Consider the following 72,089-nt stretch of genomic DNA (forward strand, 5'->3'; position numbering starts at 1 on the left):
GAATTGGGTCCTGAAATGAAAACACTACTCCGCAATTTTTGTGCTGACGAAATTTATTTTCTCTCTGTCTCGCTCTCTCTCTCATAGCCCATGTGTAGCTTCGGTGCGCTAAACCCCATAATCAATCACGTTCACGTCACGCAGCACGCGCTATTAATATACAACTTTTACGTTTCAAAATCATAGCTTTTGTGAATCTTGCGAAGCGTGCACATTGCTCGTAGAAGCTCTGTTTGGGCACACATAACCTAATTCGGCTGTAAAGAACTCACAATGAAGGCAAGGAGTAAGAATGCATTGGTAGACAACGCTCTGAATTTCTGTAGATCTTCTTATGGTACCTTTCACCATTATTTCTGAATTCTTTTTCTCCAAATCTTCTAGTTAACTGGCCTCCAGCGCAGAAAGGGCAGCATGACGTACGCTTCTCTGCCCTCAGGGACGCTATTTTATTAAAGTGCTCAAATACGACATTGGTTATCTGAAGTTGTGCGGGTATTAGAATTTCCTTCCAATTTTCTGTTTCACATTCGTTTAAGTAATGCATTGCTGACGTTAATGAGTTGTGGATTCTTGTGCCAGGCTCACAGTTCCGGAGATCCTAGCTGCGCTTTCATTGACCCTTCCTGCGTACCTGGACAGTTAATTTATTGACCCACTTCCCGTGCACTCTTCCCGTAATGACGCTGACCATTCAAGCTTGCGCGCTACTGCGGCGGCTTCTTGTGCACTCTTCCCGTGCTGATTATGGGGTTTCATTGGCTTGTCCCCTTGAGAGAATCGACGAGTGGTGGGAGGAGCTGGCGCACTGATTTTGGAGACTTGTGTACTCCGGTCGTTCTCTTTCATCCGCATTTATTCTTTTCAGTCTCTCTGCGACCGCTACTTTTGTGTTAATGTTTTATTTTCCTTGCAGTGTATACTTTTATCCCCGTTGGATGACGATGTTTTTAATACGTCAAAACACCGGCCTTTATCAAGAAGGAAGGTGCTCCAACGCTTTTGCTCATGTTTGTACAGCAGAACGAATATGGCTTGAGGGGCTGAAGTTTGCGTTCGCTCCTGTCCTCCGTCGATTAAGAAGAAAGAAAGAGGGCTATTGACACAGAGAGCGTTGGGTGGGCCTGTTTAACCATGGATGCCTGGAGTAACATGGGTGCCTGGTCATTTTAGAGTTTCTGAGAAAGCGGATAAAACAAGAAAGATGTCGCGCTTGTGTGGCAGCGAGAGAAGCTGGGCTGCTTGAAGAGGATTCCGAGTCAAGCGCGTCGAGACGGTAGGCAGTCACGCATTTATCCTTTGTTAACAAGGTCGCGGTACGCATGCAATGTAAGAGGATTGGTATGGGACGGGAGGAAAAGGTATTCGGAGAAGGAGGAGAAGGAAGGGGACTAGAAGTCTCCCCACACGAGCAGCAGAATGAGCTGATTCCAGGCAGAAAGTACAAACCATCCGTTGATGCATGGTGGATCGTGATTATCTCCCGACGAACAGCACCGCTGAGAGAGGCATTTCTTCCAGAGGGAGAAACGACAACTTCCAGCGAAGCGACGTATTTTCCTTTCATACTCCTTCGTTCTTCAGAGAGTCGCCCTTCAGCAGCTCCCCTCAAAGAAAAGAATAATAGGCGGGGCGCGGGGCCGGCGGCGCGCCGGAAATTTTGCCCGGCGGCGGCGGCGGCGTGCTCATTCCCGCGACTTCGGCGGCGGCGCAGACGGCGCGACCAAAACAGGCGGCGGCGGCGGCGTGGCGCGGCGGCGCACAGGTCTACCGGGTATACGCCTCGAGCTTCGCGATCGCTGTGCCGCCTGCCGCCGCTTCTCCGCGGCGTTGACGGGACTTGCTCTCCGTGGCTGATAGGAGCTCGTGGAGTGTTTTGCTTGTTTTGCTTCTGTTCACCTTTCCGCGCCCTAAAAAAAACATGTTATGGTGACGTCTACAGCAAAGAGTACGTTTAGGTCACTTAAAAAGCAGCTGCGTCTTCGTAGAGTACGCGATCGCCTGCAAGAGCTACCCGGGGACGCGGTTCTGCGCGCTTCGTCGCCGCTCTTCCGGGCGTCGGCGACGGTAGCAACATATCACCCCTGTCACCTCCAAATACGTCAAGGACGAATGAATTCTACTGTCGCCTCGTTTACACATTATACTGGCACAGTGAGAGGTTGGCTTCATTTTGCAGCGTGGACAACGAATGCGGCTTCGTTTCGTATACATACGTCGCAGAAAACTATGTTTCGGGGATGTGATTATCCAATACCTGACAATAACGTGTGCCTTTTATAAGAATATAAACCATGCGAAAATGTTAAGTATATTCCAAGCCTGCGCGTAGTTAATTAAATAGGTGCCCACACAAGGCAAGTTAATGAAACCACGGAAAAATAAATACTGTGCAAGTGCGGAAGAAACATAATAGTTCTAACGGAATGAAAAAAAAAAAAAACAGTGCAGCTTCTGACATGCTAAAGACGTTCGTCGAAACTTAAGCCAGGTAGGGTTCACCAGACCAAAGATCCGCGAAATGCACTGCTATTTTGCGAGACATCGGTGGGGGGAGGGGAGGGGGACACTGTGTACAAATGCGGAACGTAATCAAGCAATGAATGTTTTAGTAATCACACACACAAATCTCACGTTCACTTTTTTTTTTTTGTTTGTTTTTCGACTTCAACGAACAGCTGACCGTACCGAACGTACGGCAGACGCATTTCATGGAAGTATACAGGGTAGGCAGTTCAAGCGATGAAAGGTGTCGTTGGAAGAGTGTGGCATGTGATAAGGCCCTCTGATATCAGTTTCTGCTTTATTCTGCAGGCTCCCTGTGCCATATGACGATATTTCGAAGAAGCAATTAGTCGCCGACGCTGATTATATTCTAAGCCCGTCTCCGCGCTGCTGGCAGAAGATATATATGTAGCAGACGAATGTTTGCGGGCGCTCACCTCACGACAAGACGACTCAGTCGTGTGCTGATCCCCGAGTACAATTATGCATTGTCCATCGTACTTTTGTTGAATATTCCCGAAATAAACACAGGCTGGCTTGTAAATGGCGGTGTTCAATATCTGAGGTATAATATTGGCAAACGTAACTGGCGTGCTGTCAGGTATGAGTGATCCGCTATTTATGCAAGCGCACAAAACTGATTTACATCGTAGTGTATAGCCGTAGCATGAAAATCTGAGGAACCGCTGGTTACGGAGGCGCTGCTAGCAAATTCAGGGCAGTGTAGCTACAATAGGCTCCATCATACGCCGGTTCCGCGACGCTGGCCTGTGACACACACCTGGCGCTTATATAGACCTAATATACCACACTAAGATCGCGTCAGAAACATTTACACTCTCGTAGACACACCCCATGTGCGAACAGAGTGTCTGCTCCACATAAACATGGATTTCAAACGCCCGCAAACGGTAAATCTCGGTCGTGAACGTGCCGCAAAAGCAGCGGCGACAGTGGGGAGCGGGACGCGGACTCCCGCGGCTGCTTTCGAAACGGGCCGCTAGGGGGATTTCAGTGGCGCCCCTACAGGCCGCGCTCGAGGCGTATTCGCCCCGAGCGCGAACACAGTCGGCCCCTGGCGGCGGCGGGACGAACCGCTCCTAGTGTGGATGGCGCTCTCGCGTCGTCTGCTTTTTCCCGTTGCGTGCGGCGCAAGACGCGTGCTGCACATGACAAAACAACCAATATGTGTGCTAGTTTGGCAGTACGCAATGACATAGTTACGTCTGCTTGCGCGTTTCCTCTAGAAACACAATAATCAGCGGCCGTTGCGGGTTAATGCGCTGGTTTATTTCCACGAAACATCTACGCCCTGGTCACCGCTTGAGTGTGAAACGTGTTATAAACATTGCTTCCACACATTGCACTTTTCTTATTGTTGAGTGCAGTCGTCTGCCGTTTCGGGAACGTCGAAGGGTGCTTTTTGAAGGTGGCGTGGTGATTATTTAAAGGATAAAAGTTTAGTACGCGAAACGGGTAAGAAGCGACAAGACTTGTGCATACGCGTGCAAATTCCACACCCTTGTAAAATTGCGCTGTGTCCTTACAGAAAGAAGAAACAAACAAAAACATTTACACTGCACACGACCCGTGCGCTGTCGCCCATACACTACCGGACACGTATTTTACACCCGCAAGCTCCTGTGTGATCGTGTTCTTCCCGTACCTTTTCTAAAATAAATACCATTTTTGGACAGTCGTTGTTTACACTGAGTTGCTAATTTTACGTATTGTTTAAAATACGTTTCTATGGATGCGCAAGAGTATTTATGGGCGATTTTTCGGCAAAATTAGGCAGTTGTGAGTTTGCGTCTATCATGTGAAATTTCGTGTGTCATTTTCATATATATCACTTTCAAATCCGACATGAATCACCTTCTCCAGAAACGTGTCTCACTCAGCATAACCAAATGCCTAATATGGTCACGTCTTAACCTCTTAAGGTGGACCTAAGTTTAAAGAAAGAGCAGAAAACGCGTAATATAATGCACGTTGTTGCCCACATATGTGAGGGGTGTGCGCCATGACTCGCTGTTTTTTTATTTTTTTCCCATAATGCTTGCTTTCAATACAATTTTGAAAAACGCGAGCCACAATTCCTGGACAATCCCAGACCAAAGGGGAGTTAAGCAGTTTTGAAAATACGTACTGCTTTTTCACCGCTACAGAACACGACGCCTAGTGTAGTTTCGATTGTAAGTAATACTGATAACCATATTTTGGCTTTTCGCGTTACATGCGTTCTCTTCTCGCTGCTCTTGCAACGTTGGCAGTACCCCCCCCCCCCCCCCGCCCGCCCCCCTTCTCGAAAAAAAAAAACTAAATGCACAGGATTTCATTTTTTAACCAATCCTCAAGAATTATATGCCAAGACAAAGGCGATGTTCAGTTTACAAAACAAAGTAGTTACCGGGAACCCGTTGCGCTGATTCGCAACGAGAAATAAAAAGGAAATGTTTTACTACATCTGCAACAGCGCAACTTCATTTATTGCCATCTTTAGGGTTCGTAAGCGACCTTATACGCAAGAATGCAAACACATGTCGCTGTTGCAGGCACCTGTTAGATTTTAAAAGGAACGCAAATGGTCAACAGAGCAGCCATAACAGAAAATTTGTGCTCACTGTAAGGTCCCAGAAGCTTGGTTTGCACACTGTAAAGCTGCTTGTCACTTCGCGAAAACCTAGCTAAACATGAGCTGTTGATTGTACTGCGTGCGTTGACAATTCAATTCGCAAGTTCACTTGGGACGAAAGCCGTAAATAAGTGATCCGAAACCATTATTCATCAAACCTTCCTTCAGAGTCGTTAAAATTTCATTTAAAAGACCCGTTAGAGCGGTTACATTTATATCTCTGCGCTGATCAATATTCAGTAATTTTATATGTGGTTTTTTGAACACACAAAAAATATCGTAAGCTCTTAGAAAGAATTTTGGGGCAGTTAAGTAGTGTTACCATTTCAGAGCATCCCACAAATGCAAGAATGCGTCATGCTACCAGTGAAAGCGATTGAGATTGCCGTTGTAAACTGAATTTCAGAGATCGAGGCTTCCTGATTTGTTTCTATTCAGGCTTTTATTGAAGGCTCAAAGCCATAGTATGGAAAGATCGAGCTTGCTACGAGCCACATGAACAACGTACAAGTTCATTGTCACAATTACGGCCATTCTGAGATTCCCGATGAGTCGTCGCTTTCTTTTTTTTTTTTTTTGCGTACTAATGAAAACTGACTGCCGCTTCCATGCTATACATTGAACGTTGAGGAACCGAACTACAGCATACCACTCTTGTTTTCACCTTTCGTGCGCACATACGGCGGGAAAAAGGCACGAAGCGCGCCCACAGTGTGCATTCTTACGGGCCGCTCAGCGGAGCATCCACACTAGGAGCGCGACGCTGTCGCCACCTACATGTCGAGCTCACGGCGAATAGTCTGCCGTCCGCGCGCTTTCTCTATGGGAAGGCGTGTCCGCGCCGCTGATGCACGCACAGCGCTGCGCAGAGGGCGCTGCGAGCAATCGGAGCGCCCGAGCGGCCGGAGCGAGAGCGGCCGCAGGCCAGCCTGTGCCGCGTGCTACTGCCGCGGAGCGCGAGCGCGCATCGGGGTTTGTCGGCCACTTATAGCGGTGAAATCGAATGCTACGAGGTACATCAGCTCACAATTGAAGGTACGATAGTACTATAAGACCTTTTAGTTTCAGGCCCCGAGTTTTTCGCGAATTGGGCTACGGAGCCTCTTTGCGGCCGCTGAATTTCGCGAGACCGAAGGATGAAACCGCAGCAACCAGCGTAGCCGTTTCACTACCACCGCTTGAACCATTATTAAAGTGAAGCTTTCTATGTCTCACTGATGGCCTATGTCGCCTCGAAAAAGCACAGCAGGAAAGCCAACTGTCTCTGACGACGGTGATGTTTGTGAGTAAAGTCAGGTCAGAATCGAAGCTGGCTCCATCGCGTAATGAAGCCGACGTCTATCTCATTGCGCAATTCCAACATGGTCAAAGCAGTTTGGATTTGGAGAGGACTGCATGGACGTGCACATGTAATTAGTCAGAAAAATTATCCACTCCGCAACGATGGTTGAACACGAAGCTTTCTTCGCGTGAAATCAAACGTCAAAGGGTCGATGTCAAATCCGGCGCGATCATAAGTCCAAAATGCGTGCGAGTCAAAGTTAAAGCTCAATGAGTCAAAGTCAAAACTCAGACGACAAGGAATCGCTCTCAAGAAAGCTTCGCGTTCAACCATCAATGTTCAGACAGTGAAATCCCGTTCAAAAAGAGCTCCCTGCGGCACCAGAAGCTGCGTTTGTTCCATATCGAAACTGCCGGGTCATTCCCGAACGTCATTGACGGTGACAAGCACGCAGCCGGCTGGTACCTAGGCTGACAAGAAGAAAAGCGAAAGCTTGAGTAAAATGTTGTGCCAGCAAATACTTGTTCCTATATACAAATTTGGGCAGAGTGCGGGGGGCGGGGGGGGGATAAAGCAAGGTATATATTATTGTCATGACAGTATAAATAAACCTCAATATTTTCACTCCTTGGTTTCAAACAGCTGCGATTATAATGATTGGCCATAACACAAATATTCTCCCGTTTTGCTTTCCCCGCGTGCGTCTCGCTATTCACTCCGAGTGTGTGCGTGATCAAAAAGAATTAACCTGTGCAATAAGGAATGCAAGCGAAGTTACTGATTTGCAGCTGGGTGTTATTAAAAATCAGTTTCACGTATCCAATGCTGGCGAATGTTTCAAATCGTGGTATTCACGAAAATTACAGGCACGCAAAAGAGGTTTGATAGTACCCAAATTTCTGAAAATTTCGAGGTAAGCGAAGTGTTGGGTTAAGCGAAATGCGGAAAATGTATGGCTAGATCACTGGAATAAGAGCTAGTGCTGGTAACAAACGCTCCAATGCACAGGGACGCTTCCGGAATACAGGCAAAATAATTTGCAGAAAAAAACAATTTTTTTTAGGTATTGCGGAAAAAGAACTGCGTGATGCTCGCCTGTTTCGCCTTCGCATCTGGTCCCAAAAAAGTGTTCTCGAGCTTCTCAATGCCGCATCAACTGTTGGTCGCCAACGCTATATTCTATCTTGCTGTGAAGCAGGCAAAGCATATGTTTTTCTTGTTCCTGCCGTTTTTGGCACTTCTTGAGACACGTCGTCGTCCACATGATCAGAAGCGTCTTTCCCAGCCATATCAACGATGTAGGCGTCAGACAGAACTCCGCTAACGAGACATCGGCCGCGCACAGTGCGTACCCCGCTCAAATTTTCCGTTCGCGACGGTGTTCGGCGCGTAATGGGAGCTAAGCTTTAACCAAGAGCTTATCAGCTGCCTGCAGCGGATGTTGCATTTGCGTACTCTTTGTCAACATTTCGAGATATCCGTGATCCCAGAAAAGACGTTTCGAGACAAGGGGTGGAAAATGTCGCCTATGGCAGGTATATGCACGGCAAAAAAAGGTTTCGACTTAACCGATGTTTCGAGATATCCGTGATAGAGTTATGAAGGAATCACTGTATTTGATGACTGAAGGTGATAAAACTTCGTATGCATGTGCACACGTCTTGTTTTTTTATTCGGCATTTACATTTAACAGATTCCCAGTTGACTGGACGTAACTGAGGGGGCCGCGAAGACGTGCGCTTAAGGGCCTCCAGATGAACGATGCGAAAGGTCAGAAGGCACCGGTTCGAGCTCCTTTATTTACATACACGTACAGGGGACAACAACTTGGGAAACTTGCAAAGACGGTTCCAAAGAGCCATACAAAAAAGCAGAGCGCCGACACACCACACACACATTTTCACGCGCTGACTAATCCATCAGTTAACAACAAAGAACGGTTCATAATGTAGCTGAAGTCCCGCATGATGTTTCCAAGCTGGAAAACGATGCCGTGTCGGCAGTATTCCCGAAGCCCCCGTGTATGTGAAGAAATCGGTTCGACACATACTCGGGGGCTAGCGTAGCGACACGATTCCGCGGTTTTTACAAGGCTCGATCCTTCATAATACGCGAAAACGTACTCCTGTCACTTCACGCTTCGGTTAAAACTCTTCGTACTTGTAAGAACCAACTTATTTGGCTAATCTGGTTTGTCGACAGAAACGGATAGGGTTCGAAAAGGGGCACTCAAATGGGCTGAACCCGCCCAGAAATAGGGCAGAAGTACGAAGGCAGCAGCGGCACGGCAGAGCGCCGTCCGCCGCTGCCCATCGCGCCGGCCGGCCACCGCGCTCCGATTGACTGCAGCGCCGCCGCTGCATGCATCACGGAGGAGCCCCCTTCGCGGCCGGCGGACGGCAGACTAGCACATATTTCTAGGGACCATAACCCAAGTATTCTAGTTCAACTTCACTCTACCCGGGGCCCTATTCTCGACTGCACAAATTGCCGGCAATTCAGGCAATTTTCCGGAAGTCTTTTCTGATTGGCTTTCAATTTTGGTCATGTGCTTCCGGTTGACAAAGCGGTTGTGTGTGCTGTCGTCATTTTGACGTTTCATGTCGTTTACGGACACTAGTTCTAAAGTTTGACTTATTTCTCGTTACTAAAGGCGCATAATTCTTGGCCGGCAATGAAAAACCAGACTAAATGCAGTGGACATGACAACGTAAGCCTGTATTTGCTATTCAACAACAATACTGCTTGTAATACACACCCCCTCTGTGATTGGCTGAGAAGGCCTGACGTAATTTAAACACTTGGCGGGAACGATTACGTCATGCATTGGCAACTTCAGCCTGCGTAAAAGTGACGTAATGCTACGTAACAGCTTGAAAATGGCGTCTGTTTTTGTCGCAAAATACAATCAAAAGAGGGCAAACTATTGCCCCGGCTTACGGCGCCGCGAAATGTGTGGCAATTTGCAGCAGGCGCAGTTTCGCATGCGCGCTGTTTAAAGCCTGTTTCTTACCGAAACAAATTATAGTTTCAACTACTTCCAAGTCAGCGACCGTGGAACATACAAATAACATGCAGTATTTTGCTTTTATGTTTGGCAATGAAATAAAAATTATTTGTTTGGCGTAACCGCAACATAAGAGGGCAGTACAAGCCTCGCCATGACAAAGAGAACCCAATGCATGGAGTTTGTCCATACTTGTCCTAGTAAGCTGTTGGGTCACATGATCGAACTCAAGAGAAAAATAACAATGAAAAGTGACTATTTAGTTCATTACAGCATTACAGCGCTGATTGCAGTCGAGCTTGATGAATGAGTCAATCGCATGCCATGGTCAATCGGCGACATCGGTGCGCTCCGCGGTTATCAGGCATAGCGCTTCGCTGCTCTTATGTGTCATAGAAGCGATGGTCGCGGCCGTCTTTTTCTGTGATCACGCCATAAACTTGTAACATAGCAGCAGACGATGGCGTGGCGGCGGTGGCGGCAGGGAAGGTGATAACGCAACAAAGCTTGCATTGAAGCAGAGAGCCCAGCTATGTTAATAAAAGCGATTGAAAGAAATAAATAGATACGGTAAAAAAATTGTGTGATGTTCTTTAGCTCGACATCCGCCTTTCGCTCGCTTTTCGATCAACGTTACTCGATCGCCTTGTGGTGTTGGCGCCTAATTTGACCTCCAGAAATGTGTTTTTCTTGTCAGCCTCAGCTACCGTCTCAATTTTCATAGTACATGCCAAGTGTTTTTATAACTTTCTTGCACAATATTTGATACCTTGGTAGCGATCTTTATGAGTGACTCGTCAAATTACACTGCATGTCGTCATAGCTATAAGTGCAGCACGTCACTGATTGCTTACGTCGTGCTTACGCAAAAAAACATGGGCGAAATGCCGTCGAGAATAGGGCCCCCGGGCTACAGTAGCTAGAATAGGAAAGTGTGATTAGCGGCATGCAGCCATGCAGCGCCTATGAGGCGCTTTGAAGCCGCCGATAGGGATCCGCGAGGGGGCGCGCGATCGTTTACACGTCTAAGGTCCCTAAAATTACTAAGGTAGCGCCATCTTTAGATCTCGCCGCCTTTCGCCCTCGCCCGCGCTCCTCTCTTACTTCGTTTTTTGCCATTTTCTTTTTCGCCGGCGAACGCCGCGCGCCATTGGCCAAGGGAAAAGTCACGTGGTTTTGTTTTTTTTGCTCCGCCGCCGGGTCGCCTCGCCGATGCCTCGCCGGCTGGGACATTGCGCAACGCCGCCGCTGCGACGCCATTGCTAGCTTCCGAGCCACCGTCGCCACCGTGCTTCAGTACCGGAATTAGCTGCTCGCTTCGAAAAAATGTCGCACCGGTGTCGTTTTAGGTTGCTTCTCGGTGTCGATGTGTTGTGCCTTAGGCAGCGCGAATATCGTCAGGCAGGGCACAAGACTTAGTTATTCCGTCCGGGAAACGCGGCGCAGAAAGGAGAAAAGTTTGGTTGCATAGATTTGAACGGGCATACTTCAGGCCGACGCTACCATCACTCTTTTGCGAGGTAAGTTTCTGAATGCTTGTTCTTGCTCTGTTAAATTCTGCGCGAGCTTGAGCGGTCACTTACGAAGAAATGCGTATTCCCTTCGCGACCGTCGTCCACGCTTTGTTCTGAGTAGGCATGCGCGCAGCGCCGAGTTCGTCCCGTCGTAAGCTTTGGTTTGGATAAGAGGCCGTGTATTTGTCATGTGCGCGCTTAACTTCCAGCATCAATATCAGCGGCGTAGCATGTTCAGTCAGTTGTAAGGGTTTCGTGACGCGAGAATTGTTCACCTGAATTCATGCTTGTTTTGGCCGACGGCAGCTTGCGTCTGACCATGTATCGTGTGCGTTCCGAGTGCGTGTACGCTCTCTTTGGCGTGAAGTCATGTTTTGTGTGTTAGCTACCCGGGTGGTATTATAATCCCGTTGTTATGACATCGGAGTGATTTGCTGCGTAATATGGGCTTGGTCGGTGCGGCGCAAATTGAGGCTGTTACGAGAAAAAAAAAATTGCGGCTAGGTAAAACAATTTAAGGTCAGCTAATATAGTGACCGCGCCGTTGACGTACGTTTGATGCGCAATTTCTGTTATCGCTTTATTAAATTCGCGCACGTTTGAATGAGCACTTCAAATGCATATTCGCTCAGGCGGCGCCGCGGGTGAGGGGAGAGAAAAAAGAGGAGGGCAGCGGAGAAGGAGGGAGCAGTTTTCAGGGACCTTATACACGTCGCCTGGTGAGGCGCGCGCGGATCGTCTGCAATACGATTGCTGCTTTGAACAGAGAGAAGCAGTGCCGATTGTTTCCTGTGCCGTAGTAGATTTAACTGCCGCCAAAGCAGAGCCACAATTTTGTGCCGGGCCGCTCTACGGTGTACAAGGCCCGCAAAAAGAAACTGTCGTTGTTTGGCGTTCCGAAGAACGCGCGTCTATATTGGCGCAGTGGCGACGAGCAATACCACGTACTGAGAAGCGGCTCAAGGAAAACACCGCTATGTGCGAGCGAAGAACCCCATGCTCCTTTTTTGTGAAGAACTTGACCTTCGACGTAAGGTAAATCTCCCGGCACATTGAACATACCGTGAACGGAGAAGTTGTCTCAATCTACAGGTTCAGGCCTTGGTTGCCCCCGGAAGCTGTGCCCACGCAATTTTCCAATCTTCCGAAGTACCAGCCGAAACAACTTCCTCGAGCAGGAAGTGTCAAGCGAGAAGCGCACCCGCGGCCCCACCCAGCAATAAAAACGCTAAAGATGGTGAAACCTCTGTGAGTGAGTGTGTGTTTGAAGAACCCCATGCTCCTTTTCTGTGAAGAACTTGAAACATCTGACATACTGAAGAAGCCTGCCACTCTCCCCGTCCATGACTATCAAATTCGTTTTGGTCCTCGCTAGCTGCACTTTTTCACGAAGGCATTGAAAAAGGACAAGGCATATTGCCTTACGTAACAGCAGAATCGAACGTCGAAATGCTTGAATTTCTTCACACACACACACACACACACACACACACACACACACACACACACACACACACACACACACACACACACACACACACACACACACACACACAGAAATAGCAGCAAAAGGCAAGGCCCATTGAGCAAAGAAAGTTGATGGCTTCGAGCCTTTGCAATTATGAACGAATCACGAGAAATTCACCAAAAGTGAGTAGTTTTTTAACGAGCACGTCGAAAATAAAATGCGTGTCTACCATGAGTTCCCAATTCTCTGATTTGCTTCATAAGTGTCCGAGCCAGCCGGCTATATATTCGGCTGTCAAAGTGCGCCGAGTCGGCTTCAAACTTCGATTGTAGTACTTTAAAATACGACATTCATTGCATCTCAGTGTGCGCGACCAAGTAGAATAGCCATGAAAGAAAATATATCCGTACTCCATATTCCGCCGCCGTCGCAGCGAACGTGTAATCGTGCGACAGCGCCACCTGGATTTTCCTCCTACGGCGTCACGCGGGAGAGGGCCCGGTCATCACACTTTCCTATTCTAGCCAGTGTACCCGGGCCCAGCAGTGATGCCAACCCTAGGGATTTATCCCTAGATTTAGGGGTTTTTTGTCTCTTTTAAAGATTTGGCGTCTTTTTGTGAAATCTAGGGATTTTTTAGTCTGTTGAAATGAAACGCTATGCAGCTTAGTGACTGGTGTTGCTGAGTAACCACGCGTTTTCAACAATAAGTGACTGCAAAGAATGTATTTTTTTTGCTAATTTCTATTTTTCATTTCTAACTTTCCTTCGATATGTATTTTTTTTTTCATTTAAAACAGCATTGGTGTTGTGCAAGCCGAGAGAGGGCGACTGTGGATCTGTAACGCGAGGTTCTCGCAGTAACAACCTCTGAGGTGTGCTGTCGAAGGAACTTGTCCGAACTTGTCGCGAGTGACAACTTTGTCTTCACAAGTGAAGTGCAACTGTGGAAACTCTGAGGTGTGCTGTACACTCGAAGGAAAAGAGCTGCAGTTGCTGCTAGTAAGCTGTATCTTAACTCTAATAAGATTCAGAGCAAGCTGCGTTTAGACTAATAAAAATGAATGCCAACTTGCGAAAATAAAAAAAAATGCAATCTGGGGATTTTGTTTGCTATCTAGGGATTTTTGAGGGGTCATTCTAGGGATAAAGCGTTGCCTCAGGTTGGCATCACTGGGGCCCAGAGACGGTTTTTCGCGGCATGGTTGACAGCGAATGTGCGTTGTTCGTGTTGCAATTTATGTTTTCTGTGCGAAATACCGTCAAAACACGTGTTCGCGCTCTGCGGATAAAGCCTGCTTGCCACTTTGGAAATATGAGCGGTTAAGGATAACCTGAAATGCTGCTGCAAACGATCGACGAACGGCGTTGTTTGTTTTCCTGTGCCCGGACAAAGAAGTTCGGTAAGTTCATTTTTGCTGGGCCTTTTCTTGCGCGATAAGGTTCGGTACAGAAACGTGTTACCGCTTCCGCATCAGTGTCACGGTGTGGGTCGCGGAAGATAAATTCAATTTATTTATGCTGACGCCACTCGATATGTCTAGCGTTGTTGACGGACAGGTGGTAGGCGCAGCGGAGGGGGGCTAGAAGTCTGAAATAATTGCCGGTCCTCTTGATGACATCGTGAGGAATGCAGGTGTTTTGTACCGTATGCAGGTTATATCGCACGAGCTCAGGTTCACCGCACTTTCGTTTTACTTCGATAGCTATGCCACTTTGAACCAGGCAAAATACAATACAATATGCGGCTGCTGAACTTTTTAGAGCTAAAATTTCTCTTGAGAAAAAAAAAGGAAACACGGGAATAGTTTAAAAATCTGAGCTTTGCAATCAAAGCGTTTTCCCATTTTCATTTTTATCTGATTACTGGCCGAATACCTTTCCTAAATGCTTTTGCGGGTTCTGTTTCTTTGGATAATATTTGTTTTCTTTAACCAATTTGTAATGCTGGAGCACCTCAGCTGAGTATATTTAACATTGCTGTAAACGATATCTACGCCTACATCGCTGCTCTTGATCCATTCAAGCCATTTATTTGATGAGCCTTTAGCATTGGTTTTAAGCACCCTTCACCAGTTGTGTGGTGAGGTCGCTTAACATAGCTGTTTTGATAACAAAGCAGTCATTGAGTGTGTGTGCTTACTTCTCCGAATGTGCAGAGTACTGTAAGCTTTTAACTATGGCATGTAATGATGCTTATGCTCATGTAACTTCTCTTTGCAACCTCTTCATTTAAAAGTGGCTGGACCTTCAGGAGGTGGGAGATGTGTGGCAAGATGACAAGCAATACAGGTAGGTACTGCATTTATGTGACCCATATATGAACCCAGAAGTAGAACTGGGCCTCTAAGCATGTGTTTGGGGTGGTAGGGCCTTTACAGCACGAATTTGTGCCCACCCAACTTGTGGGAGTTTATTCTTGCGTTACCACAGCAATAATAGTAGTATGTAGCCCTTTCAGTGATGGGATTCTCTGCATGTTTAACACATTTTAATTATGTTGAATGTCTGGTGCCTTGAATTAAATGTCTGGTCCCTTTCTATCTGGTGCAAGTGAATTCTTGCTTTTATGATATTTTTTTGCACATGATGTAGTGCCTTTGCAAACCAGGTTTTGTGGGTTAAGAGTCCTTCAACGTCGGCTTGAGGCTGGGCAATTGTTATGTCGAAAGTCTGGTAATGTGAGCAAGCACAAGGTTTTGCAGGTGCAGTACCGCTGCCGCAAGAAGTAATTGTGATGCTGGAGCTGTGGCTGTGTAGCTGCACCAGTTGTAACTGACAGGAGCATATCACATACACATGCATATTGGAAGCCTGTATACCTATCAACTCTTCGGTATTACCGTGGCTCTGAGCATTAAGCATTGCATGTTGGATGCTGCGCCAGTGGGGTGATGGTACTCATAGCGGACCCTTGCAGCGTATCCAGCACGCTTCCAGTGCACGTGAGCTAGTTAAGCTGAACTACTTGTTTGTGGTTCAGTTAGTTAAGCTGAACTACAGGAAGGCAAAATGAGTGCACTAACTATTCTTTTCTGGCAATGCAGAGTCCTTGCATCTTTTTTTTTTTTTGCAATCTATGCACTGAATTTACATGGGGTCCTTGTCAGTGGCCAGTTAAAAAACCGTTTTGCAGTTTCGTTCAAGCAAAATAATAACAATGGGAGGTTATGCAGAGTATGCCCACAGGATACCAAAGTTAATTTTGAAGTTGAATTGTGAATTGAGCTCTCGAGCTTTTTTTGTGTTCAAGCACACCCAGCCCTTCGAAATCAGACCCTGCGTATGTCACCGAGCTGCAGTGTTTGTGGCACCTGCAATGAGGCATCGTTATTCATTTCTATGTCAGCTGTATACTGTGACTGCTCAAAATGCTGTAAGCACAGTGCGCAGTTGTCGTGGCATGAGCATGTGAACAATTTGAAATTTATTGTGACTAAATATATTTTCCAGAAGGAAAATGAACTGTTATGCTTTCTTTGCCATCTTGTGTTTATTAATGCTCATAATTAAACATAATGTTCTTCATCTATTTAAAGGGACACTGAAGTGAATTTGTGAAACTCCCGTTTTTGCTTCCACTGCGTAGACTGGCTCAAATTAGCACACTTTTCATCGTTTATCCGGTTGACAAATCGGTAATTATTTTACAAAGCGCGAAAGAAGAAAAACTACCATGCGCGGTTTGCGGCGGCCGCACCAACTAAGGCTGTGACGTTGGGAGGAGGGGGCACCGTGATTGGACGATGCCCAAGGTTAGCAATCAAACAAGTGTCGGTTTCGATTCTGTAAAACATGTTTGACATCCGATAGCGTCGTAGGATGGGCATTCTCAATATCCCAGTAATCGTAGTACCGCGCTTCTGCCATGTTGTCGGCTGTAAAATGCATACGATAAGCCTCCCAGGGCGGCTTGGAATCGTAGCATTCACTAGCTGAGGCCTACGCAGTGCATGAACGCCCTCCCCGTCCCCGCAGACGCACAAATGCATGCGCTTTTCCCCCATATTTGGAGCTTGCCTCACTCATGCCTCTGTCGTCAAAAGCGTGTTCGCACCAGGCCAAGGGTCTCTTGATTCTGGGATGTGCCCACTGCCCGCAAGCAGTCGGTGCTTATGGCAACAGCACGCCAACGAGAACTCGCTAGCGCGCCAGTGCCAGGCTGCGCGAGTTGTGCGGACTAGTTCGTGGAGCAGTGAACATTGCGGCACAAAAAAAGGTGAACTCAGAATAGAAAACATCGGCGAAAAACGAAAAATTTACCTTATAAAAAGAAAAAAGCTTCTCCCCGCGGGGATTCGAACTTGTGACGGGCAAAACAGTTGCGATCATATACCTAGCGCTCCAGACGACACAGCCACGGGCGAGAGCGCTGCCGATAATGGAAATATAAGGTATATAATGTAAAACCAGTTTACACTTTTATTTAGTTTTAGTATTTCAAGCAGCTTAGGTGACTATTTGTTGTATTGCGCTCGTGCAGTAAGTGTCCCCCGAGTTTCCACAATAGCTCACGCCTAGCAATTGCATTTCTTAGACAGAAAAGTGTTCGCAGATGCGTAGTCGTGCTGCTGACCGCTGTGCTTGTTCGCCCAGCGCAAAGAAGTGCTTCCCGCACCCTAGTTTACGCTGTACGGTAAAAATATCAGTTGATTTTATTTCCTTAGTACCTATATTGACTTCGCTTACTCTTCTACCCCTTCAAGAGGCCTTATATTTTCCTACTGGCGTACCAGTCAGTGAAGCGGCGCATGTGCGCTTCTGTGAAGCGACCGTGACTTGGAGCTAGATAGAGAGTACAAACTAACGAAGTAAAGGAAGGCACATTCTTCCATTCACAAACGTGTTGTGCCTTAGTTTCAACTGATCGAGCGAATTGCCATGACCCGCCGGCGGACTAAACGTTGGGCCGACTGACTCGGTCGCGGAAGGTCGGCGAGCCGTGCAGTAGCGCAGCCAATTGCCAGCTCCTCTCCTGCTGACGTCACACGAAAATGCCAAAGAAAATGGGCAAGAGTGCAGAGAGGAGGACAGCATTTTCGAATTGATTTTTGTACTGAATAAATTCGCGTAAACGCACTCAGAGTGGTCGAAACAGGGCCTAGGGACTCCGGACTACAATTTGCGCTCGTATTCCCGCATTGTTTACAAATCACTTCAGTGTCCCTTTAAAACGTCTTTAGTGCTTATGCTTAGTGCAGACAAAAGTTTACAGTTTGGGTTCTGTTTTAAAATGAAGCATAGCCACGTGCTACTCACGACCACGAGTTTGCTTTCTGGAATCATGAGAATTCACGATTTCATTCTTTCGGACTTGATGGGCTGGTAATTCTGGCAAGGCATTATCGCCTGGTCATCATATTGAACATATATTGGGCAAGATAGTGTACGAACGATGCAAAAAAAATGAATTGTACAAATAATGTAAATCAGAAGCAGTCAAAAGTTTGCGTATTTGCACTATAAGTTAAGGGGGTACTGACACAAAATTTTGAAGGCGAGATAACTTCGGAGATAGATTGGTGCAAACACATATACATCATCTGCAAAATATCAGCGGCGAATACAGCCTAGAACATCTTTAAAATCAATTGTAAAGTATGCGAAACGCAACCGACCAGCCAGCAGAGGACCACGCGCAATCGACATCCCACGGATATTGTGTAAATAAACAACACCCAAACACGTCACGAGTTTGTGTTTGCCACTTCCGCACTGCCGGCGTTTTTCGCCGGCTCGCCGCTCCAATCAGAGAGCCAGAGGACGTAGCTTCTGCTCGAGAACGAACGACCCGATCGTTGGCGGTGGAGGCACCGTGATTTCGTCAGCTCGTCGGCTGCAGCTGGCCGTGACCAAAGTGCTACAGCAATTCGAGGCACTCTGTTTCTATTACTTTTTATTACCATTGGATGCGAAAACGCGCCGGAGGCACGAAAAGCCCACTGAGCGAGCCGCACGGTCGCTGTGCAGGCGGCGGCCATGGCAGCGAAATGGCCCAGGCCGGCGCAGGTAGCTCGAGTGATAGCTTGTTACCGCTGCACGAAATTGTCCCCAAGTCCCATCTATGGCAGCTTATATGAGAAAGGAGTTAATGATACGATGGCGGGTTGCATTAAAAATTGACATCGCACCGCTTACGAGAGCGGCAATCGAATATCCGCCGCAGAGCTAAGCCGAACACATCTGTAGGCGGACCTGTAGGCAGACCGGCCGGCTGCTCCCAGCGCGTGTCTTGCCGCCCACTGTGTCGAGCGCCGCGTGTCGTTCTTTAGCCGCGGTAGCATTTGCACTCGCAGCGCCTGTGTCACGTCCACGGTCGCATTTTAATGAAGTGGCTCACGAGATCAGTGCAAGGGGGGGGTATTCACAGAAACTGCCGGCGATGCGGATTCGACAGTGCTACGGCGGCTCTGCTCTGTGATATCCCTCCGACGGTCACGTGGTCAACTTTGTTCACACAAAATCCATCGTTTCGCGGCACCCGCTGAAACCGAAACTGCGACTGGCCGCATTGAAAATGCCTTTAATTAAACAACCGTCGCATGCTGAAGCAAATGAGGTTTCTACAGGTTATGAGTAGGTCACTAGCTACTTATTGCAACAAAAAAAAAAACAAAGATGCAAAATTTTTGTGTCAGTGCCCCTTTAATGTTAGCAGCTAGCAGAATTTACTGCATTTGCAAGCTTGAGACACTGACAGCGTAATGCACCTGCAGCTATGCTCAGTGGCTAAGGTGTGGTGCTGAGCCCAAATACGCAGGTTTGATCTTGGCTGCGGTGGCTGCTTTTCTGATGAAGGCGAAAAGCGAACACACCCTTCTGTTGAGATTTCAGCATAAGTTAAAGGATCCCAGGGGGTCATAATTAATCTTGAGCCCTCCATTACTGCACGCCTCGTAGCCCATGTGCCGCTTCACCGTGTTAAACCCTGCAATCAATCAATCCGACGGCGTAACGTAAGCACATGACTTTTATCAGTGCCTTTTGGTGGGATGAGGAGGCAAACGTTGCTCATAGCCCTGGCAAATAAAATGCATCTGCGGCACGGATGGGCAGGTTACCTAAAGTAGACCATGCTGGCTTGTGCCCCTGCATGGTCTACTTTTGGTAGGCATTGGGGCAGCAAGGCAGTGCTCCCTAGTGATTTGGCCGCAACCCCCCTGTGTACCAATTACTTTCTGTGTGCTTACAGTGTGTAGTATTTAGTGTCTACTTATTTTGTGGCCAGCATGTGAAGCAGGGGTACCTGAAACAGTACTCAATCTGATTACTTCTTGATTCCTCAAAAGCTTTTCTCTCATTGATGATCGGGCACAAATAAGATTTCGTTTCGTTGTTGCTTATAGTCTTGCTTTTCTGATCAAGATCAGTCCGAAAAAAACACAGAACACAGTGTGTGCTAATCTTGAATTGTGCCCTTCTAATAATAATGCCAAAGACAACCACATACCGTGTTTACTGAATTGTAATGCGACCATGATTGCAATGTAAGGGGTGACTTCATCGCATCCAGAAAGAAAAATTAAAACCACAAAAGTAACTCAAGGGGTACCTTTCTGTCGCGCCAAAAAAAAAAAAGCCGCCAAAGTACTCACGTGAGGCCAATGGAATAACGGAAAAGCACATTTATTTTCGAAGCACTTGGGCTGGGCGCCCACCTGTGATGTGACACTTATAACTTCGCAGGAAGCCCATCTGTCGAGAGATATCGCTTGTTTTGAGCTGTATCAGTTCAACACTGACTGCCAAGAGGCAGTTGCACTGTTTGGTGGCGAAATCAGCAACACCCTTTTGTAATTTGACGTGGCAGCTGTAGCAAGGCTCTCGAAAACCTTTTGGGCAGGGTTCGCATGTGAAAAGGCGCTCCCGCAGTAGCTTCCATCCACAGACGGTCGATGTTGACTCTTCAGGTAGCTTCTGGATTGCCGATTTCTTGAGCCATTAAAATAGCATGGGTCATACTGAGTGCAACACGTGCCCATAACAGTGGGACCTGAAGGTGTTGAAACACTTTAGGGCAATGAGAGTTACCTATGCTTCAAAACAAAAGTACGGCGCAAAGCAAAGGAAAAACGCTGTGCACGCTGTCAACTGCGACAGAAAAAAAAGCAAGGAAACAGAAAACGTCGGTCTTAGCTTGTTGTGGACCCGAACAGCTCTGGCACATCTTGGCGACGTAGATTGCGAAATGGTCAAAACTGTAGCCATTGATGACAATTGGGTGCATAATTGCAATTTTTAGGCAACTTGAATTGCGGTATTCGATTGTAACGCAAGGGTTGACTTCAGGTGCAAAAAGAAAACGTGTTATAATAGACTAAATACAGCAACATTCGTATTTGTATTTAACTATTGCAATTCAGTTTAAGATATGTCGATCGATATCTGTTAATCAATATTGAATTACCACCCGCTGCGGTGGCTCACTGACTAAGGCGTTGCGCTGCTGACCATGAGGTCGCGGGTTCGATTCCTGGCCGCGGCGGCCGCGTTTCTGATGGAGGCGAAAAGCAAAAACGCCCGTGTGTACGAGAGTTTGCCGCACGTAAAGATCCCCAGGTGGTCAAAATTAATCCGGAGCCCTCCACTACGGCGCGCCTCATCGCCTGCGTTGCGTCGGCGCGTTAAACCCCACAATCAATCAATTTGTTCACCTCCTCTATTGTTTTGATTGTTCAGCATACCGGAGCATGACATCGTCATGTGACATTTTCAGACTGCCTAGAGATGAATGAACCCCGCACGGGGCACCTTGAGTATTCATGGTGACGGTGCTGGCGACACCGCGGACCCCGAGCCCCCAACATAAACTGTAACCTACCGTGGTGATGTGTTTAAAGGTGAAGGGTAGAAGCCTCAAACGGTGGCCGTCGGAGCCCAGGTCAGGCTTCGGCGGATGGGATCCCTGTCTGTTTACGGGACCGCTCCGGGACCTCTCAGGCTATCAGGGTAAGGTTTGAGAAGAAAGTACCCCCGTCCCCTGCTTTTTTCTATGCTGTATGGAAAATTCAAAACCCCCCTCCAAACGTGATCGGTCCCTGAAAAGGGGCCGCACCGAAGTATCTTTCCCTCCACTTCCAAGCATGAGCTTCCCAAAGCCAGACAAAGACTCTCGTTTCCTTGTTATCGAATCTCTTGACACAGCCCGCCCTCTTGCTTCACAATCAGTATTTTTGATTACAAAATACCTTGATGGAATAATTGGGAAAACCTACAATGCCAAAAAACAACGCACAGGCGAAGTGCTCGTCGAGGTAAAAAACCAGCAGCAGGCAACCACACTTCTTGGTCACAGGAAAATGGTCGATCTGGACATCAGCTTCACACCTCACCGCAGCCTGAATAGCTCGCAGGGTGTGATCTCTGAGGCAGATCTTAACGAGACAGATGCCGACATTCTTGAAGGTCTAAAGGATCAGGGTGTCACAGCCGTGCGCCGCATCACGATGCGTAGAGATGATAAGATAATCCCCACGAAACATATTATCCTGACCTTCAACTGCTCCTCACTTCCTGACCATATCAACGCAGGGTTCATCCGATGCTCCATTCGTCCTTACATTCCGAACCTGCGCCGCTGCTTTAAGTGCCAGCGGTTCGGACACGTAACCAACTCCTGCCGTGGTCGTCTGACTTGCGCAAAGTGCGCTCAGCATGATCATCCATCTGATAATTGTCCATCGTCAACCTTCACCTGCGCCAACTGCCAGGGACCCCATGCTGCCTACTCTCGAACGTGTGAGAAGTTTAAGCAGGGGAAGGCGATCATTAATGTGAAGGTAACTGAGAACATCACCTTCCCAGAGGCGCGAAAGAGGTTCGCCTCTTTCCCCCTGGGGAGGTACGCCGACGCGGCTCGCCGGGGGGCGGAGCGGCGTCTGGTGTCCACAGGGACGCAGTTCAGCGAGTCTGACCTGGTCCCTCCTCCGCCCCCCCCTGGGGTGCCTCAGGTAGCCCAATCCGTCGCCACGCCGCTTGCTGAGGCAGCAGCGGTTGTGGTGACAACCTCTTCTGTAGGGACCGGTGCCGCTCCCGCCTCTGCCTCCCCGTCCTCCAGTGCGTTGGAGGGTGCCGACCGCATGGACACCGGGGGCCCCGCATCGGCTCCCACCGCCACCGCACCTCCTGTGCCACCTTTGGTGTCCCGGACGCCCTTGGCGGTGGCGGCTCAAACGAAGGGCTCCCGAAAGGGGGCCAAGTCCGAGGGGCCTGGTCCGCAGGGCACCCTTCTGGCATCCGATGAGGAGATGGATGTCGCGCCGTTCCTGCCTGCAACGCAGCGCAAGGAACGGCCTCCGATGTCCAAGCCGACAGAAAGGCCTAGAAATCCTAGAATAACAGCCCCGAAAGACGACACATGAACAAAAACACACACATACACACACTCCAGTTATTCTTAAATTTAAATAATGGGAAATGAAAACATCATCCAATGGAACTGCAGAGGCCTCCTTAAAAATCTTGACAATGTGTATGAGATGCTGCATGCCAATCAGCCAAGTATCATGTGTCTCCAGGAAACCCACCTCAATTCTAAACAAACAAATTTCTTAAATAGGTACATGGTTTTCAGAAAGGACAGGGTTGGCTGCACACACTCTTCAGGAGGTGTGGCAATTGTCGCCCGGAAATCCTTAGCCTGCCACCCTGTCACTCTGAACACTGTCCTTGAGGCTGTAGCAATCCGCACGATAATATTTAATAGGTTGATAACGGTATGCTCCATTTACATCTCTCCTGATCATGCACTTTCGAGCTCTGACTTCGAGGCACTGGTCGACCAGCTGCCCGAACCATACATACTAACAGGCGACCTTAATGCGCACAACTCTCTTTGGGGCTCCTCTAGAATGGATGCCCGAGGTCGCCTGATAGAGAAATTCCTCACATCTTCAGGAGCATGCCTTTTCAACAAAAAACAGCCGACATACCGTAACTTAGGACACAATACATACTCGCATCTTGACTTGGCTATTGGCTCTGCAATTCTCTTTCCATGTCTTGAGTGGGGCGTGGGCACGGACCCATATGGTAGTGACCACTTCCCCACTTCCCTAACGTGCATAGGTAAAGGCCCATGCAGTCCATCTTCCTAGAACAGGTTTAATGAATCAAAAGCAAACTGGAGTACATTCACAGAAACATCTAAACTACACCACACAACCATAAAACACCTACATGTGGAGGAAGCAGCCCAACTCGTCACGGCACACATACTGGACGCCGCCGAAAGGTCCATGCCCCAGGCCTCCAGTGCGTCCCGCAACCCAAGGAGGCCCTGGTGGAACGAGGACTGTAGGCGGGCGCGAGAGGCCCAGAACAAGGCGTGGGGTGTCCTTCGCCGGTACCCCACGCCAGATAATCTCATTTCCTTTAAACGGGCAAAGGCTCTTGGGAAGCGTGTGTGTCGTGAGGCGAAACGAGACAGTTGGCGCGCCTTCCTCACTTCCATCAACTCATACACCGACACTCACAAAGTCTGGACACGGATACGCAAGCTAAAAGGACAACAGACACAGCCTGCCCCTGGTTAGCACAACAGGGGACACACTCGAAGACCAGGCCAACACGCTTGTACAACACTTTGAACACGTGTCCAGCTCAGCACACTACACAAACACTTTCATGAAACACAAAACATCTGCAGAAAAAAAGCCCTTACATGACAAAGACAAATCAAAAACTTCTTACAACTCTGAATTCACTCTCTCTGAGTTGAGGGCTGCCCTGAGCACGTGCAAACCTTCAGCTCCAGGCGCAGATAAGATTACATACACCATGATGCAACACCTACACCCAGACACTCTTGAAACACTCCTACATCTATACAACATATGGGTTTTGGGGCACATTCCTCGCTCTTGGAGAGATGCCATAGTAGTGGCTATCCTAAAGGAAGGGAAGGACCCTTCCTTTCCCACCAGTTATCATCCCATTGCCCTGACAAGCTGCCTGTGTAAGCTCTTTGAGAAGATGATAAACAGGAGACTCGCGTACTTCTTAGAGTACAATGGTCTTCTCGAGTGCTGCCAGGCAGGCTTCAGGGCGGGGCGATCTACCAACGATCAACTCGTTGCATTAGACGCGTATATAAAAGATGCTTTCCTCCATAAGCAGTACTGTATGACAGTATTCTTTGATCTAGAAAAAGCGTACGATATCGCGTGGCGGTATGGCATCCTAAGTGACCTCATGTCCTTCGGCATGGCAGGTAACATGATGAACACACTTGCCAGCTACTTGTCTCAAAGAACCTTTCGTGTGCGAGTTGGAACTGCACTCTCTAGGGTTCATGTGCAGGAAAATGGAGTGCCGCAAGGTGGTGTTTTAAGTTGCACCCTTTTTATTGTGAAAATGAATTCCCTTAGGAAGGTGCTGCCACCGTCGATTTCCTGTTCAATCTATGTGGACGACGTTCAGCTCTCCTTTAAATCCTGTAACTTGTCTGTCTGTGAGCGCCAGGTCCAGCTTGGTGTTAAGCTAGCTGGTTGGGCAGATAGCAACGGTTTTAAATTTAATCCAGGGAAGTGCACTTGCATCTTGTTTTCCAAGAGGCGTGGCATCCGACCGGATCCAGACATTCAACTCCACGGTGTCTCGATTCCTGTAAAAAAGGAACACAAGTTTTTAGGTATAATCTTTGACGAAAAGCTCACATTCATCCCACACATAAAACAACTATGTTCTCTCGGAGGTTCTCTCGCACATCTCTTTTGGTGCTGACAAACAACTTCTGTTACGTGTTTTTATCAACTTGATAGGTACACGATTGGACTATGGCAGCGTTGTTTATGGGTCAGCCATTAAAACATCCCTCAGAATGCTGGACCCTGTGCTTCATCTAGGGCTCCGCTTGTCGTGTGGCGCCTTTCGGACTAGTCCAGTCGAAAGCCTGTATGTAGAGTGCAACAAGTGAAACCTACAACGTCAGCGAGCATACACAGACCTCCTTTATGCTTTTAAAACTTCATCCATGCCTCACCATCCTTTTAAATCAGTTTTTCATGATACCTCCATGACTGAACTCCTTTTAAATCGACCATCGATCTCTGCGCCCTTCTCTTATAGAGTTAGAGAGGAAGCGTCAGAGCTTGCTGTCTCCTTTTTAGATACCATCCAAAGTTCTGTAACAGATTTCATAGCACCATGGCATCTCCGCCCTGTCTCATGCGACACATCATTCACACATGTAGATAAAAACCGAGCTCCCACATGTGCAATTCTGCAGCACTTCTTGTATTTGCAGCAGAAGTACCAATGTTCTGAATTTTATACGGACGCCTCTAAAACTTCCACCTCGGTGTCCTGCGCGGCGCATGGGCCCGGCCTTAGTGTAACTAGAACTTTTAACAGTAATACAAGTATCTTTACGGCAGAGGCTTATGGTTTACTTCTGGTTGTTAATCATATCCTTCAAAGCCACATCCCACAATCCATTATATATACCGATTCTCTCAGTGTTGTGCGAGCGTTGTCGTCAACAAAGTATTCAAAAAATCACGTTATAAATTTAATAGTCAAGGGTATTATGTCTGTGTATGTCCACAAATCTGAACTAGTCCTTTGCTGGGTCCCTGGCCACTGTGGCATAGCCGGGAACGAAGCAGCGGATCGAATGGCTGCTGCTGCTACACTCTCGAACGCAGTAGACATAACCACATTACCCTACACCGACGTGAAACCACACATCAGACAACAACTTCGCAAAACATGGCAAACACACTGGAGTGAACAGACAGACAAGTTACACGTAATAAAGCCACACTTGGGACCATACACCACGGACACACGCAATAGATACACTGAAGTCGCCTTGGCCAGATTACGGATAGGGCACACTCATGCAACGCACTCGCACCTTCTCACTGCATCTCCAAGACCTCTGTGCAGCAGGTGCGGAGAGGCCCTATCCGTAGTGCACATACTAATCACATGCAAGGCACTTCACACAACACGACACAAACACTTCAGAGAACTCTACAGACAACATATCCCACTGCATCCATCGCTGTTTCTAGGTGACGAAGCCATTGTTTCTGTGAAACGTGTGTTTGAGTATTTGTCAGACGTTAAGTTTTTAAACCTCATTTCCTATCACGCATAATCAAATCTGGCCCTATACACCAGCCGTCACCATTATCTGTAACTGATTTTACTATGTTCGATTGACACGTTTTTTTTTTTTTAACCTACCTTTTTGTGGTAACCACTTCACTGCATTAAATAAACTTTCCTCTGGCGCTCTTTGCCCTTAGTCGGCCTTGCGCCATAAAAAACCCAACCATGATCATCATTAGAGATGAATGAACTCATGTTGCTCATGGCAGTTTGCTGAAGCACTGATTGAAATTTTGAAAAACTAGGGAAATTTTGACGCATCAGTTTGGTAGGCGCCTTGACCACAATTTTCCAACCCTCTCAGGGTGGCGCCATTTTCCCGGGATTGGTGTGGAGCTGGTGCAGGCATTGCCCGGGGTACAGCGGGAGCAGCCACAGCCCCAGCCACATGCCACGAGCCGCATTGGACTGCGTATCGTGTGGCTGATTCGGACACCTAATCTGATTTGAAATTGGTAAGTTCATATTCAACAGTTTGCAACCCACAGTTGAACAGTGCAGTAGAAAGTGGGTTAAAGGCGAGCGAAAGCTAGTTGCATGCGAGGATTGCGTATGCTGTACACAGGCCGCAAATGGACCATGCTGTGCGTGGTTCTCACCGAAATCGCGGTTTGTGGAGCTATAATTCGCTGTGCCAGGCTTTTTCCAGTCAATTGCTGCACCCGACTTCTATACCCTACGAATTAGCTGTGCGCTCACCTTCCCCGCAGAGCTGAGCTGTAGCACTAGAAAAGGGTTGATTTTTGTTTGTTTGTTTGTTTGTTTGTTTGTCTTTATTCGCATCTTGCACAACGTACATGACGCTGGGAGCGAGCAGTAAAAGCTGTGAAAAATCGACAGCTTGACAGAGCTGCAAGGCCCCAAGCACTGGGCAGCGTAACGGCAACATCAAATACAACTTGTATATTGAAAAGAAAAAAGAGCAAAAGAGAGAGAGAAAAAAAAATGAAGTTAAATGGACCAAAAATTAACTGCCAACACAGTAAATACGCAGAAGCCGTACTGTGGTACTACACGTACTTCGGCATTACACAAACTGCACATGCTATCATGTATTATAAAAAGAATATAATATCATTTATTATACAAAGAATAACACAGTCAAAGACAGAGCTATACGCTGGAAAAAAAGAAAGAAAAAATGAAAATAAAAACAATACAATTTTTGTAGGGACATCAATACGAGGCACTCGATAGAGGAAAGAGTAGTCTTTTTGAAATCGTGTGTACCGATGCGCAACAAACAATCAGCACATTCAGCATTTTTTAAAATAAACAAATAATAATGTTTGTTTCTTGTCTATAAAATGAACACAGCTAACCTGTAGGGTACAAAAATTAGCGATAGATAATGGGATGGGAATCAATAACTGGGCTCTGAAAATAGCGTGCGACAGCGCGTATTGTTGCAAAGGTGCTACGTTCAAATATGTTCAGTTGGGCGTGATAATCTATTGGCGGAAGCACTCAGGGGCCCCCAAAATCTTAGTTATGGTTTTTAATGCGTAACGATTTTGTGTTTGTTATTTTTTTGTGTACTCAGCAACTGTGCAGTGACGCTCAAACAAGTAGCCTTTGCACATTGTTAATTTCACCCAACGTATGCCGAGCTGCATGCTGGAGAAAAAAAAGTGAAAAATGTGGGCACAGCTGTTATATTCAAGAGACAAAATATACCACCCAGAGGCCAAGACAACATGCGACACGGTGCATTTGCAGCCTGTGCACAGCATGAGCAAACCCAACGTGCAATTAGTTCTCGCCCACCATGAGTGCGCTGTTAAGCTGTAGGGTGCTGACTCGATGAATAAAATTGTACTTGCCAAAACCTTGGTGCTGAGACAAATCGTCCGGAATACCATGAGTGCGCTGTTAAGCTGTAGGGTGCTGACTCGTTGAGTAAAATTGTACTTGCCAAAACCTTGGTGCTGAGACAAATCGTCCGGAATGCAATTGAGTAAGCACTGTTTGATGGTAATGGCACTATCCAACCTCATCAGTGCTTTGTTTTTAGAAAGTTCATTGCATTGTTGAAAGCCGTGAACGATGCAGCTTCTCGCACAAGTTCACGATGGGTGCTCTGAAATCGAGTCTGCGCTTGAAAACTTCCTTACTGTGGGCGGCTGGAGAAAACATAAATTATAATCGTACAAAGAACTAAATATTGCCAATGTAAATTCAACAGCAATTCATCTTTATTGTCTTTCCAACAGCATTTATTTATGCTTCCTCAGAAACTCAGCACAAGTTCAGAAGTTCTTGTACTGTGTAGACAAAGTTTGCTCAGTTTTTTTAGTATCCTTTCCTGTGCAAGTTTCTAGCCTCTGTTGTTCGCTAGCAGCTGACTGTGTTAGTGACCGTGTGATAGAACAAGCTGACAATGTTCCTGTCAGTGCTGCGGCACTAGCTCGAAAGGCAGCGGCTTTTTTGCCATTCGCTATGCCAGTGTGGAAAAAGCCATGTGTGCATTTCTCCTGGCAGGTCCCTGGAGTCAGTGGGGTGCCTGAAGTAATGAATCAGGGCTGAGGTAGATAACGCAAGCAATTATCACAATACAGACCTCGATCAAGAGCTTCTAAGAAGTTCCAGTAAAGGTTTGTAAAGGTCCAGTTAAGATACAGTTGAACCTCGTTATAAGAGACATGGATGTAAGAGACAAATGGGTATAAGAGACACTATTCACCCACATGGTTGGCTGCCCTATCTTTCCCATTAAATTGACCTCTTTTATAAATCGGATGTAGAAGACAGTTGGTTATAAGGGACAAGTCATTCCTGAACTTTAATCGATAATCTCGCTTGTAACAGTCATTTTAACTTCAGATGCAGTGCCACCAGTCACTAATTACAGTTGCTTCCATTCTGGAAACACAGGTGGACGACAGACGCCTGCAGTCGCTATTTATTATAACTTCAGCAAGCACAAAGTGGTTCAGTCAGCTATGAAATGACGATGAGAAGCCCTGCCAATGGAAATGCAACTTACGGAAGTGATTGAAGCCCACTGCCATCCATTGGATGGAGCGCGATCGCACATGCGGGCTCTCCCACTCGCGTAGCTCCCAATCAAGAAGCATCGCACATGTTGGGTCCTGCAAGCGTAATGAATAGCCTGAGCACACAGCGGAAGAAGCTGTGCTCTCTGATTATTCATCAGGCTTGTGAACTCAATATCTACGATTCATCTTCCACAAACAAGGAAAGGAAAAAAAGCTTGTAGAATCGGTCGTAAAAAACAGTGTAAATACAGTCATGAAGCAAACAAAGATTCAGAACTGTTTCATAAATTTTCGGGGCCAAACGTAAATTATAATGAATCTTTTGCAACATGCTGTAGCGTTCTTTTGAGCTTATTTTAGTCATACGATGCCAACATTGAACTAGGATCTGATTAGTAAGTGAAAACATGGTTCCCTGCTTATAAGAGACATCTCATATAAGAGACAGAAACTGCTCCCCGGTACGTGTCTCTTATAAAGGGGTTCAACTGTAGTAGGAAATTGTAGCGCATTTTCTTGCACGAAATGAAAAAAGTGTATTTTTCGATGTGATGACATTTCTCGGAAGATCTTGCTCTAGGAGGTTGTAGGCATTTTGCTTGCGAATGGTGGTGCGTGCATGCTTCCCAGCTTTGGGGTAGGGCATGGGCCGCTGCTATCCTGTGAGCACCGCAGCAGAGACGTGAATATTGCCGGCTGGTTGGTTTTTCTTTCTTTTTTTTTTCCATTGCGAACATGGTACACTGCTAGCCTTCAAAATGGAGGTTGAAAACCTTACTTAGAAAGCTAATATAAAAAAAAGAAACATTCGAGCAAGCCATGTTTCTGCAGTACAGATAAACTGCTGTTTTGAAGGCAGTAAAGATTATGCTCAGTGAAACACTGCGGGGAATAGTTTGTTCTTCGCAAAACAGTATTTCTGGTAGAGAAGTTCAGATTGCAGCCTGGCTGTAATTTTAGAGCAGTCGTAGTTATTAAGAAAGAAGCCGTGTCTTTCTACAGTGCTGTGAACCTCTTAAAAATAAGTCGTCAGTGAGCTTGGAAAGTGCTGTACTGCTAAACAATGAGTAGTCGAATGCATTCATCCATTTTTTTGGCAGAAAATAGTTTTTCTACCTTTAGTTGTAACACAACCGCTAATGGCTTTAGTGAGCAACTACTGATGGCCCATCTCCCCCCCTACGTACACATGCACACCTTTTTTGGCATCTTTATTTGTCAACTACAACTGCACGCTGCAATTTCTGTGGCTGCAAAGCTTGTGCGAGTGTGCTGAGTTTGTTCCCTGCCATGTCCGTGGCCTGAACAATATTGGGGCAGCAGAGTTTTACAATCTAGGCAACTGACCATTCATAGCTGTAGTGCAAAAAAATTGGGCCTGTTTGTTTCTGATTGCATGTGCTTTTTTTTTTTTTTTTTTTTGAGGTTCAACATTGCGAGGGCACGTATGTGCAGAATTTTGCGGCGTGTGCTTCTTGCAATACCCTTACTTTATTACACAACACTAAAGAGGAAATGCGGTACTATGCCGTAATTGAAACAACTGAAATAAAGCCAACGGTATGCAGGCCGTAAAAAGTGCAATAATATAAGTACGAGGTCCAGGTTTTGTATTTTCATGATAGAAGCATTCCTTTCCCGTCATTCGCACAAACCTTTTTACTCGTGGCTGCTATGGGGAAATGTAGTATGATGCTTAATAATGACAGAACTGTATCAATAAGTGTTCTCAAAATACACATTTCATAGGCTGAGATTGAAATGACCTATTTTAACACACACTTCAGTTGGTTATGTAATGAGTAAAACTCGCCTGCTAGTTTCCCACGGTGGACTGGGAGACTTATGCCCTAGTTACACGGGCACAGTTACCCCGCTAACTATGGTTAACGCAAGCTGAGCTTGGTCACCTCAGTTTGGTTACGCTAACTGCAGTTGCCGCTGCCGCAGTGTTCAAAAATGGCACAAGTCAGTTTGGACGCAAGTGAAAAAACGGAGGCGAAAAAAATCACCTGGCGTTCGCAGGAGACGAAGGCCTCAGATAGCGGAAACCCCAAAGCTGCCCCCAAGAGGAGCTTGTGCTGTTCGCGTCGCCCTCGCAGTTGGCACGACCGCCCGTGAGCAGCAGCTCGTTTCCCGGTCCACCCGGTCAACTGTGAGAAAAGCCTAAATTTGTAAATTCCGCTCATTGTTTGCCAAAAAAAAATAGACAAAGCAGGCAATCATGAGGCGTTTTCAGCACTCGGAAACGATCCGCGTGCACGTCGGCCGTGCCTGGAAACACGCCGACGCGTCTGCCCACATGGCACTGAAAGCGGCTCGAACCGGCCCAGACCACGGCAGCAACAGCTTGTCACCGCTCTTCGAAATCAACCTGATCACGGGAAAGAACTTCCACCTGCAAGAAAGTGGATGTTAGTGTGGTTAAAAATTGTGCTATGGATTGTAATTCGCAGTTGTAGAGATAGCGCCGGTCAAATATCCCAACACCGGTTCCCCAACACCGAACCGTCCTGAGAACAAGACGGTCTCGAGCTGCTGGGGAGCCCCTTTTTCGCCGTGTGCGAGTGCGTCGCGTTTGCGTTTGAACCAAGTGTTCAACGATATTTTCTTTTGTCTACACTGCTTCGCCTTTGGTTTTTATCGTGAGGTTAAAAGTTTGTTACTTTATTTTTGTTACGCTCACAACCAAGTGACCGCTGTCGACACACTTGGAATTTCGCATGTAACAGCCAAAACCACAGTGTGCGATACCTGCAGTTAAAATTTAGTAACCACAGTTAAACGCAACTGCGGTTACTTCTGCCGTGTAACTAGGGTATTAATCTCTATTAAGGGATGGTGAGGCGACAACCAAAATATTTGAATATTAAAACCGTTGTGTTGACTTCTTGCCAGAACTTCTAGGGCTCCATGTCAAAATTAACAATATTTTCTAATGATAACATGAAGGGCAAACAGCTACAATGCAGTTGCATAAGGAGAGCAGCATAAAATGAAGGAAAGCTGTTTTGCAAATGGTGAGATGTTGCACCATTCTTTGGATGGCTCTTCAACAGCATGGCAGCTTTTAAAGTTGAAAGAATTATCGGCAAATCATGTAAATCATGCCTGGCATTTCCTCGGAACTCCCTGAGGGTTCAGGTGAGCTTCAGTTGCCTGCTTCTACTCAGAGTCAGCACCTAAAGCAAGAACGAGCACCATGGCTATATCATTTAGCACATAAAACACTGATAAGGTCCGCAAGGTTTGATCAGCGATTCCAAAGATTTGGTTTCATCACAATGTTGTGGAATCTAGTTTGCTGACTGCCCATTTGTTTGCTGCTGCCTTCCAGGCTGTCACAGGGCCCTTGCCACATTATAGTGTGGGGAATAGTGAAAACTTCAATCTGCCCCTTACAGGAGTGCTGGCACAAAATTTCAAAGCACAGATGACTACATAAAAAGCTTTCTTTGTAAATGGAGATACCCCTCAGAAAGGTTAACCTGTAACTGTTCGGTAGAACATATTTTGAGTCAGTTTTAATATGTGCATGCTTGAAAAAGTTAAGGACGGATTCCCTTTCGACATCGACATCAGTGTGATGCCATGTGTGCCTCTCTCCAAACTGCCTAATTCAGGGCTCCCATGACGTATCCAAGGCGGCCTGCTCTGTCTGATCCTTCTGAGAAAATGCAGATCCTTCAGTGATGGCACCAGTGTTTTCCATTGAACACAATTGTCGAGAGCCATGAGCTACTGCCCAGTCTTTAAAAAAATGTCTGCTGTCGTCTTGGGCGAAAAGGAAGGAAACGCCTAAAACAGGCAACACAAAAGACAAAGAAATAAGTATAAACAACAGCACTTGTGTTTTTCCTCATTTCTTTGTCTTACGTATCTCGCCCATTTTGCAGTCTCGTCTTTTTCAACTTAGAATCAACTTAGAATCAACTTGGCCTAGCCTCAACCCTAGCAAGTCTTCATGGGCCCTTTATTGAAATTACGAAGGGTTTAATGGTTTTGTATGCTTGCGTGATGCATGCAGTGATGCTACCGCTGCGCCAAACTGCGCCCAAGTGCTCTGGCTGCTACATCCTGCTACATTTCTTCTAAATTTGGCCGATTCTGCGCCCAACCTGCGCCCAAGGGTGTACGCCGACTTTAAGAAACAAAACTACTTGAGGTTCCTCAGTGAAAGCGGCATCGCGGTGCACCTGTTTTTAGGACGCAATCCGAGCCAGGCCAAGGCAAACTGGCCCTTGTTGCGATAACGGCGATGATACGTTTTGCGGCAGGCGCCTCGTAGGCGTTGTGAAATCTCTCCCCCCCCCCCCCCCCCCCTACCCGAGACTGTTAATTCCGTGCAGTGCGCTTCGCACTTATTGGGCTCGCGAGACCGGCTGCCGCCGTCGCGACCGTCCGCAATATGTGTGCCGTACACGTGGAGCTCGGCCACAACGTCAGGCGACATGATATTGCCGTACTCGCTCACCAACGCGCCCCGACAGCGCACGCGTCGACCGGGTGCCTGCGGAGTTGTGCCGGAAGAAAAGTAGGCAAGAGATGAGGATGCAGGAGTTGTAGTTAGAGGGGAATCTGGATGATACGAATTTCTGATAAATCCCAGCGAAATTGCACTGTTTGAAATGGGAAAAATTTCGGCTCTTACGAACGGACCTGCGGTGCCCGGCAGATGATAACGAGTTGGCGAGGCACCCGACTGCCGAGCGAGCAAGCTACGGCGACGTATGGGCTCTCTGCCCTCTTTGTCGCTCTTTCTCCAGGAATGGCCAAGCTGTTTTCTGCTCGCGAAAATGCGCCGCGCACCCCACAGGCACGCTGACGGCGCCGCGAATCCACCCGCAGGCTGTGCGGGGCGTGGCCGGCCGCGGCAACATGGCGGCAGTTTCGGTCGCGAAGGGATGTGGGACGCTCAAGAGACCGCTTCTAACCGCTCTTTAAAATGCCGCTGAAAGCACACACGAAGTTTCTTGTGCGGTAAATGAGCTAATAATGCAAACGAAAACGTTGCTATAAAACATCATCCGCGCGGCTTGTGAAAGCGCCCATGAAATATCTCTCGGGGTGCTAAGCCTAAACATCTCCAGCAGAGCCAGCTGGCTGTCTTGAGCGCTTCATAACTGCTGCCGCCATCACCCCCACGCCTTCCCATTGGCGCCAGTCGTCAGGCTCCTCCCACTGCCACGCGCGTCGCGCGTTATTTTCTGACCGCGGGCGCCGAATCGCCGACGCGGGCGTGAAAATATCACGCGCACAACGCCGACGCGCACGAATCGCGTGCAAAACAGCTTGGGCACCGCGAGTGAGGAGATGAAAGTCAAGAAAGGACCGCTCGGTGACATGGAGGTTAAAAAAAAAAAAACAAAAAAAAAACGTCACAGATCTTGTCACGCAAAAGTAAGATAAGAAACAATCGAAAACTTGTTTTAGTGCTTAATTTTTTGGTCTGTGTTGTTTACACCAATTTCGAATGATACGAATAGTTTTCGCCGTGCTGCGAGATTCGTATCATTAAGATTTTACGGTAAACAGATGAGAATTTACAAAGTGCAGGGGAGAGAAAATAGTATGCAAGGGCAGGAAACGGTAACATAAAGTTCGGGCCGCGCGCTGGCGAGCGAGTACAGCAATTTCACGACAGCTGACGTTGTTTCCGAGCTTAACTAGTACGGTACGCATATGACGACGTCCGTCTTAGATTTCACGTAGAGTTCATAGAGGCATAGAATTCGCATACGTGGAAATTGAAGGTGAAATGTGCGCATGTAGCCTCGCAGGGAATTAACATAGTCTCGGGGGTGGGGGGAGGTACTAATGGGCTACCTAGTCATTAACGGAGGCGTTTTGGTTGCTTGCGGCAAACCTTCAGCCAGGTGCTGCATGTTGGTTGCCAGAAATGGCTGCCCGCTGCCTTTGTAAACAATAGCGCTGCTATCGGTGGCTTGTCGTTTTAGACCCTTACGGTGGCAGCGCTGACGCTGCTAAATAGTGATGCATGTGCAACACGGGGTGGAGCGTGATGTTCAGTTATGCAGTCAAAGCCATGGCGCTACTGATGTCATTGGTCAGGGCTTAGCTTTCAAATAGTGCTCGATTTGACAAAGCATGTTCGTTGTGACGAGCAATTTTTAGTTTGTTAATAGTAAATCTTCTATTGTGTAAAAATGAGAGCTTGTTTTTTTTTTTTAATTTTTGTTGTGCAGGCCGCTGCACAAAGTTCTATGCAGACATTCTTCAGGATGATGAAAATGGGGACAAAATATTCATGTTCTGGGTTCTTTGAATTTTTGTTATTGTTGAAGGGCGTGCTTTTAACGATTATCTATCATGAATGCAATATGTGTCTTAAAACTGCTTCTATCAACACCTGCTCCGAAAGCTGGTTTTGCTGCTCCGAAACGCATTTATTTTTGCCTGCTCCAAAAACTGCTCCAGAGCGGCCTTAGCCGGTAGCATCACTGTACAGCATGCAAAGGAGAGATCTTACTTATTTTCATTCATTTCGAATTGAACAAGTAGTGACAGGTTAAGAATTTGCAACTTTTGCTGAATAGCAGGGGTCAGCAAGCTTTTCAGGTGGAGAGCTGGGTTTAAGGCAATGGACACAGAGGGGGCCGGAGGGCAAATTCGTTCGGAGGGGAAGGGGGCTTTGCTGGCAAATAAATTTTTGGGGGGAAATTGAAAGCAGTGTACAAAACTAGAATGGCAGTCCTTATCATGTTTATTTTCAGCACGAACGTCACGAGCTTTCATGCCAGTTGAGGTCGAAACTGCCATGTCGGCCTTCAGGTAGTAAGTGACAGAGGAGAAGGGGGTCTACCATTGTGCCGGGGGCCACATAATACTGCCCCATGGGCTGCGGGTTGCCAACCCCTGATTTATGGCATTTTCGTATATCGTCTGAACATGAAGCACTGGACAACCTAAGGTTGTCAGTTCGTGATGCCTTCACTTGTCGCAGGGATGGGTGGCATCTGTGGAAACTTTCTGGGTGTTGCGAACAACTCAAGGCAGGTTTTCGTGGGAAGATTGACAAGCGTGCTCTCATTACGTTGCAACACTTGTGAGAGGGAACCCCTGTGCCAGACGACCCGTTTACAGACTCGTTTCCTGATGCTAACAAATTCCAAAATTTTTATGGCTGCTGCGAAGATCTTAAAGAAAGAATTTATTTTCACGATTTTGTAACAGTTTGACCCCGCTCAAGCATTCAACATGCTTGCCCGGTTTTCTTTTCGTTTTGGTTGCTTGTCCATCTTTCATTCGCAAAGTACCGTATATTATGGGGGGTGTTTTTGCAGTGCCTGGCTGGTGTACGTTACTACTGATCCTGCAACAACGGCTGTGGACGAGAGGGCGAAATCTGTGAGTCACTGCTGCTAATCTCACAAGGTTTGTGGGATTTCTGTATCGTAAAATCGAGGAAATTGACGTGCAGTTTAAATAGTTACTGGTGGGTTCCTTGGCATAGCCATGAAGCACAGTATGAGTGCTTTGTGTTTAAGGGTATTTCAGCCCTTCTTTCAAGCTTAGAAAGGCTTGTTTGGCGAGTTGGTGCATCTTAACGATACTTGAACTTGGCGTGAAATATTCAAATATTGAAATATCACAGAGAGTAGCTGGTGAACAGGCCATGACTAGCAACTAACTTTTAGGCAGCGAAAGAACACACATAATTGCAGGCCAAAGTTACGTGGCTCCACTTGCATGCAAAAAAAATTGGGATAAGGAAAGTTCACAGCCTAATAAATAAGCTCTTTCATATGAAGACCGGTTGAAAGAAATGTCACTGACACAATCCCATCCGTTCTTTCCTATGTGGTAAGCTTCCTGTATCGCCCTTTCTCATGTGTCACTGCACCTGGACAATTTTCACTGGCTTTAAAGGGACCCTGCAACACTTACCGTCGACTACACGGAATGTATTTTAAGGCAAAGGCTATCGTCCCAGCAATCTCCTCCCGCAAGAGTGATGAAAATCCGTTCACAATCACCGAAACTACGCGCGATGAAAAATGGCGCATAATTGTTCCCTCTCAACTGGGCCGCGGCCGAACCCGACCAGGCCGAAGGCTGGCGGTGATACTGGCAGCTCGTTCAACCATTTGTAGTTGCACCACTGGTTGCGAGCTGCCCAGCGCGTTCCCCCATGGCTCGATGCTGCATATTTGGGGGATGGGTTGACAGGACAGGCCACTTGGCGTAAGTAAGTGCCAAGGGAGTCACACAGAAACAGTTGGGGGAAGGGAACTGAGAGGGGTGGATTTTGTGGAGCGCTCCTAAGCGTTGGTAAGGGACGTGTGGTCAAGGGGGATAGCGGCGGCAATGCTTCTTGGTACAAGTGCAGTCGACCGCGGGCCGACCGAGCACAGTGGTAGGGCGCCTCAGGGGAGCATGATTACTGAAAACAGCTCCAAATGTGGTGTTGTTGAGTTAACACTGCTGTTGTAAACGATACTGTCTGCTGTCTATAAATGGCCATCTCTGCAGGAAGTTTGATTACAGAAAATGGTGGTTACTGTTGTTTTAGCGGAACTGTCGGCAAATAAATTATTAACAATTAGGCGCTACAACGATTCTAACAATCCTCACCGCTGGTCATCATTCTTCACAAAGGGGAAGGGCACTGAATTGTTCAAACGGCGCGTGTCGAACCATCAGCTAATGTTTTATAATGCCATAGACATAACAGCACCATAGGTTTTAAATGGGGAACATTTGCTTCACTTGTAGAAGGTGCTCGTGAAAGATAACAGCATCGGTTTTAACCCTTTCCGTATCGTTAAAAAGAAAGAAAAATGTATCAAATCTACCAAAAGATGTTTTGTTCTCAATTTGTACAGCTGTCTGCTCTAAATACAATGACACTATTATTTCGACCAAACAACGTTCCTTTATTTCTCTAACTGCGTAAGAAAGATTGCCCTAAGATGGCTTCACACGGCGCCAATATTTCAATGAAATAACGTTCCTTTATATCTTTTAAGATATAAAAAAAAAAAGACAGCTCGAAGGTGGCTTCACCGCACAGCCTCGGTGTCTTGCAAAAAAATTGCCGTCAGGGCTCCAAAATTACCGAGGACGAAAATAGTCGTCCTGAGCGATGACGGCTATACCTCGTGATCGGTCAATTGGTACAAAATCTTATGACGACTATACTCGTCAGCGGTTGCGAGAGAGTAATTATGAAAACAAAACATGCGCCCTGTGAGGCCCGCTGTAATAGAAGACGATGATTGTATCTATTCTTCACGGCGTTCCTCAACACATAAATTTTCCATCGCTTGGGAATTTTGTATTTTCCTTTCTTCAGAACAAACCAGAACTGAGTGGCAGCAGCAGCAGCTTGGGAGAAGACCAAAACTAAAAAGAAAACATTGTTGAAAGCGAGATTGTTTGTTCCGAACGACAAAAATTTCTGTGAATGTGCTTTCTATATTGTTTGAAGCAATTTTGGTGTCGGCTTACAATAAGTTATATGGTAAAGACGTTCTATGGAAAACCGCCGCGGCCGACAGTTTTATGCCGCTCTTTACACCGCGCGACAAGGCACGTTTTCGTGCGCGCGCAGCTTCGTCGAGCTCAACAGCAGCGGATTCGGCCGCTGTGATGCCTGCGAGTGGCAAAGCAACCAGCGCTCCTCCATAGCCCAGCGCTGCCTTTTGAAAACCGTCGCGTCCAGCATGACACGCCAGCAGAGCGGCGATTAAACATATCAGATAGGGCGGCGGGGGCAGTGCGAGCACACTCTTAGACCGGCGCTCCTTGGTTCCCGTCGGCGCCCACACGCGGCGCAGCGATGCAGTTCGGCCACCGCTCCCGTGCTCCGTTTACTTCTGTGCGAACCTGTACATGCAAGCTTTTTTGTAGCTGCATGTGCGCAGTACCCAGCCACATATGTAATGGCAGGAAGCATGGGCTGCTTTTTTGCAACATCTTGCTCTGTCAGAGCAACATCAAAATGCTTTAAATCTTGTGGGTCATTAACAGAACCACAAGGAGTGAGTACATCTAGCTGAGGGAGTTCGGGGAGCTCAAGCACTTTCTGCAGTCTGAGCTTGTGCTCAGATTCGTAGATCTGGCGTATATACACATGATACTGTGCTCCCGACAATTGACGATATTTTCCGAAGCTGTCCTCTAGGCAGTCAGTTTGGAACTTCCCCAGCAACACGTACGAGAAGCCGAGCTCTTCAATGCAGTAGCGTGTTACTTCTACAAGTGCATGGGAGGTGTGGCGGAATGCGCTGTGTTTCACGAGTCAGGTGACCTGCATCATGCTTTAGGCTTTCCCAGAAGTCTAGCCGGTCAATTACACTGTTAAGGAAATTGATCTGAGGGGAAGGCAGACTTCTGACAGGCTCTTGACAGCTGTCACGTAGGCGCTGTCCTTTGTGAGGCGTTTTGACGGTTACGATGTTCCACCATGTCAAGATGATGCGGATAAATTCAGCCGTTCCTTTGGCATGTTGTAGTTGAGCTAATGTGGAACTAGTCAGTGCTGCAATAGTTGAAAGGTTGAAAATATTCAGGAGAAGCTTGACAATCTGGCACTCCAACTTGGATGGATTTAATGCTTTTAAAGATAATGTCGGGGCCAACCGCAAGAGCTCATTGCTTTCCTGTTCATGTGTCTTCTCAAAGTACCAAATGATGTCGTTAACACCTGCCCATTATTGAGAAGGTCTGTTAAGTCGGGAGAAAACATGCAGGTCCCTGAATTACGCTGATTAAGGGGACATGCTCCTCGAAACAACTGTTTTTTTAATAATGAAGTTAGGAGGCTGAAATTTTCAAATCTCGTAGAGATTGAGCTCCTCTGGTCATATATGCAATCAGATTTCGAATAGCTGCTCCGGATAAAATGTTATGCAGCATGACTTGCAGAAAAATGGCTTTTTTGTGCACACTTTCTTTTATAGTAAAAATTTTTCCTGAAACTTTTAAAATAGCCTAGGTGGTTCCTTAGCAGTGCTCCCACTCCTGCGCCAATTTGCGCCAAATGAGGTATCCTGCTGATAAAAAACCACGATTTTACAAGTAAGTGTGCCAAAAGTGCGCCAAAATTTGTGTCGCGCAAATCGCGTGCAGCCTGTTACAAGCACTACTTCACAGTGGTCTCTAGACATGTATAACTAATTCAGGTTGATAACTTGAACTCCCTAGCACCCGTCATCGTGTTTGCCGCGGTGAGTTTGGTTGGCGCCGTCACTGTACCGCCGATACAGTGTTTTCGTCTAGCAAGTCATTGCAGCGCTGGCGTACCGCGGTTTAAAACTTTCCTTCTTGCTGTAGTTTCCAATAATTTCTGCGATAAACAATAGGTAGTTTTAGGTGGCGCTTATTGCCGGCCCTCTCCGCTCCGAGAGCCAGCGGGAGCGCCGTTTCGCGGCATGCTTGACGCGCTCGGCTGCAAGCTCTCGCTTTGCTTGTTGGGCTCGCGGAGGGGACCGTCGCAAGTGAAGCGGGCCGTGAAAAACGGCCAGTCTCTCAAAAGCATGAACCTCATGGAGCGTTTTCTGCTCGCGAAAACGCGCCGCATAAGCACCCGCACGCTGCGCGCGGCGCGGCAACATGGCGGCGGCTTCGGCCGCGAAGTGGTGTGGGGAGCTCGAGCGACCACTTTTAAGCGCTCTCTAAAACACCGCTCAAGGCACGAACGAAGTTGGTTGTGTGGTAAAGGAGCTTATAATGTGGGCCAAATCGGTACTATAAAACATCATCCGCGTCGCTAGTGAAAGCGTTCATGCAATACCTGCCGGGGTGGTAAGCCTAAAAACCTCCGATGGAGCCAGCCGGCCGTGACCGGGCTGTCTCAAGCGCTTCAAAACCGCCGCCATGAGGCACGCGCCTCCCCATTGGCGCAAGTCGCCAGGCTCCTCCCACTACCGCGCGCGACGCGCGTCATTTTCTGAGCGTGGCAGAAACTGCCGCGTGCGTGGAATCGTCGACGCTGGCGTGAAAAAATCGCACGCGCAACGCCGACGCGCACGAATTGCATGCAAAAGTGCTCCATGGGCATTTCTCGTGCAATTTTCAGCTAGTGTGGAAATGCGCACGAGGACTGATACAGGGGTGAGACAGCTGCGCATATTGCGCAGTTTTGATACGAATTTGTTGTCCAGCGCCAGGCTGCTCCAAAAGCTTGAAAATTGCAAAAATTGCGCCAAACTGCTCCGAAACAGTCTGTGAGCCAAGGATTTTAACGCTCCTGTCAGTTGCAGTGGGAAAAAATGCTTACTGATTGCATAATTTTCCAGCATTCCAAGGTGATGTCCCCGAGATAGTTTTTTCGAAAGTCACAGTGTCGGGTTGGACATGTTATATTCTGGGCGTTTTTAAAGTTTTACCATCAAAAACCATTGCAAAGCCCTGTAGAAACAATACTTATGTGTACTGAGGTGACAAACTACTTGCGCAAGTTGATGAAACAACGGCAATTTTCGGAGCGCCGTATCTCCGGAACGACATGAGTGGGTGCCGCCATCTTGGTGCGGTTGGGGCGAAGCAGTTGCTCGTAATTCAGGCAGAGTGCTCTTCGCCGATTCCTACCGTGGTTTTGGTTATGGGGGTGGCTGGATTTACATTTAGTCGTTTGATCTGGTGCGGGAAGTTGCGTGCCTTGGAAGACGGAAGTTCATCAAAAACGACCTGGTGCCCGCGAATTCGCCGTGTTTCGGCCTTGACTGGGAGGCGCGGTGCGTGCATGAAGTGAAATTGCGGACCCATTGCGGGATTATAAAACGCTGAGTTATTGCTGCCTTTGACAGCAAGCTTGCGAGCGACGGGAATGGGCCGATCGACACTGCAGAAGTGGCGGTGCAGGCTACATTGCCGCAAAATGTTCAAGCAGTGTCTGATAGCGGGACGGGCTATTTTTGCACGCTAGTAATACTGGTTCATCTACGTCAAGTGAAATTTAAGGCCAAAAGGGAGGTGGCTAAACATACCAACGTTACTCAAATTATGATCATAGTGAACGTATACCTTGGGGATTGAAATGGGAGGGCTGGTAGGGTGCAGCGACTGTCACCTCGTTTTGCGCAACTTTAGCCGTGGCTCTACACTTGTGCGTAAAGTCGAGTCTGGGGTTACAAAAATAATTATTTCGGCATTCACATGATATTAAAAATGCCTTACGATTGCTTAGTTTTTCAAGTCGATGTTTTCAACGGCACTCCACGCTATCTATGCATAATTCCTAAAAATTAAAAAATGGTTTGCAAAAAGGTAGTGCAGTTCGTACCTTGTGATACTCTTGTAGAAAAAAACTTTATTCAAAGGCTGTTTTAGTGTTATGTACGCTCAAAACCGATAAAAAAGTGGACTCCCCCCCCCAAGAGTTGCCGAAATTTTGATTTTTTAGGCTCCTAAGGTGACACATAATTTAATGTAGCTAACTGCTCCCAATCAAGGTTCTTCTGCTCCAAAATCGAGATTTCGCTGCTCCAAAAACTGCTCCCAAATCTGATTCAGCTGTCTCACCCCTGCTGATAGCAAGCGCCTGCATCTAATAAAATGAAAAAGTAAAACATAAGGGCTTGCCTCAACAATTAATAAACTAGAAAAGAGGCGCGAGAGGCGCGTTGTTTTTTTGCTAGGCAGGTTTGTCGAAGCCTTTCAATATTCATTATCGTGTTGCATGTTGTCTTTTATTCACACCAGAAAGGAACTAAATACCTTGCAAATTATGTTTTGTTGCATTTTCGCTATTGCGTGGATACTGAGGGGATTTAATTGCATCAAACTTCTGGCGACTTCTAGCGACTGTTTCGAAATAATTGGGGGAAAAAATCCCATTGCCCCAGGAATGCCAGGTTGGGCTATAAAGAGCCAAATATGGCTACTTTTTCTTGTGGTTGTAGAAATTTTCTTTATTGGCCATTTGGCTATTCTTGGGCTATTGGGAGAGCTGACTGTGAAAGCTATTTTTAATGCATGTTCGAGCCTGCCAACTATGAAGCGTTTTCAGTGACTTTTTGAAAAAGTGTTCCCCAAGTAGGGACAAGACCATTATTCTTCAGCTGTGCCGTCCATTTGTGATCGCATGTGTGAAAAGCACCTTGAAGCCCATTCCATGGCGACCTCCACATCAATTACTGGACGATACTGGTCAATTTTTAGTGTTGAGAGATGCTTTGGACACATCTAGCAGTTGATTTTTAGTTGCTCCAAGGTGCTGCAAAACTGGCATTTAGGTGCTACAAATTGCTCCAAAATTAATAATGTGCTGATACAAAAATTGCTCCAAATCACGTTCATCAGTGGCACCACTGCCTTAAGCCCCAACCACATGGAGCGATTTTGCGAGCGACTTGGGGCGCGACGCGACTAGCGACGAACTACTTTTCGCCGCGGATCAAGTCGCTCATCGAATCGCTCGGTTCTGGGCCGCCAGAAACAGTCGCTCGCCTCCCGGAAGTGGCCTCAGCGACTAGCCAATAGGAGAGCCCCTACGTAAGCACGCAACCTCCGGTTTTGGAAGAGAACGGGGGGAAGACTTTGCAAATCCACGCAGCGGAGCAGCGGATTTTCCGCAGCGATGCAGCGCAAAAGAAAGCTTCGCGTGGCAAAGCTTGTGTACACGCTGAAGCAGGAGCAAGAAGGCTCCCGCACACCTTGGGTGAGACCCGTGTGGGATAAACCAACTCTATGGGAAAAACGACGTCAAGAAAGCGAAATCTTCACGGCGTTCATGTTGGAGCCGAGAGACGAGGCGCAGAAGGAAAAGCGTGCGCTATCGCTAACCCAAACTAGTTTTAAAGATGCAATGAAGTGCAAAAAGCAAGGTAGAAAGGCGTAATACTTTTTAGTTATGCTTTTTATGACAAATGAACAAAAAAATGTTTGCAAACAACCAGCGTACCAAGTAGCGCGTGTGTGCGGCAACATTGAAATCGCCGTCCTCAGTCGCTCGAGCCGTCGCTGTCATGTGGTTGCCTCGGCGAGCGACTTCGGTTCGGCGACTGCGGATCCTAGTCGCGTCGCTGGAAAAATCGCTCCATGTGGTTAGCACTTTAGGATCTGCAGATTGAACAAAACTACCTGAAAAAGCCTCATATTCATTTTCCTCACCACGAAAAAAAAGTCTGGTGGTGTGCCTTTTCTTGTTCTGTATATTTTTGTTTTATGACCGTCAGAAATATCTAAGGACACAAATTGCATAATGAACAAGATTTGTGCTCTCTACGTGTTATAATGAACATCTGTGCAAAATTTCATCGTGATACAACAACTTTAAAGGCCAACTGCACTCAAATTTCACCCTGGGTAAATGCCTTCGAAATGTGTAGTAGGTACCATGAGAACTACTGCGACAAGACCGGTAGCTCTGTGCAATGCGTGGTTATTCAGTTTCAGGCACTCAGATAGCGCCCTTACAGACGACAAAGCACCTGCCGGCGTGTCGCGCAAACATCCATTTTGCGGAATGACATGCCAGCCGTCCAGGCCGATCGGCCTTCCTCGCTGCGGGAGAATCCAGGAAACTCGTATTTCGTGCTGCTGGTACGCCTGGCTTGCATGGCTCGGAAGAGGCTTCGTTAACCGTACACTTCTCTCCTTTTCCAGTGTCGTGGCAACATTATGCCTACGCGATGTGCTGCTGTCGGAGCGCACGATTAGTGTCGTGCTTGCGGGACAAGTGCTCGCTTTTCCGCGTGCCTCCCACACCCCCGCACGCGCGCGCTTGCACACTCCTCCTGGGTGGCCGAGCCGGCCGCGTTTGCCGGGCCCGCACAGCTCGCGCCGTCAGGCCAGGCCGTCTGGCCGCTCGCGCTGACGGCTGATACGTCACTTCCGCCTGTCCGTAATGGCCGCGTTTTGCCCAGTTTCGTTTTCAAAATCGTCGATTTTTGCTGGTCGCTTGCGGCGTAATTACGCACATTTTAGGCGTCATACTTCGTATACATCGCGGTCTTTTTAGTCATACTATGCAGGAACAGTGATTTCGCGTGGTCGAAATTTTGAGTGCAGTTGGCCTTTAAGTGGGAAAATAAGTGTGCACAGACTGAGAAAACGGACAAAAACATCAAACTGAGAAAAACGCAATTGAAAGTTTATTTCTTTGGAAGATTCAGAAATTCTTGATCAAACAACATGAAACTTGGTGGGGATATAGTCTGAAATGTCCACATTGAGGTACTAAAACTAGAACGCTCCTGCTGCATAAGTTGCACCCTCACGGTTCTTGCGGGTGGAGTCCTCGGTACAGGCCCGTTTCACCAGGCTGTGGCGATGGGACCTAGCCGCAGCAGTTAGCCTGGCAGACATTTGCCTGATCCTCCGCTGGTCACTTGCACTGCTTAGTCTAACCAGTTCTTCTGAAGGGAAGATTCCCAGTTCTTGGAGAACTTGCTCAAAGCTAGTGTGGCCCCTGTTGAACCACAACACCGTGAGAGCAGTGGTAGTCTCCACTACAGTGAACTGCAGGTTGTACGATACCGTCCTGTGCCAGATGCGCAGTGGTGCTTCTGTCTCTATGGATGATTAGTCGACATTTTTTTCACACACAGGGGCATGAAAGGCTTGCCACACTTACTTTTCTTGCTAATCAAGCTTTTGGGGGTGGCTGCAATCTTGACAGTAGTTTGACAGCACCTCAAAATCCAGGCAGAGACCAGTGTCGAGAGAAATGGTAGCGCTAACACAGTTCTGGCTTTTGTGTCCTCGTTTCTGCCAAGTACAATCAAACATCACACTGATGTCAGTCTGACCAGTTTGCAACACAGTTACTTGCCTTGCTTCAGCATGGTTGTCAGAGACGACTTCTGTGGCCGCGGCATGAACTTTACTTTCATGTCAATGTTGTGGAACGCCTTTTGGTGTAGTGGTTTTGGTAGACCAAGAAAAGCAGAAATCCCGCACAGCTGATCGTGTCCGATGCCAACCGCGCGTGCAGCGAGTACCGCTTTCACATTGATGGCGAAACTATCACGGGGACTTCCCCTGCAGAGTTCCGGGTTGCGGCCATGGCGGCAGCGCGCTGCGACGAGTAGATAGAAGAAACCACTCCTGCAGGGCACTGAAAGTTTTTGCAATTGACTTCCAGTACCGATGCGAGGCCCTTCCGCTTGTCTGCGACCTCAACTACGACGAGTTCGTACTTCCCGCACATCGCGCACACGGCGCCGCTCACAAGGTCACTCAAACCGTCGACTTCGGAGATAACTGCGCTTGCACCACTCCCGTTGCCGACTGTCTCCCCACCTTGGAAGGCTGAAACTTCTTCTCCGGTGCACTTACAAAGCTGATAGTGTCACTGATAAAACCAGCCTCGCCTGGTTGAGCCGCACTCGCAACGCTTGAAGGTGGGTCGCCGTTGACCTCGCCGTGCCGGTCGTGCCGGCGTTGGCCATAATCGTTGCAAGGCTGCGCCGCTTCTGCTTTCCCTTGTACGGGCGTGAAGTCCAGGACTTGCGGCGATGAAAGTCATGCTTCTCCTCACCGTTCATGATTAACAACACACGATAGAAAAGATAGCGCGAAGTAGCGAACGGAACGACACGGGCGATGGCGGCTCACAAGCGGCGAGAGCCAATGGCATGCGTGGGCTTACACACGCGCCCACGCATGCGCACGCGCACGCACACACACACACACGCACGCGCGCACACACACACACACACACACACACACACGCACGCGCGCGCACACACACACACACACACACACACACACACACACACACACACATACACACAAAGAGCAGAAACAAGAACTGAAGTATAAAACAGTGAACGCCAACGTTTTTAGAACAATTCAGTTTCACAGCTCCGCTCCCGAAGCGGCCGTGGTGGCGGTCACGCGAAGTAGTGGCGCTGCAGTCACGCAGCGCCTGACCTCAAGCGATCCCAATCAATGCTTGGGAGGTTAAAATCCCCGGCAATAATTAATTTCTGGTGATTATATAGGGCCATATGTGACTGTAAATTCAACAAGAAGTCAGGCTCTGATTCCAGAGGTCTGTAAACGGCACATAATATGAAAACATTCTCAAAAAGTTTTATCCTCAGGAAAAGACTTTCACTATCCTCAGCTTGAGGAAGAGCAGTAGCCTCAACGCAGGATTTAACAATGACTGCGACACCGCCACCACGGGTTAGCCGATCTCTATGGAAAATATTGTATGTCGGAGGCATTAAATCATCATCGTGAATGCCGTCGTGAAGCCAGGTTTCCGTTAAAACTACAATGTGCGGGTCATGAGATAATAGGAGGGATTCAAGCTGCTCAGTCTTATTTACGACGCTGCGCGTGTTGATATTAAGCAGTCTGATACATTTGGAACGAGCCGGTCGAGATGAACTGTGATCACTGGATACACTCGAAGCAGCGCTGCGGGATGCGCGCGCAGGTTCTGTTACAGGAGACTTCACGATTGGCGGGTCTAGAGTGAACTTTCAAAGGTGGGAGCTTTTGTCGCTCATTTGCTGTTTTTCTTTCCAGATGTAGCAAGCATCGCCTATTTTTAACTTACCATGAAACAGACCTACTTTCTTTCCCTCCAGCTTATCGGATTTAGTGCTTTCCCATAGCAGCTTTCTTTTCTGGAGTGTGTGCTCAGAGTGTAGTCACTTTGAACAAATATTTTGGTACCTTTTAAGTTGGAAGCATTTTTTAAAACGTTCATTTTTTCGTTGAAGTTTTGAAAGAACGAGATGACAGGCCTATTACCAATGTGTTTACCGAGTCTGTGAATCCAACCAACAGATTCACAGACTACGCCTAACTTCTTTAAAAAATTATTATTAGGAGAAGACAGCGCGGTTTACACACGGACACAGGGGAGAGTACTTGACACACACGAGCGCTGAACCAACAGTTTTAATGAAAAAAAGACACACCTATATATCCGCACAGTAGTCACGCTTATCTGGGTTTTTATACACGGCGCATGCGCAGAAAGTCAAATTCTTTCGGAATAAGGGCTAGTGACGGTGAACTAACGCATGCTTGCCCAAGCCTGTGGATTAATTCAGCTTCAATAATCTCCCGTGTGATACGATCTGAGCATGTCTTTACGACAGCAGTTCTATCAAAGAACGGCACACACCCGCACGTGTGGCAGTGCTGCGCTAAATATCCATCGAGCACTTCCTTTTCGAGTGCGTTGTTTACCTTATTTGCATGTTCCCTTAACCTGTCGTTCAGACATCTTCCGGTTTGCCCTACGTAAAATCTTTTGCAGCGGAGTGGAATTTTGTACACGACCCCTTCCACGCATTCAACATATGCCTTCTTGTGCTTAGTGTTGCAGTGCCTTCCCCGCACGGCCTCTGGGTCGCTCAATCTGCACAGCTTCAAAAGCTTGTTTCTGCTGCCGAAATGTCTGCTGCCGAAACATCCTCCGTGCAGTGGCATCTTCCACTGCGCCGTGCAGTGGCAGTGGAAGGGTATACCTTCCAGCTGCACGTGAATGGCGCAACCGGCAACACAAAACGAGGTCAGAAAGAAACTGCACAAGCTGTGTTACAATGTTGCCGAACGTTGCTGTCATGCCGCTCATGTTGTGTTTCCGGTGCAGGCAAATGCTTTCGGAATCAAGAGAGCACAGTCATCAGTACCCCGATGAAGCCGTTGCTTGCAGAATAAATAGCGGCACTTATTTTGTGAATGTTTTCACGTATTTTAGCGTACACGGAAGTGTTGACACTAGCGCCAGAACAATAGCCATAAACTAGCCAAGTAGCCAGGGCTTTTTTTTTGTCGCCGCGGCCTGCTAAAACTAGCCAGTTTGGCGTAAAGTAGCCACATCTGGCAACCCTGATCTCGTTAATCCATTCATGCGCGTCACTAATTAGATGACGAGGCATTTGGCTATTTTCTTTCTTTTTTTTTTTGTCTAGGGTTCCAGAGAGCATTGCTGTTCCAAAGGCACCGTACCAGATCACTGGCAAGGCAGTACAGCCCCTTCAATGGGTCCTTCGCCCAGCAATGGGATCCCTCTAGTTCCCTAGAACTGCATACTGAGTGGCAGTATTACCATGGAGTAGCAGAGTGGGAGGAGGTTATCCCACGTCTTCACCCGTGTTGCACGGTGGTCATATGCTGATGAACCGTGAACGCACGGACCCCCCCCCCCTCCCCCCCTGAAGGCACCGTAGTGTTAGTATTTCGAAATCGTTTCGGTTGAAGCCAAGTTGTCTCAGAACAGACACTGTCTCCTTGGCCCAACAGCCTCGGAACGAAAGCGTGACAGGATACTTCCGGCCGTCGAGATGGACTTATGACTGACAGTAGGTCGGGTGTGTTGTACTTCTGTTGCTTCACTGTGGGCATGGGATAATGACGTCAGCAACCCAACAACTTGTACATCTAGTACTGTAACACCATCGCCGTTTTTAGCAACGATGTCAGGGGTGTACACTCCCTGGGCCGTGCGGAATTGTCTTTCTCGCTCCACCTGGCATTCCAACTCCTGAAGTATTTCACTACATAATCAAGGATGTCGTCACTGCTGCAGGATGTGGCCGAGGGACTCTTCTGTGTGGCAGCCTGCCCTGCAAGTAGTTACAGTGTCGCGTCCCCTTTTCGTCCGAGTCAAGTTCGGCAACGCGTTGATGCGTAACTTCACGACGTTTATGAATGCTCGTCCAGTTAGCAACCGCGTGCCATCTCGTACCCAATCGCTGCATGCAGGTGTGTTGGCAACTTCTTTAAGTGCCTTGTCGTCTGCGCTTGAATGGAGCATTCGTTTCCAGTACGCCCGACTTTGCCTCGGGGTGTCAATTCTTTGTTTGCGAAAATACGCAAGTGCTTCTGTGCGCGTTGCCACAGCCTGCAAAAGCAGACTATCCGACTTGCTGAGTTCAGTGAAGGGTCGTAGCCGAAGGGCTGGGATGGTTGTTCGTAGACTCTGTATTCCCAGGCTGCCGTCTTCTGCGTGGGCATGGAAAAATCCCAACGGAATGTCATGCGGCAATCTCAGCCACAGCCGTACTGCTACTCTGACGGCATGGTCCAACCTTGTGAGAATTTTTCCGAAATCTGTCCTAAGATCAGAACGCGATGGAGCTTGAGGAGCAAGTACTGGCGCAGAGCCACCAGCCGTTGCTGCGGCTTTAAGGGTGCTCTCCCAATCCTATCAAGGTATTCCTTCAGCGTGGAACATAGGGGTTTTCCTTCAACTCCTCGGACGGAGAAACTGAGGCCAAGGTATTTCCAGGTGTCCTCGGTACCATATTAAACAACACCGGCGACATTGGATCTCCCTGACGCACCTTATCGTCAGGGAGATCCAATGATTAACATGTGCTTAACCCGTGATTAACCAATGATTAACCAGAGGCTTGTGTACTTCCTGGAGTACAATGGACTTCTCAAGAGCTGCCAGACAGGCTTCAGGGCAGGGCGATCTACACATGATGAACTCGTTGCCTTAGAATCCTACATCAAAGATGCATTTATTCATAAACAGTATTGTATGACAGTATTTTTAGATATTGAAAAAGCGTATGATACTGCATGGCGCTATGGAATTCTTAGCGACGTTAAGTGTTTTGGTTTGTCAGGCAACATGTTAAATACTCTTGCAAGCTACATGTCAGAAAGAACTTTTCGTGTGAGAGTGGGCAATAGACATTCCCGAGTTCACGTCCAGGAAAACGGTGTGCCTCAAGGGGGCGTTTTGAGCTGCACGCTGTTTATTATAAAAATGAACTCGCTGGGAAAAGGATTGCCACCAACCATTTTTTACTCGCTATATGTATCGACGTTCAAATCTCCTTCAAATCATGTAATCTGTCCGTTTGTGAGAGGCAAGTCCAGCTTGGTGTCAACAAACTTGCTGACTGGGCAGACAGGAATGGATTTAAGCTTAATCCAGACAAGTGTACCTGTGTTGTATTTTCAAGGAGGCGCGGAATCCATGCTGATCCTGATATAAGCTTAAAGGTGTCTCAATCCCTCTCTTGAAAAGGTTGGATCCAGTGCTGCACTTCCAGACGAGTCCCTTTGAAAGCCTGTATGCAGAGTGTGATAGGGGGAGCCTTGAACACCAGTGTTCTTATACTTCATTGCTGTATGCTATTAAGGCGACTTCTATAAAAAACCACCCATGTAGTTTTATCATAAGCAACACCTCATCCGATCCGTTTTTCGCAGCACGGCCATCGATACCCGCTCCTTTCTCTATCCGAGTGAGACCCCTCGCTGAGGAACTAGGGATTTCATTTGAGGAGAGCATGAAGTCTTCTATTGCTGACCTCATTTCGCCTTGGATTTCGTGTGATATTTCAATTTCGTGTGATTTTTCTTTTAAACATATCAACAAACGAAATGCGCCTAGAGAACATATACTACAGCACTTTCTTCAGTTACAACACAAATACCCCCACACCACTTTCTACACGGATGTTTCGAAGTATTCTTCAGCCGTCGCATGCGCTGCACACGGCCCCAACGTTACCAGTACGAAGACGTTACACAGAAATAGCAGCATTTTTACGGCCGAAGCATATGGTATCTTATTAGCAGTACAACACATTACACAAATTAGAACAGAACACTCCATTATCTTTACAGACTGTCTAAGCGTGGTAACAGCCTTACATTGCTTCAAACCTACAAAAAACATTGTCCTCCAGCATCTAATCAAAGCTTTAACCTTTGCTCATCACTCAAAACAAAAAATAATTGTTTGCTGGGTTCCAGGTCACAGTGGCATTCTGGGGAACGAAATTGCTGACCAGACTGCCGCTGTAGCTGCTCTCCGCAGTAGCATATAGATGTACCATGTGTTCCCTACCTCGACCTGAAGCCACTGGTACGGACAGCCTTGCGCAAATCTTGGCAGGAAACATGGGACACACAAACAGAGAACAAACTCTGCACTATAAATCCACACTTGGGTAGATACATAACAGCCCCGCACAAGGCACCTTGAGTATTCATGGTGACGGTGAGCAGCGACACCGCGGACCCCGAGCTCCCATACATAAGCTGTGTCCAACCGTGGCGAGGTGTTGAAAGGTGAAGGGTAGAAGCCGTAAACGGTGGCCGTCGAAGCCTTGGTCAAGCTCCAACCGATGGGCTCCCTGCCTGTCTACCAGGCAGGGAGCTCCGGGACCTCTTTGACTACCAGGGTAAGGTCAAAGGAGAAAGTACCCCCGTCTCCCTGCTTTTATACTATGCCTTATGGTATTTTCAAAAACCCCCCCCAACCGTGATCGGCCCCCCTAAAAGGGGCCGCATCGAAGTATCGTTTCTTCCATTGCCATCTTTGACATTTCCTGAACCAGATCATTATTCTAGATTTCTTGTCATGGAGTTCCAATCCAACCCACCCTCTTGCATCTCAGTCAGTCTTCTTGATTGCCAAGTATCTTGAAGCCATAATAGGAAAATCGTATAAGTGCAAAAAACAAAGGTCTGGTGAACTCCTAATCGAAATAAATGACAAAGCTTCTAGCTCAGACTAGACTGGCTGATCTCGACATCAGGGTCACTCCCCATCGGAGCCTCAACAGCTCGCAGGGTGTGATATCCGAGACAGATCTCCTGAACGAAATGGATGCGGATCTCCTTGCCGGCTTGAAGGATCAAAGCGTCACTGCCGTGAGACGCATCACTATATGCAGAGACGACAAGGAGATTCCCACCAAGCACATTATCTTGACTTGACCGCGCAGTTCTCCCACAGCACATAAGTGCAGGTTTTATCCGTTGCTCTGCGCCTCTGCTATACTCTCTGCTATAAGAGGCGCCTCTGCTATATTCTGGAGGAATAAAGGTGTCAGTTGTGGGTTGTGTTGTCGTCTGCCAACCGAAGGAAGAGTCTCTTTCTTTTTAATGGTTGGCTTTTCTGTCAAAAGAATTTGGAGCCTTGGCTCCCTCCTCATTTATTTTCTAATTGGCTTTAACCTGTTATAGCTAAGCTGGTGGAGGTTTTCCAGTTTTCATTTATTTTGTTTTTATTTTTAGGGAACGTTTATTTTTTAGCATGGGCTTCGCGCCTGGAGGTTCTTGCTTCGGCCGGCAGAAAACAGCCGACTTAGAACTGGCACGGACCAGGAGAATCCGACTGTCTAATTAGAACAAAGCATTGTGAGGGCCGCTGGTCGGTGCTGGCGCAATGTGATTTCTGCCCAGTGCTCAGATTGTCACTGAAAAAAATTCCAGAAAGCGCAGGTAAATTGTGGAAGTAACTATGACTTTTTCATGGGGCAGCAATGAGCGCGTTTTGAAGCAGGAATGTTGCGAGAAGGTCGAGGAGTATTCAGTGTTACAAACTTTGTTTCCTGGTCGTGTCGTCTCATTTCATGGGATGACTTTTGGAGCACGGTCCATGTTGTGTCGGGAGACAATGCAGGCGGTAAGGAGTTGGGTCTTCTCCCGAGAGATATGAGTTAGTTGTCGGCATTTGTCGTGCGTAAGAGCTTGATTACCATGCAACGTTTTACACGATGAGTCCTGGGGGGGACACCTGAGTTGACTTTTATATTATGATCCTTTGCTCTTTGGTTTCTTTTTTTCAAGTTTTTTTTTGCGGTATATTATTCGGTTGTTGTGGACAGGCACTTGTTTGTACGAGGCCGGCCACTGGGATTCCATCTAGTGTAAGCAGTTCGTTCTATTCTTTCGTTCCATCCAGCTTAGCTAATTTCTGGCACGCTGGCATGGAAACAACACGTCGTACAGCCAAACACCGGCTGGGCTACGGCCCATCGTGTTGTGCTAGTGACACGTGTCAGATTTTTAGACCCCAGTGGCCCACACTCCGGCTTTGCCGGTGGAATTAACGTATTTAGCCAGATGCCTCATCATCTAATGGACATTTTCCGGGTTTAAAGAGTGCCTCTAGCGGCGACTGCGGGAACCACTGCGGGAAGCGACAGCACAGCGTGTTACCCTGTTCTCTCGTTTCCCTAGCCGCAAACTGACATGGACTGATTTTTTACGCAGTGTGTATTTCGGGACAGTCTACATCATGTTGCCGATTGAGAACTTCACGGTTTCATGATCCAGGAGGAAATTGGAGCGACGACTTGTCGTTTGTGCCGGCGATCAGCCGCAGTGTGATTGACAGCCACTTCGGTGACCGCCCCCCGCACGGGGCACCTTGAGTATTCATGGTGACGGTGAGCAGCGACACCACGGACCCCGAGCTCCCATACATAAGCTGTGTCCAACCGTGGCGAGGTGTTTAAAGGTGAAGGGTAGAAGCCGTAAACAGTGGTTGTCGGAGCCTTGGTCAAGCTCCGGCCGATGGGCTCCCTGCCTGTCTACCAGGCAGGGAGCTCCGGGACCTCTTTGACTACCACGGTAAGGTCAAAGGGGAAAGTACCCCCGTCTCCCTGCTTTTATACTATGCCGTATGAGATTTTCAAACCACCCCCCCCCACCGTGATCGGTCCCTGAAAAGGGGCCGCACCGAAGTATCGTTTCCCCCATTGCCATCTTTGACATTTCCTGAACCAGATCATTACTTTCGATTTCCTGTCATGGAGTCCCTCATTCCAACCCACCCTCTTGTATCTCAGTCAGTCTTCTTGATTGCCAAGTATCTTGAAGCCATAATATGAAAATCGTATAAGTGCAAAAAACAAAGGTCTGGTGAACTCCTAATCGAAATAAATGACAAGCAGCGGTCTGCAAAGCTTCTAGCTCAGACTAGACTGGCTGATCTCGACATCACGGTCACTCCCATCGGAGCCTCAACAGCTCGCAGGGTGTGATATCCGAGACAGATCTCCTGAACAAAACGGATGTGGATCTCCTTGCTGGCTTGAAGGATCAGGGTGTAACTGCCGTGAGACGCATCACTATCCGCAGAGACGACAAGGAGATTCCCACCAAGCACATTATCTTGACTTTTGACCGCGCAGTTCTCCCACAGCACATAAATGCACACAGACAGACAGACAAGTTACACATAATAAAACCACACTTACAACAATACACTAGTGACTCACAACAGATTCATCGATGTTGCTCTAGCTAGATTACGGGTAGGCCACACACACGTCACACACTCCCATCTGCTCACTGGATCTCCAAGACCCCTGTGTAGCAGGTGTGGGGAGGGCCTATCCGTACTTCACGTCCTCATTACATGCAAAGCACTCCACACAACAAGACGTAAGCACTTACCTCAACTCTACAGACAACACATTCTACTACACGCAGCACTCTTTCTGGCGGATGATCCCGTGATTCCTGTACAACGCACTTTTAAGTTTCTTAGTGACATCAAGTTTTTACACCTCATTTTCTATCACACGTAGTCTTTTTTTTAAACCTTATATCATGCCATGCATTATCACAACCTGGCCTTTTACACCAGCCATCCTCATTGTCGTTTACTGATTTTACTTTTGTTTTGTAAAATGATTTTAGAGTTTACCTTTACATCCTTCATACCTAACCACTGTTTTGGCGCTCTTTGCCTTGCGCCATTAAACGCCAACATCATCATCATCACTTCGGTAACCGCCAGTTAAGCAAGGATTGGGCGATGAAAGAAGTGCTGTACATTCGTCGCATTGTGTGCTCCATCTACAAGCATTCCCCTGGGTGTGAGTTTGTTGTAGTGAGGAGCATATGCCTCTGCTCAATGAAGCCCGGCCACTACCGACAGCTATCCGCACTTCAAGGTATGGCTGGCTCAGCAAAGGTTGTCCAAGCGCATTGCGACTGCGTCGTGGGTGAGTACATCCTTTTATCACGTGTACGAAAAACAAAAACGCTTTTCAGGTGTAACGTCTTTCAGCGTTAGCTGCGTCAGGTGTTTCACACTTGGGAAATCTGCCATGCCCAGTTAACGCTTGGGAAGAATAAAAATTTGTAGGAAAGTGATCTGGGATAAGATTAATACTTCTTATCCAACTATAAAGGTTACTTCGCTTTCCATCCTTATTCCAATATTTGTTCCACTCTACATTACTTTACTGTACGATTGCTTTACAATAAATGATTTCGTGACCGGAACAAAGGTTGCTTCACCATTTGTTGCGGCCTCTTTTGCCAACTCGTCTGCTACATTATTTCCAAATGAATTACCATGTGCTTTAACATGTATAAACTTAAGTATAAATGATTTGTTCTGTAAAGTGATCTTTTGATCTCGTTAATTAATGGGTTAACATTTGTTGGATTCTTTAAAGCTTGCAACGCAGATAAACTGTCTGTACATAGCTGATGTACTTGATATGGGAAGTTAACGAGAAGAAATTCTATTGCTTCTTTAATTGCTACAACCTCTGCCTCATAGTTAGAACTGTATTCTGGTAGCTTAAATTTCCTCTTAATTGTTATTTTATTTTCTTTATCAAAAATTACAAATGCTGCTCCAACTTCCTTTTCATTTTTTGAACCGTCTGTGAAAACCCGAAAATCTACTTGTTCTTCCTCTACACCAACTGTAACTACTGCTCTTTGTGCCGGGTGGTGCTGCCATAGGTCGTATTTTCTCATAATTTCGTTTCCTGTAAACGTTTTATCATGCCATACAAAATCTTTGTTTCCTTTCATGATATTATATACTTCACTTTCTTTTTCTATAGTTAGATATATAGGTGGTATTTTAGCTAAAACGTTGAGAGAGATGTTAGAGGTTGTTTTAAATGCTTTAGTTAACATAATTAATGGTAACCTTTGTATAGATGTTAGCTTCCTAACTATGACAACCTTTCTAGTATACCATACTTGTGACGCATATGTTACCATTCGTTCTATTCCTCTTTTGTAAATTAGATCTAAATTTCTATTACTTGTGTTTTTATCTAGTTTCATAGTATTGCTTTCTGTTTCAAATATTTAAGGTGTGATGTAAACGTTAACCTATTGTCAAAAATTACGCCTAAAATCTTAATTTCGTTAACTATTCTAACCTTATCGTTCCCTACTTTAATTATCGGTGGGTGACTTCCATATTGTTTACCTATTATGTATTCATACTTATCTTTGTTAAATACAATTCTAGCCTCTTGTGCCCATTGCTATATTACTTTAAGTACTTTATTAACCTTTTCCTCGGCTTCTTTCTGCGCTTTAAATTCAACTAATATTAGTATATCATCTGCAAATGCTTGCACGTGAATACCTCCTCCGAGTTTCTTCTCTAAAAGATCTGCAATTATTAAGTTCCAATACAACGGACTTAAAGGAACCCTGAGGTGATCCAGCTAAAATAGGTTTAGTTACTTTAACCCCCTCGTCTTCATAGATTATTTCCCTATTCCTAAGAATATTATCTGTTATTTTTATTAGATTATTAGGGCATTTATATTTAACTAAACGTGCTGTAACTATACTTGGCAAAATAGAATTGAAAGCGTCTTTAATATCTAGCCATATAACTGCTGTTTAGTTTATCTAACTTGGCTCTAGAAATTCTTCTCTTCAATTCTTGTAATGCTTTTATTGTGGAAGTATTATGTGTGAAACCAAATTGTATTCTTAACTAAAAAATAGTATATTCTGTCTTTTAAAAGTTTTTCTAAGACTTTTCCTAATATTGAATTAATTGCTATTGGTCTATATTTCCACTTCTTAGGAAAATATCCTTGTTCTAAACACGCATTAAAAAGATTGAGGAAGAACCCCGTATGTGTTTTGTAAATGGTTTGGAAAAAAGTAGTCTTAATTCCGTCTGGGCCTGGTGCTACATGTTTTCTTAAAGTGTTAACAACTGTATTTTCTTCACTTACAGTAAACGGTATGTCATTATTAACTATGCTGCTTGTCTCTGACCTCATCTTCCGTTGTATTACTAAACTATGATCGACATGATCTTCTGGTCCACTCCGTGTTGGGTAAAACTTCTCAAGCAAATACTCTACAGTTTCCTCAAGTGACTTTATCATGTTCCCGTCCCCCTATTTAATGCTAGGCAAAATTATTTTCTGTTTAATCTGATTCCTAGCTAACTGCAATATTAAATGGGTTGTGAGTTATCATATTGCATAATAGTTTCCAACTTTGATTTTTAGCTTCCTGAATCATATTGTTATAAATATCGTGCTCTTTATAGCATTCTATCTTATACTTCATTCTGATCTCGCCCCTTGCTCTCTGGTACCACCACCTACACACCCTAACTCTTTTCCTCTCTATCTCAAAGTCGATTGACCACCATGCCTGAGGCTTTTGCTGGGGTAGACTTTTCTTTTTACTATACTTCTTTTTTAACAATTCTACTTTCTCGTCAAACTTATTAACTAGATCTTCTATATCCTCAGCAGATATTATCTTATTCTGGGTTTCTTCGAACCATGCATCCTGTTCTAATTCTTTTAGAACCTTTATTTCTCCTCTTAGTGTTAGACCTACTTCCTCTGATAAAGCGACCTTTCCTAGTACTATCTTTATATATCTGTGATCACTGCACTATAATTCTTTAAAACTTCCCATGTTTTCACCTTTCCGTCAGAGACAAATTGACCATAGCTAAATCTATCCATCCCTTCGCTCTCTCTGTTCGAAAAGTTGGGGGAGACTCTTTAGTATTTAACGATGTTAGACTATTTTAAATTATAAACTCTAAAACCTCTTCCCCTTTATCATCTGTACCTTGACTGCCCTAGAGCTGATTTTTAGAATTAAAATCACCCACAATTATAGCGTCTAAATGAGAGTATTCCTGTAACATCTTACCTATTGTATTGAGTATCGGACTAAGGGGTTCTTTAGGGGGACAATAACAATTGATTAATAAAGTTGCTATATCACCTCTTGAAACTGTAGCTACTACTATATTCTGCTCTATAGCTATAGGGAAAATTGATAAAGTATCGTTATGAATAATTATTGCAGCCTTCGGGTTTTCTTTGTAAGCAATTATCCTATGTTTAATTGGAAAGCCCATTATTTTATTCACTAAAATGTACAGTTCTTGTATAGCTGAGATGTCAAATCTTTCATCGCTCTGGAATGAACTTTGTAATTGATTAGCTTTAAACGCTCTAGCTAAGTTAACTTGAATTATCATAAGTTCAGTTCCATTAGAGTTCGCAGTCATATGGTTAGGCACCAAAAACTTGCCTATATGTGTCGCTTAGCGATAAGGTCTGGTCTTCTAGTTGTAGCTTACGACTAGTTGTAGCTTAGCTAGTTGTAGCTTAGGAGGGCCAAGACCCTCCTTCTTTCACTCTCGATCCTGTCTCTGTACACTGGACAGTCCCATGACATCATAGAATGTTCTGTGTCCACTGTGATGTCCTCTTGTTTGCAGACTCGACAGGATGGGGCACTCCTGCACTGTTCCTTCTGATGGCCTTCTCTTCCGCAGTTAATGCAGCGCACAGGACCCTCACACCCTCCAGCACTGTGTCCATGCTCAGCACACTTGGTGCAGCGTGGTAAGAAGAAATGGTCATACACTGGGCATCGATTCCAACTTTTTGTCCTTGGTGGCCTCTAGTGCTTTCTTGTTAAGTCCAAGGACTACTGTAGTCCCCTGTCTCCCCTTCCATGTTGTGAGCAACTTGAGGTCCGTTATTTCACAAGAGAGCCGGTTTTGCTGTACAATCGTCTCTTTCAACGATCCCATGTCCATGTCTTCACCTATTCCAACTACTTTGATTGGGTAGACGTAGTCTTTTGGGGTCTTTACTTGTAGCTTCTGAAGAGCCGGTTTCTGCCGTAGTTCCTGGAGTTTACAAACGTCTTCCGGAGATGTAGTTGCAATAACAACGCCTTCCCGTCCTGGTCTCATTGTTGCTCCTGTTATGTCTAGTCTTGTCAAGTCCACCTGCGTCTTGATTAACTTGGCCACCACTTTCTTTTCCATGGTTCCGGATGACACAACCAGTGCGTACGACGGCTTTTGCTCCTTGATTTCAGTCTTCTTCCGTAACTCTAACTATGTTGGTCTCTCCTGTCTGCTTGGCTAACCGTTCCAGTTCCAGATTTCTTCCTTTCTGGAACGCGATTTCGCCGTTTTGTTCAATGATTAGAGCCTTGATCTTCGAATGTGCAGTCAGCACGTTGTCCAGTTCCTGTTGCACCTTGTCGTTTTCGCCTACAAGGGAAGAGATCCTCAAAAGTGCCTTCACCAACGCCTTGTCTGCTTTAGCAATACGCCTGAGAATAGGCGCTTCCTCTGCTTTTTCTGCTCCATTGACATTTTCATCGTCCTTGGTTGTTCTTGTCCCTGTCCTGTCTTGAAGTTGTTGAGTGATCCCTTCTCGACCTGTGTCTTCTTCGGTGTCTTCCTCTTGTTCCGACGTCTCATCCCAGTTGTCTTTTACTTCTTGATACCTTCGTGGGTTCTGAGTTGGACTCTCTTGTTGTCCAACCTCTTCCCCCTTTCCTCTTCCGAAACAGACAATGTCCTCCTCTTCATTTCTTCGCCTTTGTACCTGTTTCGAGCTGGAAGCATCATCCTCCTTCGTTTTCGGGTTTTTCTTCTCTTTTTCCATGCTCGGACCACTCCTCAAACCACTTCCAGGAGTGCCAGACTGAAGAGTCTTCCCTGTAGCTGTTTGGGTCCTTTTCCCTTTTCCAGCGTCGTCTTCTGGTTGTGTTCTACTTTTTACATTCTCCTTTGGTGTTTGCGAGAAAACTGTTTCCTTTTTCCCGCTCATTTCTCTTTATCTTATCCTTTTTTCCTCTTTTTCTATCAGTTTTTATGCTTTCTGGCAGAAAACGTGCCGAAAAGAACCTTTCTGCCAAATTTGGCTGCTTACTAACTCGCGGTCAAGCAACTCTGTGTCTTGTTCCCTCTTCTTTGTGGCGTTCTGTACTTTTCTCTTTTTTCCTGAGGCCGTTCATTCTCAAACTTTTTTATCCGACCATTAACATAATTTCGTGACTATTTTGCCACAAATTTGATGGAAATTGCTCAAACCATTCAAAAGATATAGTGATTTTGGTCGGTCAGCCACTTGCCCCTCAAAGGGGTGCAGCCATATTGGGTTGCCACTGGGCTTTGGCAAGCCAAACCAAAAAGCTTTTTTCTTCACAAAACAGCTTCCTATAATGCAACCGCTTATATTTTCCTTCTCAGGGAAGCATTTGCCACCACTGAACAGGTTGTAGCAGCCTTATTTTAAAAGTTTTCGTCTTCTTATATTTCGAATTAGGGTTAACAGTCCTCTTCTTGTTTACGCTCTCGTTTTGGTATTTTCCAGGCGATTTTCGCGCTGTTTTCGGTGTCACAATTCTGCTGACACTTCCGATGCACTTTAGTAACAATGAGAGATGGTTACTCACTGTTTTTCTCTTGATTTTCGTATCCTGACTCGGAGCTTCTTTTCAGTAGCCCGAACAAGGCGATGGCGCCGATGATGATAGTAGATAGGGACATTGAGTAAATTGGCGTGGGTGCCAGCCAGTACCACCAAAGTGTAACCGGTAAGAGGGAAAAGAAAAGATGTTGAAGCAGAAAGCAGAGAAAAATAGAAGTGTAGGAGAAAGGTAGAAAAGGGGTGAAGAGGAAGATATGTTGGTAGAGAGATCTACCATCTGCGAAACCAAGCCCAGGGAGTGGGCCGGCAAAATGCGGCATTTATTAAGTTCCAATGGTGTTTGTTCGAATTGTTCGACTGCCCCTGGGGGGTGAAAAACCATGCCTCGACTCATCCTGGCTGGGCGAAAAAACACCCCCCAGGGAGATAGGAATAATCGTCACCTCTTCTGACCAATTCCTAATGATTGGGGAAGATGATTGCTTCGTCCCGGTTCCAGAATGGGGGTGTCCATAGGCTCTGGTTGGCTCCTGCGGTCTTGCACAGAAGGCTGCATGTTCCTGAGAGCGGCGGCGACCAACTTCGGCTTTGTTGTGGCCCTTGTGGCTCCCGAGGGCTCCAGCCCACCTTCCCAGTTGTAGTCTGGTCGTTCCTCCAACCTTGTCGTCCCCTGGAATGAGCCAAAAGAGTGTAAAAGCCCCCCCCCTCCCCTACGTGAAGCCTAGGGGTCTAGGCCAAACTGCTGCGCTTTTGGAACTACCGTTCTATCACGGGGAAAGATTTTTTTATAATATTTTTTTTGTTTTCTTGTTTTGTAGCCTGTTCGCTATCCCCTTTCTGTAATGCATATAATGAACAGAAGGGGATAGCTCCCGGAAATGTGTGGTAAATGCCTCTGCAATGTGCAGTGTTTAGGAAAAGTGACAGACTAAGAACCCAGGAGGGTGAAAAATTTGTTAGTATTGGACGCTTGACAGGTTTACAGTACATGGCCTCTGTCCAAAAAAGTGTGGTTATATGTTGAGGAACAAAACGAAGAGAAAAAAAAGAGAAAAAAGAACGAAAAAGAGAAAGAAACCATAAAAGCATCTATATAGCGCTGTTAAGTACGCAAAACTATTACACACTTTTCCTGAAAGGAAAGGTCTGGCACGGCAAGCCAAGATGAGCTCTCCTCCATGCCCTAGTTCGCGCCAGCGGGTCCCCGTACCACACGGTGGGCATGCAGGGGCGCTGCCGGGCCCCTAGGTGGTGGGCATGCAGGGGCGCTGCCGGGACCACAAAGGGATCTCATTGTGTTGGCCCCGAATCTGCCCATCGGCCAGCGGCAGCCTAACTGCCGTATTCGGTGGGGTCGGCGTCCCTCGAGCCGCAAGAGCGGCGGCAACACCGGCAGTCCGGTGTGGGCCACAGCCACCCCACGTTGGGTCGACAGGGCGAACTTCTAAGCTGTGCCATTGTCAGTTGAGGGGCCGCACTTTTGAGATACTCCGCCTTGCGGTGGGCTCATTCCTCCCAGCTGAAGCATCAACGACGATTGCATTGATCGTGTGGCCTATGCCTCGTGTTTTCAGAGGATTGATCCCCCAACCCATACGACTGCCCCCTGCGAAGGCCTTATTTCTGCTTTTTGCTGCTTTGTTTTCCTGCTCAATGCGAGCCCCTGTTCCATTATGTCGAGTTAAGCGTTTGCTGTTCAGTCCAGCGGAGTAATGGTAGGAAAGAGAGTATTGGCTGATACTAATAGTAGACTGTAAGTGAAGCATAGGACCTATCCTTTGGGAGAGGGCAAGTCTATAAGGCCTTTAGGTTAATGTGGTCCACCATTTTGCCTAAAATGGCAAGCGATGCTTTACTCTTCACTATTTCTGGCTTTGCTTCAATGATCCTGCCATGGTGCTTTTTCTTCAGCTTTGCTCTAAACTCTTCTGTTAACGGGCAGTCTTTTAAGAAGTGGTCCATGTTTTCTGCCGGTAGCCCACATTGACATTTGTTGTTTTCGCGGATCCCAAAGCGGTAAAGGTAGAACGGAAACCTTCCATGACCAGTTAAGGCTTGTGAGGTCCGGCGGTCACTAGGGAAGTGGTCCGGTCTGTGTTTGACATTTCTAATCCATTGGTACAGTTCCGAGTCTTTGCCTTCCGTAGTCCAGATGCTGTTCCATTTTTCGAAGATGTTCTTGGTACGCTGTTTGTTGATAAATCGTTTAGTTATGGGAATATTTAGTTTTTTGCCAGTCGTTATTGCTTCTTTAGCCAGTTCATCTGCTAGCTCGTTGCCTCCGATTCCACTATGTGCTTTTACATACGAGAATTGCATCTGAAATTTTCCGCATATACTCCTGTATCTTGACTTGATTTGGTTGACCAGCGTATTCCTGTTTTCGTAATTTGCCATTCCCGTAAGGTTGACAGGCTGTCGGTAAGAATTTGAACCTGTAGGCCTTCTTTTTGGGTATAGATATAGTCCATGGCTTTGAGGATTGCCACCCCTTCAGCTTCAAAATTGTTGCTGTAGTTTGGCAACTTCATTTGAAGGCTGTGTACTTTGCGGCCTGTCTCATCGAATACCACAAACGCTGCTCCCACCCCTTCCTCGCTAGCCGAGCCATCTGTGAAAATCTTGAGCCCTTCTGTCGGTTCTGACCCATTGTCGAATGCTATACTAAGTTCACTAGGGTGATGCTCCCACGAGTCGAATTTGGTTGCTATTTGCTCTCCCCGGAACTCGGTTTCCTCCCATGTGAAAGGTGCTCCCTCCTGTTGAATTGCGAACATAGTGTCTGCTTTCTCAATGATAAGGTGGACCGGGGGTACTCCTGCCATTATGTTGAGTGAATTGTTGGGAGTTGTTCAATATGCCTGGGTTATTTTGAGTAACAAGAACCTCTGCATAGACCGCAGTTTTCTTATCTTGTGTGGATGGTTTGAGTACCATACCGGCGCGGCATACACGATTATCCGTTCGATAGCTTTTTTGTACACATCTGTCAACTTCTTCCCTGTAAACCCCCAGTCGGGGCCCGTGAAGACGGCGAGATTGTAATTTAGCTTGCTCACTTTTCCTTGTACATACTCCAGGTGTGGTAAGAACGTAAGTTCAGGATCGAATATGACTCCAAGTATTTTCAAGAGTTTTTCTTTTTTGATAGCTTGACCATTCAACATCACCTTCGGGGCTACATCACGAACATTTTACTTTTCGCCATATTAAAGTGGGCTCCCATTTCCGCTGCCCACTCATCTGCAGCTGTAGTGCAGAGGCTGGCCTTTTGCTCCAGTGCGTTCCTGCTGTGTGCCACCACTGCTATTACCACATCGTCCGCGAATGCCTGAACATGAGCCCCTTCTGGTAGTGGCCTACTTAGCATAGATTCCATCATGATGTTCCACAAGAGTGGGCTGAGAGGGGATCCCTGAGGGGATCCCTTAGCAATCTTAAACTCTAGGTTTTTGTCGCCTAATTGGTATGAGAGCTTCCTGTTCCGTAATCCGTCTATACACAGTGCACGCAGGTCTCCGGAGCAGTTGACCAGGCAGAGGTATTTGTCTATGTATTCTGCATTGATTCCCCGCACGGGGCACCTTGAGTATTCATGGTGACGGTGTTGGCGACACCGCGGACCCCGAGCCCCCAACATAAACTGTAACCTACCGTGGTGATGTGTTTAAAGGTGAAGGGTAGAAGCCTCAAACGGTGGCCATCGGAGCCCAGGTCAAGCTCCGGTGGATGGACTCCCTGTCTGTCTACCAGGCAGGGAGCTCCGGGACCTCGCAGGCTATCAGGGTAAGGTTTGAGAAGAAAGTACCCCCGTCCCCTGCTTCTATTACATGCCATATGGGAAATCGAAAAACCCCCCCCAAACATGATCGGACCTTGAAAAGGGTCCGCACCGAAGAATCTTTTCCACCTCTTCCTGCCATCAACTCATCGAAACCTGACAACTATCCACGTTTTTTGATAGTTGAATCGGTTGACAAATCCAAGCCTCTTTCCTCACTATCTGTATTCCTTGTATCCAAGTTTCTTGAATCTATCCTAGGCAACACATACAATGCTAAAAAACTAAGAACTGGCGAGGTCCTAGTTGAGGTTTACTCACAGAAGCAAGCCACAACTCCCATGAGCCAAACCCGCATGGCAGACCTGGATATCAGAGTCGCACCCCACCGCAGCCTCAACAGCTCCCAGGGTGTGATATCTGAGCCAGACCTCCTAACCGAGACAGAGACCGATCTGCTCGAAGGCCTAAAAGATCAAGGCGTGACAGCAGTAAGGCGCATCGTCATTAGGAGAGATAACAAAGAAATAGCCACCAAACATCTGATATTGACTTTCGACCGCTGCACACTGCCCGAGCATATCAACGCAGGTTTCATCCGTTGTTCTTTCCGGCCATACATCCCGAACCCGCGGCGCTGTTTCAAGTGCCAGAGGTTCAGGCATGGTACCAACTCCTGTCGTGGCAGAACATGTGCCAAATGTGGCCAGCATGATCATCTATCCAACAACTGCACTGCAACCAACCTTACCTGCCCGAATTACCAGGGTCCACATGCAGCATACTCTCGCGCCTGTGAAAAGTTTCAACTAGAGAAAAATATCATGTAAAGGTAACAGAAATCATCACCTTCCCCGAGGCGCGAAGGAGGTTCGCCTCTTTTCCACTGGGGAGGTACGCCGACGCAGCTCGCCGGGGGGCGGAGTGGCGTCTGGTTTCGGCGGGGACCCAGTACCCCGAGTCGGACTTGGTCCCGCCTCCCCACCTGGGTTGCCTCTGGCAGGCCAGCCCGCCTCCGCACCGCTCGCTGAGCCAGCAGCGGTTGTGGTGGCAACCTCAACCGTCGGGAGCGGTGTTGCTCCCGTCCCTGCCTCCCCATCGTCCAATGCGTTGGACGGTGCCATGGACACCACGGGCCCCAGACCGGCTCTCACCGCCACCGCACTGCCCGTGCCACTTCTGATGCCCCCGACACCAGCGGCGGTGGCGGCTCAAACGAAGGGCCCCCGAAGGGGGGCCAAGTCCGGGGGGCCCGGTTCCACGGGCACACCCAGGACATCGGACGACGAGATGGACGTCGTGCCGTTCTTCCGTCGTCCGTTCTCGGTCGTCCAAGCCTACAGATAGGCCGCCCAAAAAGCCCAATTCAAAAGTCACAGCCCCGAAAGACTACACATAAACATACACACTCCAGTAGCTCTCACACTAAATAATGGGAAGAGAAAATATCGTTCAATGGAACTGCAGAGGCCTTCTAAATAATCTTGACGACGTCTATGAGATTCTGCATGCTAATCAGCCAAGTGTAATGTGTGATCAGGAAACACACCTGAATTACAAGAACACAAATTTCTTGAATAGTTACCTGGTATACAGAAAGGACAGGGTTGGCTGCACACACTCTTCTGGCGGTGTGGCCATAATCGCCCGCAAATCCTTAGAATGCCACCCTGTCACCTTGAACACTATCCTTGAGGCTGTGGCAATTCGAACGATAATATTTAATAGGTTGATAACGGTATGCTCCATATACATTCCTCCTGATGTTTCACTTTTAAACTCTGACTTCGAGGCGCTGGTTGACCAGCTGCCCGAACCATACATCCTGACCGGAGACCTTAATGCTCACAACACTCTTTGGGGCTCTTCTCGCACGGATGCCCGAGGTCGCCTTATAGAGAAATTCCTTACATCTTCAGGAGCATGCCTTTTCAACAGTAAACAGCCTACATACCATAACATAGGACACAACACATACTCATGTCTTCTTGGCTATTGGCTCCGCAGTTCTCTTTCCTCTTCTCGAGTGTGGGTGTGGGAACTGACCCTTATGGCAGTGACCACTTCCCCACCTCACTTACATACATAGGTAAAGGCCCATGCAGTCCATCTTCCCATAATAGGTTCAATGAAACACGAGCTAACTGGAATACATTTACAGAGACATCCAAACTACACCACACATCCATTATACACCTACACGTTGAAGAATCTACCCAACTCCTCACGGCGCACATCCTCGCCGCAGCCGAAAAGTCCATTCCCCACGCCTCTGGTCCCCCCGCAACCAGCGGAGGCCGTGGTGGAATGAGGACTGTAGGCGGGCGCGAGAGGCCCAGAACAAGGCGTGGGGTATCCTTCGTCGGTACCCCACGTCGGGAAACCTCCTCTTGTTCAAACGGGCCAAGGCGTTATGAAAACGTGTGCGCCGTGAGGCAAAACGAGAGAGTTGGCGTACATTCATAACATCAATAAACTCCTACACAGACACAAGGAAAGTGTGGACACGAATACGCAAACTCAAGGGACAACAAACACACAGCCTGCCTCTGGTCAGCACTACAGGGGACACACTCGAAGACCAGGCTGACACACTTGCACAACACTTCCATAAGTGTCCAGTGCAGCACACTACACGAACACTTTCCTGAAACATAAAGCCTGGTGTGAAAAGAAGTCCCTACGCGACAACAACAAATCACAGACTTCTTACAACTCCCTGTTTTCACTACATGAGCTGAGGGCTGCTCTAAGCACGTGTAAACCCTCAGCTCCAGGCCCAGACAACATTACATATACAATGATACAACACCTGCACGCAGACACGCTTCTAACACTCTTACACCTATATAACAAGATATGGCTTTCGGGGCACCTTCCAAACTCTTGGAAGGAGGCTATAGTTGTAGCTTTCCTGAAGGAGGGAAAGGACCCGTCATCCCCCTCAAGTTACCGTCCTATTGCCCTGACAAGCTGCCTGTGCAAGCTCTTCGAGAAGATGATAAATCGCAGGCTCGTGTACTTCCTTGAGTACAACGGTCTTCTCGAGAGCTGCCAGGCAGGCTTCAGGGTGGGGCGATCGACGAACGATCAACTGTTAGCTCTTGACTCGTACATCAAGGATGCCTTCGCGCACAAGCAGTATTGTTTAACTGTGTTTTTCGACCTTGAGAAGGCATACGACACCGCTTGGCGTTATGGGATCCTTAGGGACCTGAAGTCATTCAGTGTTTCTGGTAACATGTTGAACGCTCTTGTCAGTTACTTGTCAGACAGAACGTTCCGAGTAAGAGTCGGTGGTGCACTGTCAAAGGTTCACGTGCAAGAAAATGGCGTGCCACAAGGTGGCGTGTTGAGCTGCACTCTCTTCATAGTAACAATGAACTCTCTTGGTAAGGCACTGCCACCTACAATCTCTTATTCCATGTATGTAGATGACGTCCAGATATCCTATAAATCATGCAATATGTCAATCTGCGAACATTAAGTCCAGCTTGGTGTAAAGAAACTTGCCGGCTGGGCAGACAAGAATGGTTTTAAATTGAATCCTGTAAAAAGCTCCTGCTTTGTGTTCTCTAGGAAGCGCGGGGCCCATCCGGACCCAGACATTACTCTGAATGGCGTGTCGCTTCCTGTGAACAAGGAGCACAAGTTCTTAGGTGTTGTGTTTGATCACAAACTCACATTCATTCCCCACATCAAGGAACTTAAAAATAAATGTCTTAAAGCAATGAATATACTTAAGGTTCTCTCCCACCAATCCTACGGTTCCGACAAAGAACTCCTGCTTCGCTTGTATACTGCATTGGTTGGGTCTCGTTTAGACTATGGCAGTGTGGTGTATGGGTCGGCGACTAAGACAGCGTTGCGAATTCTGGACCCAGTGCTACATTTGGGGCTTCGTCTTGCTTCGGGTGCTTTTCGCACTAGCCCTGCCGAGAGTCTTTATGTCAAGTGTGATAAGTGGAGCCTTGAGAACCAACGAACGTACATGGACTTGCTTTATGCTTTTAAAATTTCGTCGCTGAATAATCATCCTTTTTATCCTGTCTTTAACGATACATCAACATCCTTGCTCTTTATAAATCGCCCATCCGTTCCTCTGCCCTTTTCACTTAGAGTGAGAGAGCGAGCCTCGGATCTCAGTGCTTTGTTTTTAGATGTGTACAGGACATCCTTTTCTAACAGTTTACCGCCTTTGCAAGTTCGCCGTGTGTCGTGCGACCTTTCTTTTATGAGACTTGACAAAAGTCGTGTACCACGAGCTGCAATACTGCAGCACTTTCTGTCTTTGCAGTTTAAATACACATGTGCAGAATTTTATAGTGACGCCTCTAAAACCTCCACTATGGTGTCGTGTGCTGCTCATGGTCCAAACTTCAATGCAGCCAGAACCATGAGCGTGCACACAATTTTTTCAGCAGAAGCTTATGGAATTTTACTGATTGTACGACACATTCTTGAAAATCAAATTCCCAATTCCATCATCTATACAGATTCTTTGAGTGTTGTCCGCGCACTGTCATCGCACAAGCCCCCCAAAAACCACATAGTTAATCTTGTATTCAACACTATCATGTCCGTGTATGCACAAAAGCACGAGCTGGTCCTCTGCTGGGTCCCAGGACACGCAGGGATCGCTGGGAATGAGTTGGCAGATGAGAGGGCCGCTGCAGCTGCACTCAGGAGCACTGTGGACATTACAACGATACCCTACACAGACCTCAAGCCTCACATAAGACAACACCTGCGCAGAACATGGCAAACACACTGGGACGAACAGACAGACAACAAACTACATGTAATAAAGCCACACTTGGGACGGTACACATCTGACTCACACAACAGACACACGGAAGTCGCCTTGGGTAGGCTGCGGATAGGGCACACCCATGCGACGCACTCGTATCTGCTGACGGGATCTTCTAGACCCCAGTGCAGCAGGTGCGGAGAGGCCCTATCCGTAGTGCACATACTAATCACATGCAAGGCACTTCACACAGCACGACACAAACACTTCAGAGAACTCTACAGACAACATATTCCCCTACATCCATCGTTTTTCCTAGGTGACGAAGCCATTGTTTCCGTGAAACGTGTGAAGTCGGACGTGAAGTTTTTAAACCTCATTTCCTATCGCGCATCATGAAATCTGGCCCTATGCACCAGCCATGCTCATTGTCGTTTTGTGATTTTACTTTTGTTTTTGCTGATTATACTTAGTGTTTAAGGTATCACCTCTCATATACGACTATTGTTTTGGCGCTCTTTGCCCCAGTTGGCCTTGCGCCATAAACATCAAACCATCATCACATCAATGCACAGTGCGCGTAGGTTGGCCGGGCAGTTGTTCTTCAGCAAGTACGCGTTGATATGCTCTGCACTGATTGAGTGAAATGCATTGGAAATATCCAGTGCTATCGTTATTGTCCCCTCCCCTCTTTCTTTGGCTTTCCCTACTTTTTCTGTTATAGTTCTTAGCGCGTTGCTGGTAGAGGTGGCGTGCGTAAAACCAAATTGGCGGCTGTTCAACAGTCTCTTTCTATTCATAAAACAGTAAAGTCGATTCTTGAGTAGCTTCTCTAGTACCTTGCCTAGAACTGAGTTGATGGCTATGGGCCGTACTGTTTTGGCTACGGGAGCTCCTGGGAATTAGAATTATTCTAGATGTTTCCATTTCTTTGGGAAAGAACCGGTCCTTAGCGCTGCATTAAAATAGTGGGGAAGAATTCTGGATGATATTCGTAAAGCTTTTTAAGAAAGATCGGACATAGTTCATCTAGCCCTGTAGCTACCTTATTTCTGAGGTGCTGTACGCAGTTCCCTATTTCCAGCTTAGTGAATGGCGTATCGTCCTCTGCGTTATCTGTGTCCCCTTACTCCTGACTACGATTTGGCGGGGGGAATTCTGTTACGGTTGGGTATAATTCCTCTATGACATGGCGGGCCGTTTCTTCCTGTGTAGCGGTATACGTGCCGTCTTCCCTCTCAATGCTGTTCAAAATTACAAGGGTTTTCAACCTTGCTCGTGCTATTTTATACGGTAAGTTAAAAGGGTTTCCTTTGGGTGCCGCTGAGCACAGGTCCCGCCAGCTATCCTTCTTGGCTTTGGCTATGTTTTCTACATATCTCTTATGCGCCTCATAATACCTTCTCTTGTTCACCTCTCTGTCCTGTCCGGTTGATCTCTGAAATCTTTTGCGAAGGGCTCCTGTACGTTTTCTCTCTATTTCTAGATCTATATTCCACCAGGGCTTAGCTTGCTTATTCTTGTCCGGTGCTTCCCTTGCATAGTTTCTCTTCAGAGAGTCTATTTTATCATAAAACGTTTCGATTACTTCTTCCAGTTGCTCCGCCGTCCCTATTTCCGTCTGGGCCACCTTAAACCATGAGTCCTGTTTAAGCTTGTTGAGTACCTTCTCTTTACCTCGTAACGTTAGTCTTTTAGTTTTCCGTATTTCCTCTGTAAACAATTTTATTTCCATGTACCTATGGTCACTAGCCGTGGGGACCTCCAAGACATTCCACTCTTGCATCTCCGAAATCAAGTTAGGCGTGATAACTGTTAGATCTATCCAACTTCTGCCGTTCTTAGTCTCAAAGGTCGGGAGAGAGCCAGCGTCGTTCCGAACATAGAGGTTCCTATGT

At 47.0% G+C, this 72,089-nt stretch overlaps 1 long non-coding RNA gene across 1 annotated transcript; it reads left to right on the forward strand.

Moving 5' to 3' along the window:
- The first annotated feature begins 13,568 nt into the window (after positions 1-13,568).
- LOC144176067 (uncharacterized) lies at positions 13,569-54,674 on the forward strand. Its single transcript, XR_013323766.1, has 4 exons — positions 13,569-13,814; positions 14,651-14,703; positions 26,834-26,984; positions 36,833-54,674. It is a non-coding gene; the product is annotated as an uncharacterized LOC144176067 (long non-coding RNA).
- The last annotated feature ends 17,415 nt before the right edge of the window (positions 54,675-72,089 follow it).

Source organism: Haemaphysalis longicornis, unplaced genomic scaffold (assembly GCF_048455015.1).
Source record: "Haemaphysalis longicornis isolate Haplotype H1 unplaced genomic scaffold, Haemaphysalis longicornis Haplotype H1 scaffold_3, whole genome shotgun sequence".
Taxonomy (NCBI): Eukaryota; Metazoa; Arthropoda; class Arachnida; order Ixodida; family Ixodidae; genus Haemaphysalis; species Haemaphysalis longicornis.